The 72,089-nt window shown below is 35.5% G+C and overlaps 1 protein-coding gene across 9 annotated transcripts; it reads left to right on the top strand.

Moving 5' to 3' along the window:
- Positions 1–18,538: 18,538 nt before the first annotated feature.
- Positions 18,539–68,375, top strand: LOC121424266 (integumentary mucin C.1-like). 9 transcript variants are annotated; one of them, XM_041619886.1, is made up of 20 exons: positions 18,542–19,332; positions 24,313–24,495; positions 31,606–31,707; positions 46,600–46,674; positions 47,724–47,795; positions 48,885–48,953; positions 49,773–49,850; positions 50,893–50,964; positions 52,048–52,116; positions 52,943–53,020; positions 54,054–54,125; positions 55,208–55,276; positions 56,110–56,187; positions 57,220–57,291; positions 58,377–58,445; positions 59,272–59,349; positions 60,388–60,459; positions 61,495–61,557; positions 62,655–62,939; positions 68,135–68,375. In XM_041619886.1, the coding sequence occupies exons 2-20, from the start codon at positions 24,351–24,353 to the stop codon at positions 68,290–68,292; spliced, it is 1,776 nt and encodes a 591-aa protein (XP_041475820.1). In that variant the 5' UTR covers positions 18,542–19,332; positions 24,313–24,350; the 3' UTR covers positions 68,293–68,375. The 9 variants fall into 9 exon arrangements, with proteins under 9 accessions (XP_041475829.1, XP_041475823.1, XP_041475825.1 ...); XM_041619889.1 differs by lacking the exon at positions 57,220–57,291 and having other exon boundaries at positions 18,540–19,332; XM_041619887.1 differs by lacking the exon at positions 47,724–47,795.
- The last annotated feature ends 3,714 nt before the right edge of the window (positions 68,376–72,089 follow it).

Genomic DNA, 72,089 nt, shown 5'->3' with positions numbered 1-72,089 from the left:
TTCAAGATTGCATATGGCGGCCATCTTGGATTTGACCTAAAGATGACCTTATATTGCAAAAATGATTACAGAAATCAGTTCTACACATCTCTAAACCCCTAAAACGAGTCATTACTCATCATTTTGTGGACAGGGGTTCAAAAGTTAGGTTTTCAAGATGGCATCTGGCGGCCATTTTGGATTTATGCAAATTAGCAAAATTGCCCAAACGGCAAATTTTGGCAACCAAGCTGAATTTGTTCTAGGACCCCATATGAACACGAATCAAGAAAAAAACTTCATCGGAAAGAACATTTCTAGGTTCGGAAAATGTCAAATCGACTAAATTTAGACGGTTCATTTATGTCATATGAATAAATATGTAATAAATTTGGAAATGAATCGTTTTTATGCTATTTTCTCTTTACATGCTTTACCATTAGAATGGAAAAACGTTAATAAAAAATGTCCATGACATCAATCACGATGATCACATGGTAGACGATAGATTAGGTCATTTTATGAAAAGTAAATGGGTTACGAAATTGTGTTTTAATACTTTTTTAGAAAGGAACATGTCCATTTCGATGACGAACCAAGAAATCAAATGGCAAGATGATTTGAGTGATAATTTGTCAGACTCTCATATTTGGAACTCTCACTTCCCTCCTTTACATAAGTCATCAATTGATAATACATTTCGAAACTTCCAATTTAAATTCATTAACAGAAGAATTTCAACACAAGATTTTTTATTAAAATTGGAGTAAAAGATTCTCCTTTATGTAATTTCTGTGAAACCACGTTCAAACAATTGTTCACCTATTTCTTAGATGTGAATATGTAATTTCATTTTGGAAGGAAGTTCACGAGTGGTTGAAGGCCAAGCATATTAGAAGTACACAATTCAGTGACATTGAGATTTGTTTTGGAGTTATAACCCTCAATAATTTTCATCTAAGCAATATTATTGTGTTGTTTGCAAAACATTTCATCTATTCATGTAAATACAGAAATATCAAACCCACTCTTGCTCATTTTATGCTTGGTTTGGAAAAAAATTGAAACAACCGAGAGAATTATTCCTTTTAAACGTAATTTGATGAACGTGCATCGAAAAAATGGAATATTTTGTATACAAAATGAATCATTTATTTGAATTGTTTGAAATGTATGCCATTGTTTTTAATTATGATGTATCTGTGCATGTGATACTTATGTATGGAATGAGTTGAGAAATAAAAAATCTTGAAAAAGAAAAAAAAATGCGTCAAATATGTGTGATGCCACAAGTAAACAACTTTTCCTTTGATGGACTATAAAATACCCCAAAAATGAATCTTTTTGCCTTTGTTATGGTGATTCAAACTCTTAATCCATGATATATTCTTTAAAAATCTGTATTACATGCCCTCCTATAGAAAGAAATAAAGATTTACTGATAGATGTGATAAAAGAGACATTTTAAGTGAAATATATACGAAAGCAATTGGAAAGTTATTCACACGTGATATCACACATGTTTGTCGCATTGCCAATGGGGGATCTACATTACAATAATTAACTTCGAATGCTCATAACTTTCTTAATATTCATTCATTTTTTTCTCAAACTTTCGTTGATCTCATTCTTTGATTTTTCTGTCTTCACACAAGCTATCTTATTCCAAAGGTTTCATTTTCCTTTAACTATTTAAATACTTTTATTAAAAGTTTTTTTTTGGTAAACATAATGTTGCAATGACTTCGTAATGCGTGAGGTTTAAAAAGAATTAATTCTGAATTATGTAGGGCATGAAGGCTTCCACTCATTAGTATAATTGCTGAAAGTTGATTCCCCTCGTGTGTAGCTAGATCCATAAATAATTAGCATAAGAGACAATGGGCCGATACCCAAAGCTGCAAACCATTTTACAGGTATTAATTATTCATAAGTGCAACATCATTTATCCAGTTTAGGTGCTTGAGAAAATGGCAGTTAGCAGTGGTGTAATGGTCCAAAAGATTAGGGGCAAACACTGAACTATACGTGTGGTATAGTTCAGTGGGGGCACAGCGTGGTGTGTGTGGCAAAATTTATATATCGAAAATCCCGATCAAGAGAGCAAAGCGAGCGAGTAAAAAATGACTTTTTGCAAAATGAATAACGAATTTTGTCTTATTTTCTCACACAATACCTGAAAATAGCATCATGATTCACCGTTTCTGTTTTTGGTTTTGTTCCTTCTCTCCTTCTTTAATTGGGGAAAGCCTACAAAAAAATGACATGAGTAGAGAGATAAAATCAATCAAGCTTTGAACTAGAAAAAAAAAAATTAATGAAGTAAATTGATAGTTATCACTAATACTTTCGATTAATTTCACAAGTTACACTGGACGTAATACTAGTGAAAGAACAGATGACGTCATCAGCTCACTATTCCCAACGTGTTGGGGTGGATTTATTATTAGTTTTATCATAACACGTGAAATGTAATACTGGTAAATATTTCATATTCATTTCACCAATGATATTTTTTACAAGTTTGTTTTTACAGGCCCATTTGATTGATGTATATTCATGTAGTCATTTACGTTGTATGTACATCTATTTTGATTATGATGTGATGTTTTTGGTTTTGAATAAATAAACTTGAACTTGAACTTGAACTTGAAAAGGTAATCATTTGACCCACCGAATCTACCCAAGCTTGATTTTACTTTGCTCTTTCACGGCAAGAAATCAGGTCAGGAAATAAGACCAAAATGATAATATTAAATTACAATAGAAAGGTTTTAGATTACTTTGTCTTGTCTCAGCAATTCTTTGGAGAGTTTAATCTTTTAAGTGTACACTTTGTGTAAAATGAATTAGGTTGTTATCAAGAGTGGATCATAGAGTGAATGTGGAGTGAAAACATTAATACTTTTGACCAATGTTGGGGAAAAATTACTGTTACTTCAAAGGAGAGTAATATAATTTTCTATTGTCGTCACATCTCACCATATTTCATGCTTTACTTTTGTTTTGAATATACTAGGTTGCCTTGACTACAAACAAATGTCAGGATGAAATAAAGTTAATTTCGAATTCTGTGGCGCATGAAGGCTTATTTGCATTATCATTATTGCTGAAAATTGGTGTTGCTTCCCTCTCATAGAAAATTTATACGCATTAAAAAATTAGAAATAAGTGATTATGTGCCGATGCCACATACACTGACAATAAAACATCCTGTCCCCCCATGTCCAATTATAACTTGTATTTCGTCAAATCTAAAATTGGAAAACATAGCTCTTTAAATCCAGGCTGAGGATATTGATATTTCACTAAATAGAGTAATATTCACAGATTAAAATGCTGAAAATTAATTTCAATCAAAATATGATAATAAATAACGAAGTTATTGAATGTTAAAGATTTGAATTATTCCGGTGAAACAAAGGCATGTTTAAATGTTTCTACGCGTGGGAGCCTGCCCCACCCCCCTCAGTGTTAGGGTACACCTATGCTCATTCCCTCCCTTTGAAAGCACCCCCTATCTAATATCTGCCAAAATTTCTGAACCCCCCTTTCGTTGGCTTTTCCTACCTTGGAGACCCCCTAAATCCGGAACACTGTTCAATGAGTCAATGTACCCCCCCTATGTCGGGTAAGCTCTCATTCCAACCCCATATCAATATCTCAGGGACAGACAACACCCCCCCTTCATCTCAGGTAAGCTGTCATTACAATACAGGTTCCCTGATGTCACGTTGGAGGACAAGCTTTCAAAACTAGCAGGAATTTAAAAAAAGTGATCCCGAGATTTGATCAAGTTTTCTATGACTATTCAAGATATTCTAAATAACCCCTTTTTTAATTTCTTAAGACTCCAAAAATTAAGAGAATGAGAGAGAGGAAAAAATTAATTGTCCCGCAAAAAGTACCCCTTTACCAGACATTTGGGGAACACGCATGCGGTCCCTCCGACCCCGGAGGAGAGGGGGGGGGGGGGGGGGGGGGGGGGTCGGGCGTGCAAGCCTACAAAAAGTGTCGACAAAATTATTTTCAGACTTGACGGCGTAGTCGACGTGTTCCTTAAAGGAGGAGGTTCACCAATGGCCATGGGACAGGGGGTGCTGCGTGTGTTATTTTCCAAAGACAGCACCACTGGAACTCTGGAAAGTAAATTTAAGGAAAATTACGAAGATTTTGTCATGAAACAGTTTTTTTCGCTTGTCAAATTTGTCGAGACCAAATTACCTTCATTTTTTCATGAGCCTATTTTGCTTAGTTAGATTTACGTCAGCACCCTCTGTTAATAAATGTAGATGAAAAAAATGCTTAAAAACATGGGGAGGGGATGGGGTCAATCTAACACTTAGAATTTCATTCAAAAAATTGATGTAAAGTAGTTAATGGCATTAGAAAATTTAGTTTGGTTTCTTAAAACGGTTATTTCCATATTATACAAACAATAGAACCTACGAGTGGTGATGACGTCACCATTAGCGTACCTACGGGGGCAGGGGGGCAGACTGCCCCCCTGACGAATCACCAAACATTCAAAGGACCTATCCCCTGCCCCCCCCCCCCGACGAGTCACAACCAATTCCTGAGGAGCCAGTGGTCCCATCTTAAGTTGAATACCTTTTTTTTTTTTTTTTTTTGCTTGTCATTTTTTCTGGTGCGAAATGTCCTTTATAACCTGTTGAAGACCCCATTTTTTTCTTTTTTGCTTGTCAATTTTTTTCTGGTTCTAAATCTTGAAATTTAAATCTAGATGGACAAGAAAATGTCTTCTTGGTCTCCAGAACCACCCCCGGATCCGCGCTTCAAATTTTGTTTTATGTTTTGTAGTAAAAGTTATCACCAAGACGAGTGGATAACCTTAAACATACCTGTACATACACATAATTATCAATCTCTCTCTCTCACACACACATAAGAGGCCTACACAGGATACGGAAAACTGTCGGGCTTGAAAGAGAGAAGGGGATAAATTTGCCAATAAATTCCAGTCGGACAATATTTTGGTGTCTGATTGGCGTTTGAGATGGTCACGTGATCACCAGATTTACATGTCGGTGGGAGGTGCGCGATGGGAACTGCTCACAGCAGAGGAAGCAGAAGATAATTAGAATACATCTGTTAGGATAGAAGTCAGTTCCATCCAGACTTCAGTAAAGGTCGACAGTTGATACGCAGAATAGATGCGCGAAGGAGTGATAATTCGAAATGGTTTCATCATATCTCGTTCCACTACATGAACTACACAGAATCGTTATATAGATTAAACTAGACTCTATTAGTACTGAGTTGATCTCTACTTTATATTTTTAAATTATCGAGAAAAAACATATTTTTGAATAAAATTAAAAAAGGGGGACTATATCTCTTGGAACAGATCCTGAATCGCCTTGTAACCCGTGAGAAGACTTCCATTGTACCTACAACGAGCGACGTCGTTCAACAGCCTAGGAGAGACTTTTGTTCGATCAATTGGTCACATTTGAGCTCGAATATATATACAAACATTGCCTCCCCGGGCCGAGTGTCGATTCTTTTTCTGAAGTAAAAACAACATAACACGAACAATACTACCAATCATAGTTTGCTTATTTCGTCGAATCTTTACTGTTGATTTTTTTCCAGCACCAATGGAAATGGTGAGTCTTTATTTTCTTTTGTTTCATTTATTTCAAACGATATAACCAATAAACATTTAGTAAATTTCTTTATTAAATATATAATCAAGATTTTAATACAAGCAAGTTGGAATAGAGAATGGGTCGTAATAATTATATCCCAAGTTTCATGAACTAGATCTATAAACTTACCTAAATTTATGATGACAATTCCACAAATAACCCCAACATGGTCAAAGTTTGTTGACCCGAAGTGACCTTTGACCTTGGTCATGTGACCTGGAGCTTAGGCAGGATCTTCCATGATACACTATCACCCTTTAACCTTGGTTAAGATTTCGACATTGATTCCCCCAACATGGTCTAAGGTCATTGACCCTAAATGACTTATGACCTTGGTCATGTAACCTGAAACTTGAGGAAAATGTTTAGTGATACTTGATTACCTCTATGTTCAATGTCCATATACTTTTTAAGTTATGATGACATTTAAAAAAACTCAACCTTGGTTAAGATTTCAATATTGACGAGCGGTGAAAAGCGGTGCCAATAGCTTTGCTCTGCTATGCAGGCGGGACAAAAACAAATAAAACGTTTTTAGTTGTTTTAAAGCGTTTTCTTTTTCTCCAACGAATGACACAATCTTCCGTAAATCAATTATACTTTACAGTCTGATTTAAGCTATTGATGTCTTAAAAATATTTTGGAACAAGACTCTGGAGATGACTACAGTTTTATTTTTACTGTCTTTCTAACAGAAAATTTCTTATTTCCCCCAAAAATATTAAATCATGGAAATTGAACACTAAAGTGAGTGGACATTTTATAACTTTATTCCCTTATACATGTTTATATACATACAGTACTGGGGCATTTTCAGTCTTGTCAATCTGCACAATGGAATAAACTGACATAATCTATGAATTTTCAAACTTTAATTTGATTAATCTAGGGGCCTCGGAAGAAGGGGGGGGGGGCTTCAGCCCCCATTTTTTTTTCCAAAACCGTGTACAAGAAAGTAAAAATGACTATATTGTTAGGATTTTTGCATGGTCAGCCCCCCCCCCCACTTTGAAAACCATTCCGCCACCCCTGTAATCATTATGCTGCATTTTATTTGAATCAATTGTGCCAATTTTAGTTAAATCTATGAAGAAAAGCTTTGAACTGCCTATTAATTTTCATGGTGGAATTTTGATCAACGCACATTAGAAAAAAATAATCTGTAATGTTTTTAATGTTTTTATCTGTTTTTTTTTATTTTTTATGTACATTTTTAAAGAATTTGTTTGCGTTTTTGAATAACAAATTATTGGCAATAATTTTACAATCATTAACAGAAAGTACAAATAAAGATACAGATACGGATATTGGCGAGAATTTACGATTGGCTCTATACATGAATCACATTTTTAGCAATTCAGGGGTCTGACATGCACTTGCTGTGTAATATCATAACCGCATACATACATACATACATGCATCCCAAAATAGTTTTGAACAGCATGGCGTGGCCCTCTCACGTTTAGGGATTTATCATATAATTTTTTGAGGGGCAATTAAGGTCTCCTGTGATTGTTAGGGTTATGGTTTGCTGGCTGACTTTATTCTCTTTAAGGTGCTTTTCTTCATCTTTACGAAGTGCAAAGTTTCACCTGCTTTCGTGTATACCTCAAGAGTATCATTATGCTTGTGCAACAGTTCCATTTCATTCAACATGTTCAATTATACATTTATGTATTTGAGCTTATTTTGAATAGTATTATTTCCCTGTCCAAAACTGAGTGCAACACTCAGATATGCTTGTTAAAATGATGATATTCTTTATATGGATTGATGTGCACAACTGAACAGGGAGAAAAGGAACATGACAAAGCAATGGAGAAAGGGAGAATAAAGGGGGAAGGGGAAAAGGAGTGGTATTTATGAGAAAGAGTTTTTATTAATTAGAAAAAAAATAATACACCACTTCAGAAAAACCACAAAAAAAAACATTCATCTAAAATCACATCCATGGAAATTTACAACACGCAAGCCTATGCGGTGTTTTAAACATGTTTTTTTTTTGGAAAAAACGGGTGTTTAAAAATACTTTTTAAGACACGTTTTAAACACACCGTTTAAAATGTGCCAACCCTGAATGGAGGGCCTGCTAAAACGGAGCCTTTAGTGTGCAGCTTCCTATTACAAACCATTCTTATAACAAATTTAAACCAAGAATGAAAAAAAAATCAAACCAAAATTGCATTTGCTTGAAGCCTTGTTACATGGCATGCATGAACAAAGTAAAAACTACAAGTGAAAACCTAACATACAAATTCAAATTGGTATCAAAATTTTACAGAAGATAGAAGTTTAAAATATGTTTCATTTTGATATTGATGTGAACAGGGGTATTATGGTTGGTTGAATGAACCATTATGGTAAAATTAATATCTTGTATTATTATGACTGTCTAGAATTTCCTGGAAGGTTTCAAAACTCGGCTCTTTGTTTGCCCATTGTTCCGTTAATAAAATCTATGTTCAATCAATATACATATAGGATAAGAGATAACATCACCCACTCACTGTTTCTTTTATGAAATATGAATTTTATTTTTCTCCTCATTGTCACGTGAAAAAAGGTGTATTCCTCTCTCAACATGTGGAATTACCAATGTTTAAACAGTTTTTGGTTCAGTTAGGTTGGTCATTATTGTACGTATATAATGCAATGTTGTGTAGTTAAAACAACGAAAAGCAAAACAATTGGTGAGGGACGTCATCGTCTCTCTCATTTGCATATCACTGAGTTGGGCGCATAAATGTTTTGTGAAAAGTATCAGCGCAGTTTTAAAATGTTATTTCTTTTACATCATGTTTGTTTGGTTTTTCTCTAATGATTCATTCAACATTTTTTCTGGGGTGAACATGACCCTTCAGACTATATTCCTATTGATTTTGAGGGTTTTAAAAGTTTGCGAATATCTTAAGTTTTTCAAAATAGCAGAAAACACATCCTTTGCAAGATCGAAAGTATACTTTAGTTCTCTCATTCTATTTTTACGGATAAACATTAAGAATCAACATCGACGACAATAATATATTTTTTCACTAAATATATGACCTTGCGAACATACAAACGGGTCTAAGAGACTGTGAAATAAAAGAGATGAGAACAGAGAGAGAAACAGACAGAGAGAGAGGGGGGGAAAGGCGGGGAGGAATAGAAGCGAAAAGGAAAGAGAAAGAGGGGAGGTAAGAATAAATAAAGGATAGAGAAAGAGGGAAAAGGAAGGGAAGAAAAGAGAGATAGAAAAACAGGGGGAAGAAGAGAAGAAAATAGAGAGAAGAGGAGGAGAAGAGATAGAGGCAGGGGAAATGAGAATAACATTTCCACGTAATGTTTTTTGAGGGGTGAGGAGTGGAGAGATTTGATAACCTTACGTGTTACAAACACGGTTCATCACCATACTTCAACTATTTGATTTTAATTCTTTTCAATTTTTCTATACAGATCGAAAAGGCCAACTTTCTTCAACGAGGTTTCATCCTTGTTTTGCTGACATGTACATACATTGGTAAATTGAAATCTGATATAATACAATACAATATACCTTGATGCATGCAATATTTTCCAATCAATTTAAAAGCCGAGGTCTTCCTTTTGCATGCACTCTTGCCACCGAAAAGCAGTCTGGAGAGTTGATTCTGGTTATGTTTGTGGTTTGAATTGAATGTATTTGCGGCAATGACAACTCTCTTATCTACATCGTTTATATTCCTATATTTAGACGTTATTTGATGCTAAGCCGTGACAGTGATAAGTTTTTTAATGTTTAATTGGTTCTCATTGGTCAATGCTGTTGATGTTCAGTGATTATATCTCTTTATTGCTTATCGACTAAAGAGTACCACGCGAAAGGGCTATAAAAAGATGGACTCCCAACTTTACAAATTATGAGAAAAAGTTTAATAATTGACAGCAAAAATTTATCATTAAAAAGATAACAGCTTTTGTGTGATTCCCTACTAGTGCGGTATGGTGTGCAGTCCCGTAGGATTTTTCTTTGCCAAAATTGATTTTTTTTTGGTTGTTTTGGCTTCAATAGAGTCCCTTTAGACCAAAAATGATGGGATTCGAATTTTATCGACCCTCAACCACTGCCTGAGAAGGGGGGGGGATCACCTATATCAAGACCCCCTAAAATCAGATGTATTAGCAATTTTGCGCCTGGTTAAAAATTGAACTGTTTTATGGTCTTTTATCATCCCTAGACAGCTAGAATGTTTTTATCTGAAGACTTACAGTTAGATAACCATCCTACCAACCATATCCCCTCCCCTAGCCCCCCTGACTGGCATACAACTTTTACCATTCGGCCACTCGTTCTAGAATACAATTTACGATTAAAGGACTTCTATTCGAATTGTCAATTATATTCTTCTCGGCTAATTTCCAATTACTGATAGACAGAAAGAAACACATAAACTCTATTTTTTGGCTCCCCAACACACATGCACATTTACTATTTATTTGAATGAACAATATATCCTCAATCTTTTAGCTTACCCTTTTTGTTGTCCTTAGTGGTGCGAATGAAATATCTTCCAAATTAACTAAATAAGAGTTGTTTTATCAGTATAGTAGTATTTGCTACTTTTTATAAAACATTGCCATTTTTTCCTCACTAGAATGAAGTCATTACAAGTATATTTCATGATTTATACCTCTATCAAAATTCTTCAATATACAAGCTCTTGTTATTAACTCTAATGCTGATATTCTTCCTATGATGTTCCAGCCGTTAGATTCTTTTTTTCTGAAGTAAAGACACACACGATGGCACAAGTTTCTTGTGCCATCAGAGACTCTGTGTTTGTATCTCCTTTCTTATTCATCATCATCATCATCATCATCGTGTGTTCATTTCTCCAATCTTTTTTTATTCTGTATCGCCACTTTCTTCCTATTGCATTTGTTATCTATATACTCGTCTCCAATCTTACTTCATTTGGACGTTGTTCATTCCCCACATCCTCTACAACTTGCTGATAGAGCCATTTTATACATGATTCCTTTAAATCGCCAAGTATCTGTGATGAGAAAATACTTTTTTAATCTATGACGATGTTTGATTCGTTAATTAGACAATCATTGCCTTTCCATAGACTTGGTGATGACGATTTCTTCGAGTTACATCGACCTATTCAATCTAATGATGCCTCTCTTACCTCTACTAATTTATACGACAATCTTATCAGAGATAGCATGAACTCTTCATCTGTAAACTTAGAGTTTGATTTTGATGACCCAGCCCAACGAGGAATTACTAATTACATAACCGTCAATCAGTTTTCCAGTGTCTTGAAAGAATTTGAATCAAATACATTTTCCTTACTTCACCTAAATATCAGAATTTTGAATCGACATTTTGATGAACTTCTTTCACTTTCACTCTAATCGGCCTTACGGAAACCTGGTTAAATCACGATTTAAACCACCCATTTCATATAAAGGATTATAAATTTATTAATAAAAATAGAAAAAATAAAGTTGGTGGTGGTGTTGCTCTTTACGTTCGAAAATCAGTTAACTATACTATTTTGAATGAAATTTCGTTTTTTTTTTTTTAATCACTCTTCATTGAAATTTTTATTACTGGAAATAAGAATATTATCGCCGATGTTATTTATAGATCCCCAAGCTCTAGTACTCAAGATTTTTTACAATATTTTTCAGATTTATTAAGAGATATTAATTTTGACAATAAAGATTTTTTTTCTGATGGAAGATTTTAATATAGACTAATTGAACCATGAACTGAACAATGTTTCTCAAGAATTTCTTGAGTTGATTTTATCGGCCTCTTGTCTGCCACTCGTTTCCGAACCAACGCGCGTTTCAAATACATCTGCTACTTTAATCGATAATACATTTTCAAATGTAATTCCACATCCTGATTCTTATATAATAATTTCGGATATCAATGATCACTACCATATTGCAATGCACTCTCCACTGAAACAACCTATAATTACCAATAGTTCTTCACTATTCAGACGTAAAGTTAACGCCGAAAGTTTGGCACGTCTTGGTATTAATTTGGAAAATTATGATTGGTCGAATGTTTACATAAATGAAAACTTAAATAATTCATATGAAGCTTTTTCCTAAATATATGAAGCAATCAGCTGGACATAATATGCCAAAACAAAAAAAATAAAACAAATTATGAAAACTTCCTGGGATTTCAAAATCTATTCTACGCTCAATTAATCAAAAAATAATCTTTTTATAAATGCAAATTAAAGGGTACTGAGAAAGCAAAATTAAAGTATACGTCCTATAAAAACACATTAATCAATATCATTCGTTTAGAAAAAAGAAAATATTTTGTAAATCGTTTGGAAATGTTCAAACACGATACCCAAAACACATGGAAAATTATCAAACAGGCAATGAACTAAAGGAGTTTCTGAAATAAATAGAATCAGGAATAATAATGAAATTGTTGAAGATCCAAAATATATAGCGAATATTTTTAATAATTACTTTTCCTCAATTGGTAATTATCTGGCTAAAAATATTCTCCCTTCTGACAGGTGTTTTAGGTCCTGCTAATCCAAGTTCTATTTTCCTTTTTCCTACGAATAGACAAGAAGTCACAAACATTGTTTCCAACTTACAAGATAAAAAAAGTTCCGGCTTTGATGGAATCAGTAACGTTATTTTAAAGGCCATTATTCCTTACATTGTAGATCCATTGGTCCATATCTTTAATTTATCACTGCTGCATGATGAATTTCCTTATTCCATGAAACTTGCTAAAATCATACCATTATTCAAGAAGGGTGACACACTTGAAGTAGGTAACTATCGGCCAATCTCGTTATTGTCTTCTTTTTCCAAAATTTTAGAAAAAATAGTGTTCACTCGAATGATAACTTTCTTAAAGAAAAAAATATCTTTTCAAACTTCCAATTTGGTTTTAAGGAGAAACATTAGTACTGCTCATGCTTTAATGACTTTGGTAGAAAAGGTTGCCCATTCAACTGACTCTTCTTCTCACACAGTTGGTATATTCCTGGACTTCTCCAAGGCCTTCGATACGATAAATCATGACATTTTACTTTATAGAATCAATCATATCGGTGTCCGTGGAAAGACCTTTGAGTGGTTCAGGAGTTATTTAAATGAGCAAGAATCTGATTTTAGAAATATTACTTGTGGTGTTCCACAAGGGAGTCTTTTAGGCCCTTTGTTGTTTATTTTTTATATAAATGATTTTCATAAATCGTCCAATTTACTGTCATTCATATTATTTGCAGATGATATTAACTTGTTTTTCACACAGAGATCCTAATGTTCTTGTTGATGTCGTCAATGCAGAGTTGCGAAATGTTTTAGAATGGATAAGAACCAATAAACTGTCATTAAGTCTTTTGAAGACGAATTACATATTATTTAGTAACTCCTTCAATTCAATTCTTTAATTTCATTTACATTCAAAACATATAAACACAAAGTAATATAAAGCAATACAAATACAAGTACAATTTCATAGGGCATTCTCACTTCGTAAAACAGAAAAAACAATATAATATAGAGCATAAATGGAAATGAGGGGGATCCACTAAAAAGCAAAGCTTGTAAAGTGTGGATCCCCCTTGGAAATGAAGAAATTATAGTTGACTTATTCTTATATGCGTGCATGTATTACAAGAAAGAAAAGGAGAACAAAAGAAATCATATTGATGCAAACATAATTACTGAAATGATGCAAAGCTTTTCACACAAAGAGGTCTTCGTTATCCTTAGCTTCATTACCGACTCAAATTATGTTTGACAATACCCCCACTTAAGCAGGTTTCTCATACAAAATTTTTAGGTGTTTTGGTTGATAGCGAGCTCTCCTGGAAGTTACATATTGAAAATATTTGCAAAACAATCTCTCGAAATATCATTAACAGACTAAAATCACATCTTCCACAACGATCTTTGCTTATTCTTTATTATTCTCTTGTTTTGCCCTACTTCAATTATGGACTTTTGCTTTGGGGAAACACCCATCAAATTCCTTTAGAAAAAAATAAATTGTTACAAAAAAGTAATTCGTATAATCTGCAATGCTCCGTTTCTTGCCCACTCAGATCCACTTTTACTTGAACATAATATTCTCAAAGTAAACGATCTCTACTTCTTTCATCTTGGCGAATTTATGTATAAATTCAATTCTGGTGCCCTTTCCTTAGTTTTTCATGACATGTTTATAAAGAATCAAACTATTCATAAATATCCCACTAGACAGTCTGAGGAATTTCATTTACCTTTACTAAAAACACTTTCAGCACAAAATACATTCAATTTTGAAGGTTCTAAATTTTGGAATACTTTGCATATAGATTTGAAAAACTCCCCTTCACTCGCAGTCTTCAAAAAAAGAAAATTAAGACATTTTTATTGGCTACGTATAAAACCTAGCTCTCCCTGTTGTACTTAGTTTGCCCCTTGTTTTATTGTCATTATTACCACTATCATTATTGTGAATATCAATATCATCACCATTATTATTATCTCTATTATCAATATCATTGTTATTATTGTTGGTATCCGAAGAACTCGTCACCACTTCTCAACAAGACATACACTTTGATCCGTTTCCTTTGCCCGTGTGCTTCATACTAATATGCATGTTAAAAACATTTTCTTATTTTAGTCTACATGCAGGTATGTTCTTCTCATCGTCTCTCATTGCTATTCTTCGTGCATTACTCATTTTATGCATCATGTTATTGTCTATTTCACATTTTCCTTCCCTCTTTTGGCCACTATTATTATTTTAATTATGTAATCTAATATTAATGAATAATTTATTTTGAGGGGTCCACGATTTACAAGCACAGCTTCACAGTGGACCTCTCCATTTTCAGCCAGAAATATTCCATAATCCATATTAAGTTTCAAATGTATAATTTAGATGAATATATATATATATATATATATATAGTTACATGTTTCTTTATTACATTTCAATTGTTATAACTGTATTCATGATGGATTTTGTCTACTGTTTTGTTGGAAATGAGAAAAAAATAAAACTGAAACTGAAATATAATCAGTATTGAAATAATATGTAATGTTTCATTTATTGACCTTTAAAAGATTTATAGAACTTCCGAACTTAAAAACCTGCATTGTGCCTCAATTTCTAAGGTAGAGCCTATTATAGACTATTCAATGTACGGCCAAAAATACCCTAACCCGGAAAAATTGCAACAAATTGTTTTTCAACAGTTTTTAGTACTATTTGACCTCAGGAATGTTATACTGAAATCTACAAAAATCCGCATCAGCATGATAAGGGAAAGTGGTTATTTCCAAGATAGTATCCAAGATGGCCACCATTCACTGAAAATTAATGAATATGACTCACTCATTATCCACCCTAGAATCATAATTGGTTTCATACTCCATGGTCTAGGAGGCAAAAAAATTTGTTGACACGGGGTAGAGTGAATATAAGGACTCCAGGGTACCTGAAATTCAAAGATGGCATCAAAAAATGGCTGCCTTGTGCTAATAATCCGCAACTTGGTGGTTTCGATTCAATGATTTTAAGGGTGAAGTAGTAAATTGGAAAAGGTTACAAGGACAGTGAGTGGTCTGGTGAGTCCAAAAATAATAATAATAATACCAACATGCTTATATAGCGCATATCACTGCCAAATGCGTCCCTATGCGCTCCATTGTATATTATTACCCTAGCTTTAGCCCCGCAGCCTTTTACAGCGCGGTGGCATTTCAAGGAATAAACTCCTGCCAGACACCCACTCACCTCACCTGGGTCGAGTGCAGCACAACGTGGACGAATTTCTTGCTGAAGGAAATTACGCCATGGCTGGGATTCGAACCCACGACCCTCTGTTTCAAAGTCCGAAGACTAATCCACTGGGCCACAACGCTCCACAAAAATCCGTGATGGCTTCAAAAAAATTATTCTGAAATGGCTGCTAAAACCTAAAGAAGACATAGGCTGATTTCCTATCGACCAGGGAAATGTGATGAAATTTTCGATGTTTAACTTTAAACCACTGGTTTTAAGGGTCAAGTAATATATACGGATAAGTTACAAGGGCAGTAAGTGGTCTGGTATGTCCATAATTCCAAGATGAATTCCAAAAATTAATCTTAAAACAGCTGCTAATACTTAAAGCGGATACAATTTATTTCATATCGGAATGGGAGATGTCATTTTGGTGGCTAAACCACTGGTTTCAAGGTTCAAAATAATACATTAGGACAAGTTAATAGGGGCAGTCAGTGGTCTGATATGTCAAAAATGTGATATGGCCTCCAAAATGCAGGGTCTATATTGACTGTGGCTCTTAAAAGTAGACATAGTTCATTAGAAATTCACATTGTGGATTTGAAGTAATACATTGTGTCAAGTTTTAAGAACAGCTGGGTGTCAAATATCGATGGAAAAAATAAATCTATTCATCTGGACTTACTTGTTGAAGTAGAGGACAGTTTCACGTCCGATCCGGGACGCTTTTTCAGCTCTTCTGAACTGGCGGGAAATCGTTGCTTCCGATTGGCACCGAAGCACCGTCGATGTTATTGTCTTGGAGACGTCGAGGAATTTTTCGGATTACAGGATTGTAAATCCGAGAGAGGTTATGTCGTAATCCTCTCCTTTGTTGAGAGATGGGTTCTCTGCGTTGACGTAGACCGCCTCACGGACCCCGCTGTCAAACCACCAACGTTCCTTGTCTAGGATGAGCACGTCTTTATCTTTGAAGTTGTGTTTAGACGTAGTCAGGTGGGAGTATACGGCAGAATCGTATCCCGATGCGCCAGATCTGCGATGTTGATACAACCGCTTGGAGAGGGGTTGTTTGGTTTCACCAATATAATTAGCGCTGCAACCTTTCTCTTGGCACTGGATAGCATAGACAATTTAGTTTTTCTTGTCTTTGGGAACTTTATCCTTCGGGTGAACCAAATTCTGCCTAAGTGTGTTAGTCGGTTTGAAATACACTGGGATGCGGTAAGAAGACAGGATCCTTCGGATTTTCTCTGAAAGGCCACTGACGTAGGGGACAGAGACACCGAAGCGACGCCCCTGTTCGGTCGGTCGAGGAAGGTTGTTCTCACGTTGGCGTCGCTGGTGAAGGGCTTTCTCTATGCTCTACCCGTGGTAACCACACTTACGTAGAGCCTCTCGGAGATGTTTATGTTCCTTCTCCTTGGTTATCTCAGAAGAAGGAATGTATGAAGCTCTGTGGAACAATGTCTTCACTACTCCCAACTTGTGGATGAGCGGATGATGAGAGTCAAACAACAGGTATTGATCTGTGTGGCTGTCTTTTCTGAAGACTGACCCCGGGGGGGCCACTTCCATTCACGAGTGGATACCATGCGCGACCAAGGGGTCTCGAAAAGCACCCTAAACACGTAATTTCCATAATCTGAAAATGAACCCCTTAACAAGTATTGGCGTGTGAAACCCTACCCTTAACAAGTATTGGAAACAAAAACGACACTCCTGGCAAATTTTCCCTGAAATGGACCCCTAAACAAGTACAGGAATGTTTTATTGTTACGGTTCCTTCGGTCGTCGGCTTTACCTTATTTGGTTTAGTACGACCCCACCTTCTACACCTCGCGCAAATCGGACTCTAAACACGAAGTGTTGGGGCAAAAAGGACATCCTTTATAAAACATTTTAATTTTGTTTTATCATCCCCGCAAATTAGACCCTAAACACGTAATTTTCCTAGCGAAATAGATACCCTTTTTTCATTATTTTTGTGTTTTTGCCACCCTTATCACGTTACGTACGTAACGTGCCCTATCGTGAAAAAGACATCCTTTTTACGTGTTTTTTTTGGTCGCGCATGGTATCCACTCGTCAATGTAAGTGGCCCCTCCGGGAGACTGACGAGCTCAGCGATCCGTCTTCCTCGATGGTATAATGAGGCAATCCAAGAACGCGAGTTAGTTTGTCCTTGACTCTTTCCACTGTGAACTTAATAGACGGGTCACAATTATTGATGTGATCGAAAAAAGAATCAAGTTCCGTAGTCTTTATCTTGACCCAAGTATCGTCCACGTATCTAAACCAGTGGGCAGGTGGGATGCCGGGAAAAGAACTCAGGGCAAATTTCTCAAAGTCTTCCATGTACAAATTGGCAAGAACTGGCGAAATTGGTGATCCCATGGCACATTCATGCTTTTGTTTGTACAAATTGCCGTTATATGTGAAGTGGTGGAAAGACAGAGTTCTAAAAGTTGACAAAGTTGATCCGGGCTAAGTTTAGTTCTTGAGCTTAAATTGGGATCGTCAATAAGGCGCTTGCGAATTAATTAACTGTTTCTACTGTCTTATTCGGAGGAACGCTAGTGAAAAGTGCGGACACATCAAAGGAGGCAATGCATTCATCGTCTTCAACTTTGATGTCCCGTACCTTCTCAATGAAGTCTTTAGAATTGAGTACGTTATGCTCCGATAAACCCACCAAAGGGCTGAGAACAGATGTAAGAAACTTGGCAATGTTATACGTAATACTGTTAATGCTACTCACAATAGGTCTCAAAGGTATATCCTCCTTGTGGATCTTTGGTAGACCATAAAAGGCTGGAATGTCATTGCCAGGATACAAACTAAAGTAAGTAGATTTGTCAATAAAGCCACCTTTCTCCAACTGTTGTAGCACTTCAATGACTCTTTTCTTGAAGCTGGAAGAAGGATCTCGCTTTACATGTTCATAGGTAACACTGTTATGTAACAATAGACCAACTTTGCTATCATAATCTGTCTTATTCAAAACCACTGTGCATCTCCCCTTGTCTGCACTGAGGATTATATCCTTGTCCTTCGTCAAAGACTGAGCGGCTAGTTTCCTCTGTCGATAAATTGGGAGGTGGTTTTTTTTTCATTCGAGAGAGTGGCCGTAACTTTCCCCCCGAATTTCCGCGGCAAAATCTTGGTTGATACGATTGTTCTTGATCGCGGACTCGGTGGCTGTAATGTAGTCAACGTACGGTATACCCTCTGGGGCAACCGCGAAATTTAAACCGCGAGCTAACACAGATTTTTCGGGTTTGCTAAGCTGTTTGTCCGATAGATTTCTCACCCAAACTTCGTTCTCCTCCAACAAAATGTCACTGGACATACGATTTCTCCAGTGTTTATCCCTGTCCGCTGCTGTAGAGTGGTTTTCTCGATCAACTTACCTCGCGAACTTGTTGATTTGACGACTCTTAGAACGGCCATGATCAACTGCGCATTCTCGGTGAACTTTACCACGCGTTCATAAAAATCCTGTGGTAGGCTTTCCACCAAATGTTTCCTTAGTTTGTCAAGTTTCCCGTGTAAAATGTCGACGGTAAAATTTGTTTGCCTGATACGTTCGTTCACTAAAGATCTCTCTGCTTTATGAATGATGGTATGAGCACGAAATCCTTTGACAGTGGCTTTGATCCGTGAACTGCGTGGTATAATATCCGACTGCAAGCACCGTAGACTAAACCTCAAATTGTTGCGATATTCCGCTAATTTCCTCGACGTCTTTTCGAATTCCCGCACAGGAATTTTTCGGATTACAGGATGTAATCCGAAAAATTCCTCGACGTCTCCAAGACAATAACATCGACGGTGCTTCGGCGCCAATCGGCAACAACGATTTCCCGCCAGATCAGAAGAGCTGAAGAAGCGTCCCGGATCGGACGTGAAACTTTTCCTTTGCTTCAACAAGTAAGTCCAGATGAATAGATTTATTTTTCCATCGATATTTAACTTTCCAGGATGAATCAAAACATACATCAGTTTAGCTGGGTGTCAAGTTTGTCCAAAAATCCAAGATTGCTTAAAGGGAATGAAACCTTTGGAACAAGTAGGCTTGTGTCGAAACAGAAAATTCAAAGATAAGAATAAAGAAAGTTTGAGCAAAATCGGACAAATAATGAGATAATTATGAGCATTTGAATATTGCAATTACTAATGCTATGGAGATCCTCTCATTGGCAATGCGACAAGGATATGTGATGTCACATGTGAACAACTTTCCCTTTGATGGACTATAAAATACCCTCAAAATGTCTCTTTTTGCTTTTTCTAATGGTGATACAAACTCTTTATCCATGATGTATTACATGCCCTCCTATAGAAAGAACACATGATCTACTGATAGATGTGATAAAAGAGGCAATTTACAAAAAGCAAGTGAAATATATACTAAATCAATGGGGAGAGTTGTTCACAAGTGACATCACACATCTTTGTCGCATTGCCAATGTGAGGATCTTTCTCATTATTTGTCCGATTTTCTCAAATTTTTGTTGATCTGTTCCTTTGATTTTTCTGTTTTCACATAAGCTCTCTTGTTCCAAAGGTTTCATTCTCCTTTAAAAGAGTGCAGATCTTAAAGATAAATTCCAGTTTTGGTAACGATCTCAAAATGACTTCTTACAGAATTTAATATAATGACCACCCAAGTGTCTGTTTGCATGAATAAAAAATATGTGCCAAAGGATTCTGGAAGAAATTGTGTAATTGCTGAGAAATCAGCAAAATAAGCGCGGATTTGGTCACTTCCGTCGGGTCTTTATTCCAGCAATAATAATACACTGTCCCACGAGTGCCTATCTGTGTTGGTTATCTTCAGTGTGAACATTTTTCAGTTTAAATTTCAAGATTTCACAAAGATCAGTTTATGTAACTGTACCAGATCTAGATCCTCGATGATATGCTTACAATAAAGCCTGGTTTTACAAACTTTCTCGTGAAATCAGTGTTTACTGCAACTACTGGCATTTCTCTTTAAATGACTGTTGTTACTTAAAAGTGGATATGGAACATTAAACATATAAATGGGGATATTATTTTGGTGTTTACAATAGTATTTCAAGGGTTAAAATACTTAAGGACTGGTTACAATTATTATGCGGTTATCCATTTTGCCTTTAAATTCAAGTTGGCTTCCAAAAATGGGTTCTAAAAATTACTATTGTTACTTAAAAGGGGATACATCATTCATACAATATCCACCTGTGAGAAATATTTGGTGCCTACACTGAAATGTATGCGATATTGATTCATGAGTCTGTAACAGCACCCATTTGATGAAATTTTTAATCTACCATGGATTTTTTTGACAAAATGGAAAACTAAATATCTTGTTACTTGTCGAATGTATTACATGACCCTTTATACTACCATGTAGACACCAACACAAATGAATATTGTATAAACTCTAACCATTATTGAGTGATAGGAGTCGTTTTAGATGCCATTTTGAAAACTTTCTTGGATATTTAGGCAAAATGGACAAATGCATATCTTTTTAACCAGTCGAAAGTATCATTTTAATCATGAAATCATTGAGTGGACACCAAAATCATATGTCCTTGGTGGATTTTGAATGAACCCTATCCATTTTTAAGTAACAACAGTCACTTCAGACTCAGATTTCTTGACGCCATCTTGGATTTTTCGACATAGACCACTGACTGTCCTTGTTATAATATGATAATATTAATAATATAGGTATATTTACCTAGGAAAGCCACTTCAGTTCTGAAAACTGGTCTCCCCAGCGGTCCCTGCTATTATTATTACCCCTGCTTTAGATGGGCTGCCTCCGCGCTCAAGTATTCAAGAAATTTCTTTACCTCACATGCACAGTGTGGATAAATTTCTTGCAGAAGGAAATCGTGCCATGGCTGGGATTCGAACCCACGACCATCTGTTTCAAAGTCAGAAGACTAATCCACTAGGCCAGTTTTGAACATATAAGTATTTGTACGATGATTTAGTACAGTACACAGTAAGATATTCAAATTCTCAATACTAGCATCAAATTCTACTACATTTTATTCTAAAGTCGGGTCGCAGACCAATCGTAAGGTGTGCGGTCGTCTTTACATACTTCACCAACGACTCTCCTTGTACATGTTGTAACTTGTTCTAATGTATTATCTGACCCATTTAACCATGGCAGACACACAAAAAAGATCATATTCCCGGATATTGAAAAAATTATCGGTTTTTCAAGCAGCAACAGCAATTTCAAACTTCATTTCACCACTGACTGCCCTTGTAACTTGTCCCAATTTTGATCGTTGAAACCATGGTCTAGACACCAATTCCATCTATCTCAGGTTGATATAAAATGTGCTATGTCCATTTAAAGTATCAACAGCTATTTTATACTCCATCTTTGGAAGCCATCTTGAATTTCTGTACTCAGGAGTCCACTTCTTCACCCTTAAAAACTTTTGAATAGAAACCAAATTAAGGCCACCCCAACAAAAAGTTGATTTGAATAAAACGAGAAAAATCCAACAAGCATAACACTGGCGATTTTATCAAAATCGGATGTAAATAAGAAAATTAAGACATTTAAAGTTTTGCTTTATAAACAACTGTTTTGCTTTCACAAAACAGTTCTTTATGTACATCCAGGTCGGTATCCAAATGAGAAGACTGATGACATCATCTACTCATTATTTCTTTTGTATTTTATTACATGAAATATTATAATTTTCTCCTCATTGTCAAGTGAAACAACGATTAATTACTCCCTGACCATGTGGAATGAGCATTGTTAAATACCATTATGGTTCAGTCAAGTTGGTCCTTAGTGTCAAATCTGTAAAAAAGAGAAATATTGTATAGTTCAATTAATAAAAAAACAAAAGAATTAGTGAGTGATGGACAACTTCAACCGACTCATTTGCATGTCACTGATTTGTGCATACCACTGTTTTGTGAAAAATTAGCGAAACTTTAAAATTTCATAACTTTCTTATTTTACATCCGATTTTGATGAAATTTTCAGCGTTATGCTATGTTGATTTTTTTCTGTTTATTCTAATAAACATTTTTCTGGGGTGGACTTGAACATTAAGTAAGGAAAAAAATGAATAGTACGCCCGTAGAATCAAAACAAATTAAATGCCCATACTATGAAATGGCATTGAAAATAATTGCTATTGAAATGTGCCAGCTTTCAAATTCATTTATAAAATTACAGTGCCTAGAATTCGATATTTTTTAAGGGAAGTCCTTATCATAAGTTATGGCGCCATTTAGTTGTAGTAAGATTTTCACTGCATAAAATCTTGAAATGGGGTTGATTCTTACATCAATTGACCAACAATAATGATATAAATTACATGTGATATATTGCTCTGTTATTGGATTGAATAACAAAATATATTCATTTCATTTTGTAATCCTTTTGTCTTAATTCTAATGCGGGGGGAGGACATTTAGGGCTAATATTTACAATTTTGGGGCATTTTTCGTAAAGTCCGCCCCCATATGGTAAAAGTGAAAAAACTGAGCCATCACAAAATCATCAAATATTCATTCTTATACACCTCAGACAACTTGAAAATAAAATTGTCGAAGGAAAGTGAGATATAAGGTTGAAAACTATGGATTATCCTATTGGGCTTTGTACAGGCCAATATGGCGCCAAAAAGGATCCTGACGAAGGTCAGGAGGGGTCTGAAAATTTGAATCCCATCATTTTTGGTCTAAAGGAACTCTATTGAAGCCCAAACAACCAAGAACCAATATCGGCACAAAAGTCCTACGGGAACTGTGCCAGTGACATACCGTACCACACTATACGTACAAGGACACGTAAGCCTTATTCAAATAATAATTCCATAAACCGAAAGTTACATTAATGGTAGGACATTCGAACATGGATACCACTAGAAATACATTCAAGGATGTAAATCAAGAAAAGTTATACCATTTTAAAATTGGATGAGTAGAGGTAGATACAGTATAATTGGCAAGAGTGTTTTTGATTAATTCATAAACAATGCAATACAACAATAAAGTAAGACAATCCTAGAATCCCATAATGGACATAGCCATGATTTGCCACTTGTAAAGCACTTTCATTTTATCCTTCTCACCTCTGAAAGTTCATTTTGAGAATATTTTTTGGAAGAAAATACCCCGTTTTTTGTCTCCCGATAATAGAAGAACCATTCTTAACAAAACTAAAATTGTAGACAATATAATTGTCCAAACTGTGCTGTAAACTCAAAACCATTTATGACATGTTGTAACGTATCTAACAGTTTAAAAAATATGAAAAATAAACTTTACTTTTTGTTATTTTTTATTATTATTTTTTTATAATGATATCAGTGCCCAACGCTCTTCAATTATTATTTCTTAGTTTATACTTAATTTTATTGTTTGACACAAGTGTTGAAGGATATGATTAGCTATATTTATATGTGTATTATCTACTTTCTTTATGATTCTTATTATTGTTATATATTTTAGCATTATAAGTAAAATCATTTTAATTACTATTATTATCATTATTTATCATAAAGCCATTATTATTACTATTATTAATATCATTGCTATTATTATTACTATTATTATCATCATTATCACTTTTTTATTAGTATTATCAGCAACTTATGTGCCTTGTTAGGTGGGCGTCATTTCACTCACATTAATGCAATTTTTCCTTGGCTGATAGCGCATAAAGTGGAAATGAAAAGGTCAAAATAAAATATTGTAAAGGGTTGTCAATGCATCAATGTGTAACAACCTATGTGTTTTTTTAATAAAATCCCACATAATCAATTGCAATGTAAATAACGTATTTATGAAAAATCATTAAAAGTAAAAAAATATATGCGTACTCAATAATCAAGTTATAAATATGATGTTCATTTATTTGATTCCTTGCAGTTCTTGCGGATTATATAGATAATGACGTCTCTTGCCCTATGGCGATCTCTTGTCCTTCAATTAAAGCACCAGGTTCTGATGACGTCATCCAACTGGTGAAGAAGAAGGTACCACGTGGTCATCCTATGGCAATCCCTCAACAGATGAAAGGAATTGATCTGAATATTGTATGCTCCATACCAGGTACCACTAGCTCATGAACATATAGTTGTATATGCAATCGTATATATATTTTTAATACTGTTTTTATTCTGATTGCATGAACAATTATTTACATAACATTACAATTTAACATTTCAAATCACATATAATACTTTACATTTCATATTTTTACTTTTTTCACTAACTTAATATAATAATGAATCTTATATATCTTAAAAGAAAACAAGGAAATCAGTTATTATAAAAATGCTCCCCCCACCCCGCCCCAACACACATACAACACACCACACCACTGTCCAGAAGATCTGCTCACACTCATCATAAATAAATCATTTTTATTAACAATCCGATGAACAATTTTGAACATAACAAGCTCACGGGAAAAGCATTACATATATTGAAAGTAAGTCAAGACTTACAGACTTAACCTTGTCATAATTTCACTGTTTCCCATTTTTGCAAGTGCCGCCCTAATTTTCCCATTTTAATAGCTATTTTCTTTTCTTGATCCTTAATATATTCTAAAATAAGTTTATGTATGTCGTCAATGGTTGGTTATACCCCCTCCTTTCTAAATATAGATGATATATATTTTACCATTCCAAATTCGTCATAAGTTCATTCGGTTTGACCAAGTAATCATTCAATTCGGAATGAATATGTATGACAGATGAGATCAACATTTAAATTGTCAGACAGTAAGTTTAATTTAATTTCATAGGCATGCGATTTCTCGATTATCTCCCTTAAACATGCGAAAAAGGCGATCAAATTAAAAAAGCACGCGAAATGCTTTTAAATTTGTATCGGCACCGTCTTTACAAGTGGTAAGGAATACCAATTAATTAATATGCAAACGTTTAAGGCATCTGGGCAGTGTTTTTCATTGTTGCTTTTACATGATCCCTGTACTCTCAACCCGTTTTGAAATACTTATGCAAATTTGATTTACTTTGCATTGGATCTTTACCAAATTGAAAAATTCTCATTCCTCTGACAAACCGCTCTCGAAGCAACACCCTATTTTTGCTCCACTTCCACGATATACCTACCTACAGACGAATACAGTATGGCGGCAGCCCGAGGAGAATACATGAACATTTCAAACACCGATAGAACCAGGTTGGTCGAAGCATTCGATAATCATCAAGATTACCTAGAACTTACCAATACTCTTGGAATAAATAGATCTACGGCTAGGTCGATTTTGGCGACGTATGTTGACACGGGACGGATTCATAAGCTACCAAGGGGCGGGGCCCGAAATGTGAAACTCGACATGGATATGCGCAACCATCTAGAGAATATCATAGATGGTAACCCACTCCTAACCCTCCGTGAAATGAAGGAGAGTCTTGAGCGGAACCTCCCCAACAAACCCGTAGTCTCTACATCCACTATAGCCAGGACAATGAAAATGGCAGAGGATGTCCCAGATGCTAGGAACACCCCTTGTGTTCTTGACCAGCGTCAGGAATATGCCAGGTGGTTTCTCGAGCACGGCGTCGTAGGACATTGTGTCTTCATTGATGAAACATGATACAACCTCTGGACCAGGCGTACACGCGGGAGAGCTCCACGTGGTGTTCCGGCCTGGAGGGTGGTTGCAATTGGTTGCAGCGAGGTCGCAATTGTAACGTGACCTCCGCGGTTTCCTCCGCCATCGGCCTTGTCCACCACCACTGAATCGCATTCGGAACGGTGACCAGAGAGAGCTTTGAGGGATTCCTCGCCGAGACCGTTGCTGAATGTGACCAGATGCTCCTGGCAGTCGACCCTATCTACATAATATATGATAACGCAAGACCTCATGTCCGCGCCCAGCTACCAGATGGAGCTAACCCCGTCATCTAGACGAAGCTTCTTCCTCCCTATTCCCCTTGCCTCAACATGACGGAAATGACTCACTCGGCTTTCAAGGCCGGCGTCAAGAGGACTTTGGCATAACCAGCATGGCAGCTTCGTTTTGAAGACAGACAGGCAGCTCAGGATGCAGGGGTAAACCTCCAGCAATGGCGTGGTGACATCCTTAGAGAGGCTGCTCTGCAGAATATTGACGCCATTACACCAGCTAAGTGAACGCAATGGTGCAACCATTCCCAGACATATATGCCATATACTGTATGGCTCATCAACAGATTGAAGGATGAAGAAGCTGAAAGACTTTGATGAATTTCATGAATGATCAAAAGAAAGCATGTATGTATCAAATGTATGTATCAAATCCCTGTCCCTACCTGATATAAATAACAATATGTAAACATGAAAAAAGAAGATGAAGAACATGATACAGCCACTTTTTGAGATAATTAAACAATGGTTTATAACCAATTGAAAGTTAACCAAAATAGTTATGAAATAAAATAAATGTCATTGAAAAGAATGATTAGAAAAAAGAAATTAAAAAAGATGAAATTAAGTTTGCCAATGAGAGAATATAAAGCATGAAATAAACTAAATCTCACTGAAGAGATTAAAAAAGAAATTAAAAAAAGATGAAATTAAGTTTGAAAAATGAGAGAATATAAAGCATAAAATAAACTAAATCTCATTGAAGAGATTTAAAAAGAAAGAAAAAAAGATAAAATTAAGTTTGAAAAAAGAGAGAATATATGAAAAATAAAACACAGAAACAGGTTGTCTGAATCTGGGTGTTTACAGCGCAAATCTATATGTCTGTAAATGAAATTGAAAATGGTATTTGGTGCGAAATCGAACGCCCATTCCGTTTGTGCGAAATTAAATGACAACGTTGGGTCGTGAATGTTGTAAATGATCTAAATTGAATTTCTATCAAATTTAAAAGAATGATTTCAACAGAAATTGAATACTTCATAAATTAAAATCATTCATTAGAGGGGAGGGTTTACGGAAATCCTTCGATTTTGAATACTTATTAGTTAATTAAAATGCAACTCTGACGAAATTGGACGGGAAAACCTAAAGTATTACAACTTTTTATTCTATTTGTATTGCCTGACAAACCAACAAATATATCCAGCCAATTCAAGTCATTTATTTCATCCAATTCAAATCGCTGTATCAAAGTTTTCCATATCAGTTTAACCTTTAAGCAAGACAAAAATATATGTGAATATGTTTCCGTTTCCCGTTTACAGTACGAACAGAGATCTTCTTCAACAAATCAAAATCTAAACAAATTAATATTAGTGTAAATTGCCCCATGCAATAGCTTAAATTGAAATTCCCTCTGTCTCCCAATTAATGTCATTCTTGGTCTAAAAAACATTCACCAATTTCTTTCCCTGTATAATTATAATTATTTTGTCCGTCTCTTATCTGTAAATCATATGACTTTTGCAATTCTTTAATGAAATAATCATATATTTTTCTTGATGGTACCTCCTTAAAGCTAATTTCCCTCCCCAACAGAAGCAAGTTTATATTATAGTTAATTAAGTCTATCTCACAAAAATGTATCGAACCTAAATAATTTCTCCAATCACTTGGAATTGCATGATATATTTCACCTACCATAAACAAATGATCACTTCCCATACCAAGGTTCAAAAAGTATGCGACTGGTTTAACATGTCCCTTGTCAATGATATGTTCCACCTTAATTAGCCCTCGTTCTAATAAATCTTTATCAAATATCATCCTATTTTCTATACAAATATTCTTATTATTAAAAATGATTGGATTTTTAGAACCATTAAAATGTCTTTAATTATCGATCTCTTGCCAAGCATCTAGCATTTCCAAATAATACGTTGGAATCTTCAACTTACTTTTTATCTTTTTTTCATTTCATAATCACATAGAAAAATTAACCTTCCTCCAACTAAACTTAGGGAATGATAAAAAAAATAACTTCCACCCCAGATTTCTTTCTCCATACAAAAGTCTTTTTACCAACATTATACGCTGCGTTCTAACAAATATTTCAAAATTTATAATTTTTAACCACACCACAATTATAATTCTGATACACAATTTTTCTTTTAATAGGATCTTTCCCTCCCCATATAAAATCAAATGATATAATTTCACAATTTATATATACACACCCATGAGGGGACAACAAAGATGGATGAAACAATTTAACTTTTTCAATGCATATGTTTTCAATAAATGTAGTCTTCCCATAATAGTCAAATCTCGTTGTTTCCACCAACCTAAAAGCTTTTTTATTTTACTTAATATTCCTTTATAGTTCAGATTATCTTTTAATCTAAAATCAACTGAAAAGATAACTCATAAAATTTTAACCTCCCTAACATATTTGCCAAATACATATACAGGGTCATTTGTTTTTCCATTTTCCTTACCCATGTACATAAAGTGTGTCTTGTCCTTATTTACCTTTAAGCCACTGACTTTTTCAAATTCTTCACAAATATAATGCAACCTTTTTATTGAACTCATGTCTTTCAAAAATATTGTCATATCATTGGCATACAATACATGTCTTATTTCATGCTCCCCAAAACTTATCTCCTCAATGATTTTGTCTTTTTTTTTATTTCATGTGCCAGTAATTCTATTGCAATAAAAAACAAATAGGGCGACAAGGGGTCACATTGTCTGACCCCCCCCCCTTCTACATTAAAGTAACCGATGGAATACCCTATATTCATAACACAACTACTTATATCATTATATAGTATTTTCACCCAAGAACAGAATGACTCGCCAAAACCAAAAATGAGTGCTTTCCATAAATATTGATGAGAAACAGAGTCAAAAGCTTTTTCAAAATCTGCCGCAATAAAAAAATCCTTGTCCTTGCTCCAAGTAATATCTAGAGTACAATAATGTATCCTCTATTAGTCCAACTGCTTCCCCAGTATTTCTGTCTTTTATGTATCCCACATGATCATAATGAATTATTTTGTTTAAAACCTGTTTGATCCTTCTTGCCAAAACCTTAGATAATATTTTGTAATTTACATTTAATAACGTAATGGGTCTATAATATTTAATATATAACGCATCTTTTCCTTCCTTCTCTATCAATGTGATAGTCCCTTGTTTTTGAGAAACTGTCAATTCCCCTCTTATATATGTTTCGTTTAATACTTCTACCAACAAATCCCCCTTGTATAATTGTTCCCTTAATTAAACAGAGATTACATTTATCATCATTTTTAAAACTCCATTTAAATAAATTTGATTGGGACGGAAGTATTTTATGCAGAAGCTTAACATTAAATTCTCTAACCTTGTTATCTTTTATTTGTCTAAGTTTAGAATACAGGACTTTGCCCCAATTAATTTCTATCTGAAGTCCTAAATAATTTTGCCAAAACATAAAGAAAGATGCTTCTGTTTTGTTATGTTCTGAATGATAATAATGTCTAGCTTTCAAGATAGTTTTTTCTATGTATTCTTTTAAAAATAATTATTGTGGACCTAACCCCTTTTGCAAGTAAACTGAAATGAATCCAATCTATTTTGATTAAAAAGGTGATTTTTCCTAGCCACTTTTATTCACGTTTCCATATGAATTTCAAATTTTCTTTGTTTTCATCAGAACGACAAAAAATTTAGAAGTTTTAAGACAGAAAACAATAAAAGTTATGAACAATATAGACCTAACCCCTTCTGACAAATGAGCTTTTCAGAATAGTTTGTTTGCAAAAGGGGTTAGGTCCACTATAAGGAAATATTTTTTTATTCTCCCATATTGCAATATTCTCATGGGAAACTAATTTTTCATGATACGTTACCATGAGAACATGACATTTGGTATAAAAGAAACCTACCTGTCTTCATATTTATTTGATTATTCTTTTCCAAAAATTCTCTGTGGACCTAACCTCTTTTGCTACTAAACTGAAATGGACCTAACCCCTTTTGAAAAAAAGTGACTTTTCTTTGCCATTTTAGATCACTTTTCAATGAGAATTTCAACCTATCTTTATTATCATCTTATCGAGGTACTAAAAGTCTATACATTGAGATAAAAAAATATAATTTGATGAAAAATTGACCTAACCCCTTTTGCATGTGAGCTCTTATATGTACACACACACACACACCACACGATGTACCAGAAAATTGTTTGTACATTACAGTGCATATAACACAAAATAACAACAAAAAAGTCATTATTTGGCTATTATATAATATAATAAATAATGTCCTAACGAAATGCATGTTTTTAAATCTTTATTTTTATTGAAGCGTAACGCACGGCAGATTTAGATATGATAAGTTTTCATCTGATATCCAATTCTGAGTATTTCAATCATATTTCGCACTTCGCAAACGATTTTAGGCGAACTGATACCTGACTACTGTTGCCTTATTGTCCTTTTTGCAAAGGTCAAAATTAAATGATTTTTTTCATACTTCGTTTGTAGCTGTTAAAAAAAATGAATTACGAAGTTTGGCTTTTGTTTTGCACATAATTCCAATTCGTGATTAGTCATGCATAAATGATTATATTGTCAGACCTTGGTGTGATTATTATAGCTTAGCATGCAAGGCTTGAAATATGATCATGACCTATTTCATTTTCCCTCTACAGATGAGCTGTCATTTCATTTTCAATTTTTAGCATTTCAAAGAAGCGATAGTGTTGCCAGTCATAAAGAAGTTTCGAACATACATTTAGGTCTAATATCATTGAGTGCGTGTTTATTCAATCAACTAACTGAGCACAATAATAATAATAGTAGTAATAGTAGTAGTAGTGTAGTATAGTAGTAGTAGTAGTAGTAGTAGAAGAATATGGGCTTTCTAATGCTATGGTTATCTTGGATAAAAAAAGATGGAAGCGTCGTTGTGTAGCGGTTCTGACTCTCGCCTTGTAATCAGAGGGTCGTGTGTTCGAATCCCACCCTGGGCTATCGTCCTTTGACAAGGCGTTAATCCACATTAAGCTCTTTTATAGCGCATAACACATAGCTACGCATGTCCCTATCCACTTGGAAAGTAAGTAAATAGTGTGGGGCACTGAATTCATTACATGTTAAACATTTACTCTTTGAGGGAAGTCTTAATCTTATCTAAATCATGTATATTTCTCATATAATTAGGAAGTGCTTTCCATATTGATTTTATTGCATTCAATCGACCAGAAACGTTTGATTTTAACAGACCCTCCCATATATTGTTGGTATACATTAATAGAGCAGTAACCTTTGACTATTCCTCCCACAGCTTGCTTGTCTAACCCTTGTCTACACGGAGGTACCTGTAATGAGACCAATAATGGATATGAGTGTCACTGTCTCTTTAGCTTTACTGGCAAACGATGTCAAGGTAATAATGTCAACTCGTAGCATACAAATAATTTCATCCTATGAATAACCTCCCCCTACATTGGATTTCCCAGAAATATCAATATATAAATAAAAAATGTGATGTTGGTAGAGACTCTACATTTTTTTATATAACACAAATACACCCCACCCCACACACCATACTACTGGCGGGCTTGGGAGTGCTGTCCCTCTCCTCCAAGTTTTTCTCTTTTTTCGGTGAAAAATCTTGGTTTATTTGTCAAGTTAAAAAGTGCATGGTGAAGAATACATTGTACGTATTAAAAATCATATTGTACTTAAAAAAGAAGATTTAAAACCGAGTAGGCCTGCATTTCCGTGTGTCAGAAATAGACTCTGATAGCCTAAATACCCCCCACCCCCACACACACACATACAGTTACTATGCAGATTAAGCCAATACGGAAAGGAAGAAATGAGGCATGTGATCAAAATCTTTCACACAATCCACTGCAAGTCATGGCATGGACTTTTATGTTGACTTGTGGTTAGTACTGTTTGTATATTTCCACTACTGGAAGTTGACATGGCACACACATAGATTTCCATGATTGGATAGCATACTGCCTTATCTCATTTGTTTCATTTTTTCTTTTATTTTGTTTTTAGACGAGGATAGTCAGTCATATAATCTACCAAAAGAAATGACATGGTTTCTAAAAATCACTTGAAGTCTCTGTTATTAAAATTATGTTTACTAAAATATTTTTTGTCTCTTGAAAAGCATCATCAAAACAAATCTACCATTCGTAAGCTAGAAGGACAAAATGAAGTTCTAGAAGATGAAAATACTATTCTTAAAGAAATGAAACATTCTTATAAATCACTGTATTCGAAACAGCATGTTGAGTTGGACGATTCTAATGCCAGATCTTTTTTGTAAAATGAAATTAAATGTTTGGATGAAGAATCCCGGATAGCTATGAAGGTCTGTTAACAATTGACGAATGTCAGGCAGCAGTTAAAGCAATGCCAGTCGGAAAATCACCAGGTAATGACGGACTCATAAAATAATTTTATGTGAGATTTTGGGACATTTTGTCTGGCCCTCTGGTAGCGGCATTAAATTATTCTTTTATAAAATCCGAATTATCCTCAAGTCAAAAACAGAGTGTTGTTACGTTGATACTTAAACCAAACAAGGATAAAAGATTTGTGAAAACTATCGACCTATTTCATTGATTAATGTTGATGTCAAAATATGCTCTAAAGTTCTTTCTACATGCTTACAAAAAGTAATACATTCAATAATCAATCCAGATCAACATGCTTTTATTAAAGGAGGAAATATTGCAGAGGCAATTTGGAATGTACATGATATCTTTTACTACCTTAAAACCGAAGAAAACGATGGTTACATTGTATCGATCGACTTTAAAAAAGCATTCGATTCGATTGATCACAAATGTATTTTTAAAGCCCTTGAATCGACAGGCGTAGGTCAAATTTTTATCAAGTGGGTCAAAACACTATATTGTAACATCACGGGATGTGTACTTAATAGTTGTCATGATGAACACGATGCATATCAATTAATAAATTAATGCGAGCGCGAAGAGCTAGCTGAAAACTTTTATAATGATGGAATAAAAAATACAATTGTCAGTTGTCAAGTTAGAATATCAAATATTTTCAGCTTGTGCTTCTAGTTAGCATAAAGAAAACTGTGAGGTTGGGATGCGTATATAACTAAACAATAATGCCAGCGTAAAGCGCGAGCTCAATTATTATATATACTGACTTAAGAAGGACTCTTTTAAGGTATCATTCCTATTCTAATTACTTGTCTTTTTCTCTTCTTTTTCCTGTTTCTTATCCCCCATTTTTGCGCCACCATGGGGGGGCAAAATATTTGCCCCTTGGATCGGCCTATGTATGTTGACTTGAAAAACACTAACACTTACATGTGGGATTGACGCAGAGGATGCATACCTCACTAATCAAATATTGCGAGCGCGTACCCCGAGCTGCATTTGATAAAAACCCTTTTTTGTGACCCTAAACATGATATCAGTCTCGCTAAACAGACTTAAAACACGAAAACATTGTTTTTGTCTATTATCGTAAAAACGGGATATTTTAAGTCAGCCGCATCTATTAAAGCTTTTTGGGCATATTTCACTCTAAACCGGCAATACGAGCAATGTTGCACCCCGGTCGAAAATAAATTCGCATTAACCCCCCTAAGTTCAAGGTCAATTTTGCACCCTCGGTTGAACAAACTTTGCCCCCCCCCCTCCTCTGAAACATGTATTTTGTCGCATTATGGTCAAAATTCAAATTAGCGCTCCCCTAGTTAAAACATCAATTTGGTGCCCCGCTAGATCGAACATCAATTCGGCGCTCCCATAGTTCCAACATCAATTTGGCGCCCCCCTCCCAGTTCAAACATCAGTTCGGCTCCCCATATTTCGAACGTCGTTTTTGCGCTGCCTAGTTCGAACATCAAATCGACGTCCGGATCAACATCTCCCTCTTTCGTTTCCCATCTCCTTTTCTTTTTTTTTCTCTTATCCTCATTCCCCTTTCTTTCTCTTTCTTTGTTTATCTTTTTCTTTCCCCTCTTACTCTCCCCTTTTCGTCTTCTCTTCTTTTCCTTCCTCCTCTCTCTCTTTTTCTTCTCTTTATTCTCCCCTTCTCTTCTCTTTTTTTCTTGTCTTCCTTTCCCCCTTTGCTTTTCTCCCCATCTTTTCTTTCCCCCTTTTTTTCTCTTTTTTCCGTCATTTATTTCTCTATTTTCCTCTCTCTTTTCTCTTTTTTCTCCTCTTTTTCCCCCTCTCTCTGTTTTTTTTTCTTTCTTCCCTTCTTCCTCTCTTTTTAAATGGTATTGTCTTCCTTCCTCTTTTTTCTTCTTCATTTTCTCCATTTTCCTTTCTCCTTTCTTTTTTTTTCTTTCTTCTCCCTCTTACTCTTTTTTCTCTTCTTTTCCCATCTTCCTCTCTCTCTCTTTATTCTCTCCCTTTCCCCTCTCCCCGCTCTTTTTTTGAGCTGGGGTGTGGGGGGTGAGGCAGTTCCCCCTCGCCCCCCCCATGGATCCGCACCTGATATACCACCTGCATTTGACCTTTGGACCTCTCGATGACATTTGATATATCTGGGCCCTGTTGTACAAAGAGTAATGATTGATGCGATCAATCATAACTATGGACGGCCAGCAACTTCATCATCTATTATGCATGTTTGTTCAAAATATTTTCTAGCTGTGATGTATATAATTCATGCATTCATTGTTTAATTGAAAATTCACTGCGCTTCTCTTTGCATGAAAAGGACATTGTGCAAAGTTTTCGTAGAAAAAATTATGACACTGATGGATTTCCATAAAGTTACGATTGATCGGATCAATCGTAACTCTTTATACAACAGGGCCCTGATCATAATTTTACAAACATTGCGGACTAACGGACCCGCGGGTCTATCGGACCCGCGGACTATCGGACCCGCGGTCTATCGGACCCGCGGTATATCGAACCTGCGGTCTATCGGACCGGCGGTCTATCGGGATGTCCCCATTTATCAGGTGCAGATCCATGGGGCCGAAGGGTCTTGCCCGAAATTAAAATAATATAAGGGAAGGGGACGAAAAGGAAGGGAAAACTTGAGAGAAATGGGTAGGAGAAATAAAGGGAGGTAAAAAACAAAGATGAATTAAAATCTTTTAAAAATGAATGAAAGATGATTAAAAAGGGGGAATAGAGAGGGATGGAAATTAAAACGGGGACTGAGAATAACGTATAGTATGTATTTCAGTGTATGATGTTGCATTCACTTTTGATATGGTGAAAGCATATTTTGTGCATTTTTATACATGGTATCAAGTTATCACGAATCTTTCTTTTTTACTAAGGTAACTTTGAATATAGGACTACATATGTGACTCGGCATACCGAAATGAGAGACAAGTCGCAAATGAAAATTCCTAGAAATTCGACAAACTAATAAAAAAGTCAAAATTTTGAAGATTTTTTTTTTTTTTTCATTTTTAGATTCTTCCATGTTTCATAATTACTGTGTGAAAAAAATGAGTGAATTTGATGACGGGAAAGTGATAAAAAAAACATTTTTTCTGCGAGTGTTTTTTTTCGGTCAGTTCGAAATTTTTTGATACTTGGCACGCTCGATTTCATCGAATTTCGCTTCATACTAAGCTCCGCCCCTAGCAACGTAACGCCATTGTTGATTGGCTATTCATTTAAACTCAAGTACAGCTGGCGGCGTCCACCGACCGTCCGCTCGATCGATCGGTTCAATGAGCCTCAAAAGAAAGATCAAAAGCATCGCTTTCAATAGGTATTCTGTAATGAAAAGGGGGCTTCTGAAAGTTAACAAACGGGATTCAACTTCTAAAGGGCTATTTTTTTGTAATAATGGTAGTTGGTACTAGGCGGGGGCGTTAGCGATAGATTGATAGGCCTACCTGATTTAGAGTGTATAGCTAGCTTGTCTCGCGAAAAAGGTCATGCGTAAACGCAAAGTGTTTATATAACACGGTTTGTTGGCGAGGATTAATTTCATAAAACATAACATGGACATGTTGAAGATTCTCTTTATTATTTGCAAGTGATCGGGATGTTTCGATGAGAAAACTCTAATTTCAAAATAAAGGGTTTAAAATACATAAAAGTGTTGTATGTTCGCGAATGTGGGTTAATTGATCTGCAGTATATCATTAACAAAAGAAAAAAAGTTCATCATGAAAGCTTTGTGGGCTTTATTTCCAACTATTTTTGCCTTCAATTTTTTTTATCATGTTTGAATGAACGATAGAGAAAGAAATAAATGTCAGAACTTAGACAACTGAGGCACGGATCCAGGGATGGCACGTCCCCCCCCCCCCCCGAGAAGAAAAAAAAAACAAAATTTGTAATGTAAAAATGCCATTGAAGCCGAGATGTACCCCGGATGTACCCCTTTTTGAAATCGAAGACTTCTATTCTTTTTTTTTTTGCTTGTCAGTTTTTTGGCGGGTACGAAGTACCAAAAAAAAAATCCTTTTTTGGTAAATCCTGGATCCGCCCCTGACTTTGACAAATGAAATATGGGACCATGCAGTAGGCCTGCATTTTTAATTTTTGGATAATGGTATACGGGTCTTACGATATTGATTGAAAATTATTAGTCATTTAAAATACACCTATTGAAATTATCATTTCCTAAAAGTCATTGTCACGTTGTCCCATTCGACTTTGCCCAGATCTATTCTCTCTTTCCCTCTCTGTTATTCTCTTACCTTCTTCTTTCGTCTTTCTTGTGTTTTATTTTTTCCTTTCTACTGCTCCCCCTTTTCGTTCGCAATTTTCTTTCAGATCAGTCGGTCTCTTCTTTCTAAATCTCCCCCCCCCCCCTTATCCTTCCTCAACCCCTTTCTCTTCTTTAATCTTATTCGTTAATTCCTCTTCTGTTTTCCGTTCTTTTCCCCTTTCGATCTCTTTTTTTTCTATGTCGATTATTTTCTCCTCTTTTTTTTCTTCTCTCTGCCCTTTCTTCACCCTCCACCTTTCCCCCCTATTTTCACCTTTTCTTCTTTTTCGTTTCTATTCACATAATTCTGTTTCTCGTTCTTCTCTCTTTTTGCCGGTTTTTCTTTCTTCTTTCCTTCCGTCTTTTCTCCCTCCCTCACCCACCGCCTCATTCCTCTTCCTTTTATCTTCGTTCCTCCTTAATAATTTATATTATTTTTGTTTTCGTTCTCCCTCTCACCTGCTCATCCCCACGATCTTATTCCTCCCCCTCCATTTCTATTTTCTTCCTCTTTACATCATTTCTTCCCCCTTTCCTTCTTTCTCTTTCTTGCTCATCCGAACGTCTTATTCCTCTTCTTTTCCCCTCTTATTTTTTGTTGTTCTATATCCTTCTTCTCCCCGTTCGATCTTCTATTTTTTTTATATCACAGCCGTTCTTTATTCTTCCTTGCCACATCCATCGTCTTTTCCTCCACGCCCTTTTTCTTCTTGTTCTTATCTTTGTTTTATCCTCTTCATATTTCGGTTTATCGTTCTTTCCCAGTTTGATCTTCTCATTTGTGTGTCGGTAAGCAAGTGCCATTTTTCGTATGCCAATTTCTACCCCCAAATGCCATCACAAACGTGTTCTGTACGTGCAGCCCATTTCACACCCGAGAATGGCCCGTTTTTATTCCGTTAAAGGGACCCCTTTGCTTTCTGATATAGGTGACCTTTCTCTTATCAGTGCCCCTTTTACCCAAATAAAGTGCCCCTTACCAACACGCTGTGCCTCTTTCACCTGGGAAGGACAAGTTTTGTCACGGTGTATAACGAGTGCCCCTTTTAAACAAGAAATAAAGCAATATTCTGAGGGAAAAAATAATCATACGTGCATTAGTAACTTTCATGTGTCAGGTGAGTGGGTAGATGAGTACAGATGGGGGATTCTCCCCCCAAAAAAACAACAACAAAAATCACAAGCAAGAAAAAAGAAAGAATAAGAGAAGGAAAGAGAGATATGACATTATTCTGAATAGGCCTATGTAAAAATCTAAGACAAATTGGATTTTCGTTAGAAAAAAAGTTGGTATTTGCTCGCTCGCAGCGTCGATACTACAGCCAATTAAAAAAAAAAAAATTCGCTCACCACACTACTGTAGAAGCCTTTCTTTTTTTAAAAAAAAAAGATTTAGTGCCCTTTTAACGAGAAGGTGCCATTTTTCCTAGTGTGCCCCCCCCCCCCTCCCTTCAAATTCGCTCCAACGCCCCTGAAGTAAAGTGCTTCAAAGGGCTTGTGATTATAATTTTTAATCTACATAAAATCAAAAGCAATAGAACGGGCTGTGGTAGAGAAATAAAAACAAGGATCCCCCTTATCCTTTCATTCCCGCCCGTGCTTTAAAGAGATTTTAATGTGTGCCTTTTAATGATCTTATTTTATCCAAGAGTTCATAGGCTACGATTTCGCTACTTTGCCATTGTACTTATTCTTCTTTACTTAAGTTTATTTTTTTTAGAAGGGACTGAAAACAAGGGAGAAAGAGGGATGGAAAGGAATTAGCAAAAACAGGGGGGGGGTGGGAAGGAATAAGCGAAAAACGGGGGTGGAGAATGATGGGAAAGATTAAGCGAAAAAGGGGGTGGAGAGTAATTGGAATTAGCGAAAAGGAGCGAGGAATGGGAATGAATAAGCAAAAACAGGGCAGAAAGAGAGAGGGATGATAGGAATTAGCGAAAACGGGGGGGGGGGGGGAAGGAATAAGCAAAAACGGCAGAAAGAGAGAGGGATGATAGGAATTAGTGAAAACAGGGGAGGAAGAGAGGGATGGGAAGGAATAAGCGAAAACAAGGGGGGGGGGAAGGAATAAGCAAAAACGGCAGAAAGAGAGAGGGATGATAGGAATTAGCGAAAACAGGGGAGGAAGAGAGGGATGGGAAGGAATAAGCGAAAACAGGGGGGGGGGGGGAAGGAATAAGCAAAAACGGCAGAAAGAGAGAGGGATGATAGGAATTAGCGAAAACGGGGGAGGAAGAGAGGGATGGGAAGGAATAAGCGAAAACGGGGGGGGGGGTGGGAAGGAATAAGCAAAAACGGCAGAAAGAGAGAGGGATGATAGGAATTAGCGAAAACAGGGGAGGAAGAGAGGGATGGGAAGGAATAAGCGAAAACGGGGGGGGGGGTGGGAAGGAATAGGCAAAAACAGGGCAGAAAGAGAGAGGTATGGGAAGGAATTAGCGAAAACAGGGGGGGGGTGGGAAGGAATTAACGTAAACAAGGGAGAGAGAGGGATGGGAAGGAATTAGCGAAAACAAGGGAGAGAGGGATAGGAAGGAATTAGCGAAAACAAAGACAAGAGCAAGGGGATCGGTATTATACAGTGATAACATGAGAAAAAAATATGACACAGCTTTTACTGATTCTGTTGTCCTTTCTCTAAAATTTCAATTTTCTTCTTGTAAAATAATATCAGTGGTGTAACAGGCAGGGGGCAGGCTGCCCTTGCTGATTTCATCGCCATAATATAATTAAAAACGGTGGGGGCGGAATTAAGAAAGGGAACAAAAAGAGGAAAGGGAAAGAAAGCGAGGATAGGGGAAAGGAGAAATGGAAAAGTGAAAGTGAAAAAAAAAACAATGGAGGATCCAGGGAGGGGGGGGCCTAATATTTGAAAAAATAAAAGAACGAAAAGGCGCCGCTTAAAAAATGAAGGAAAGAAAAGAACATTTTGACAGGGTCAGACTTTACCCCTTTTTCAATTTGTACTTTTATGGCGCCGGTGAAGTACAAAAATATGTATGCCGCTCGGCATTACGCCCCCCCCCCCTTCGCCAAAAGCTGGATCCGCCTATGAAAAAGTAAGAAAAACATACAAAGCGGGAAAGGAAGGAAAGAACATGTGAGAAAGAACAAATCATTCCATTATGCTAGCGTGATTAGTCAGAAAGGGAAATAAATGACAAAGATGCACAAAATAGCAAACAATTAACGGCGGGAAATCAAGCTGAGGTAGAATGGAATGAGTCAAAAGTTCGATTGGAAAATTAACAAAACGGACAAAGAAAACAGAGAACTATAAACACAACCGGGTTTGTCTTGTTGTAATGTTTTTAATACTTGCAATTAGATTTAAAATGGCGGCTAGTTTTAAGGTTTAAAATGAGACTTGGTGATTTTATTATTTATTTTAAATCTATTTATTATTATTATTACGTTTTTCTCTCTCTCTTTTAGGGGATCTCTCTCCTCCAAAATAAATCATTCAATCTTATAAAGGCTTTTGCATGGTCTCATTCTTTATCTGTTACTGTGTTAGAATAAAATATTGGTTGTGCTTGATTTGATCCGAATCAGCATTCATGCTGGAGGTGCCATGGCCGAGCTGTGTCTGGCTATACATGGAGAGCGCGGTCAGGCGCCGATCCCCGCGGCTACGACATTTTTGCTCTTATATCCTGCATTCAGATACATGGAAATCCTTTACGCATTATTTGTAACTTGGTGTGCACTTGTTTGTTTAAAAAGTGAAAGCGTATCTTCCCTAATCCATCCTCTGTTGGAAATTATGATGGGACTTAATTACTCATGGTACCTCCTGGCTCTTTTTGTTGTAGAATTAAGACGTTTATGTCAAGGTTTTTTTTCTCTGCATCACTTTTAGAATCACTTTAACCTTTTTTCATTATACCTTTCTGTATTTTGTTCTAATTTTGAATCATTTCAATGCTGTATACCCCCCCCCCATGATGGGTACGATATTGAACCCATTTATTGAACAAATTATTCGCGTTTTTACTCACACTGTCTCAATCTAACTTAAATATTAATAAAACATGAGCACATAAGTAAAGGTGAGGTACGAATTATTTTGAAGGCCCATCTTACCATTTTACAAGGGATATTTTTTTTAGAACACGCGGTTAAAGTTCAGGTCATAATGACACGCTTGATAGACTACATGTCACGAGTCCGGGTAAGAGTAAACGCCATCGACATTCAAACAAGCCGATGGCACAATATCTCCTCCATGGTTTTAGGTCCAACTTTTTAACCCCGCCTTTTATTTAATTAATAAGGGAGATCATGGCATTCTTTTTTTCTTTCACGAAGATTATTATAAAACCCCGGTTTAACCAATGATGTGTACGTAGACGATAATTGATTGACGTGGAACGTTGTTTCGTCTTGCAGTCGCGCGTGACTAACAAGTTGACTATTGTTCTCAATGCAGCCTCCTCATTGGTTAATCGTTTCGCCTTTTTTGGCACGCGGTTACTAGGGCCTTTCGGTTAGCTCGGCGGTGGCAAAATATATTTTTTTCATGGAGCAGGGTCAAAACGGAAGTCAAACTTCGAAGGCGTTTTTCTCTTGATTTTTATTTTCAAGAGCCAAATTCTTCCTCCATTCTAAAGCTAATATCTCCACTAATATTTACTCCTAAGGGTCGAGTGATATATCAAATTAAAGGTAAAGAAACGGGGAATAATAATCACAAAAAAAGTTGGATTTGAAAAATTCCGACTTGTCTCTCATTTCGGTATGCCGAGTCACATATGTTCATATGAAAGTCGGAGCTCTATTTGTAACATCACTTTGTAATAAGTTTTCCACAAATGAATATAGACAAAAGAGGAAGAAAATCGGAAGCTAGGATGCAACATGACCTTGCATTCGACAGGCACATGCGAACTGAGGTGCGAGATGGCATTGCCTCACCCTAAAAATGCAAACAGAAGATAAATAAGTGAAGGGGGAAGTTTTTTTGGGGGGGAAGGGGAGGGAAACTTACAGAATGATATGGTGGAAAAGAAAAAAACAGAGAGGGGCAAATGCCGAGCTGATACGACCCTCCAGCCCATGCTGCAGGCTTACCCTTCCCAGTATTTAAGAGAGATAACGACCAAATAAAAGGAAGTAGGAATAAACAAAGGAGATGAAAAAAGAGGTGAAAGAGAATACAAGAAAAACAAATAGTCGTGATAATGAACAGAAAATTGGCTGAGATTATAAGTGTAAGATAAAAAAAATATTGGTTTAAACTTTTGGTCGAATTGTAAATTCAGTGTCTAATCGCCGTGGCCTCCTCTTGTACCCATTAAATAAACTAGGAAACGAATGTAAATGGACAATACAGGAGGACGATGCGATCGCAACGCCCTATCGGCTGCGCAAAAAGGGGGGGAAAGAAATAAAGGAAAGAAGAGGGGAGAAGAAGAAGAAGAGGATTGAATAAATTGGGAAGAAGGGAGAATTTTCAAATAGTAAACCTTTCAGCGTTTCAGCTAGGTCAATTTGTAAAAATAAATAGTTCATTTCGCTTTTCATACTTCTAATAGTTTATTTAGAAGGTTGTGCACCCTGATCATTTTACAAGAAATACAGGTTTTGTTCTTAGTGCTTCATGTTTAAAAGAAATAATCTCGCGCTTCGCGCTCACATTTTATGTTTATGAGAAACATGTCCTATGCAAGATTTTTTTTTTTACTAAGGTCTATTCGTTTTTGTGAAAGCTGTGGTGTAGTGTTCTGACTCTCGCCTTCTAAACAGAGGGTTGTGTGTTCGATTCCACTGCGGTCTATATAGCATCCTTTGGCAAGGCGAAATTGACACTTTGCCACTCTCCACCCAGGTGCAAAATGGGTACCCGGTAGGATGCGAATGTTAATATATGTTTGAATTTGCCAGCGCCATTTGGAGGCTGCGATGAATGCAAGAAATGTTTCCAAGGAGTGGAAATTGTGCACTTTTCATTCGGGATTGAAATGAATGACTGATGTAATAATATGGTATAAGGTGCTTTGGGTTATTCTAAGAACTGTGATATATAAAAACTAGCTATCATTACGATTTTATTATTATTTTTATTGATTACCTAATGTGCGTATCTCATTCATGATCAAATAAGTGCTTAAAATGCATTTAGAATATAAACTTTAATTTTAGTTTGAAATCTATGCCTCCATTATTTATTTTGAGATATTTGTCCTATTCGTAAAGTCAAGCGCTGCCTAAACGGTCATATTTTCAGTCGAGTACATTAAAATAATCTAGTTCATAATTAAACGTTGCTTGAAACGTCTTTTTGTTCAGTATACCTGCTCGCATCACTACCAGCTTAACAAATGCAAGAAATATTTGAAATGTCCACTTTAGAATCAGTAGAAAATGCTTGAAATATTCCTCAAAGTTTGTAACGCCCCCCTCCCTTCAAAAAAAATCAGTTCGCGCTTCGCGCTCACAGGATATGTTTAGAACACTCTTGAAATATAAATTTTAGGTTTGTTTAGTGATATACTAAGTAGGCACCTTGACCCCGTTCTTCGTTACTTTTTGTAATGTTATTTTCTTGTAACATGTCCCGTTGCCCCTCTAGTGAACTGATCACATATGTCTTTTGCTACTTGTGTACTCGTTCCATACATATGTGCATTGGATCCACACATTATTGATACGTTCTACTTGCCCTCTTATTCCCGTCCGCGCGTTCCCGAATCACTCCGCTTGCTATCTTATTCCAATCCGCACGTTCCTGAAACAGTCCGCTTGCCTTTTTATTCCAATCCGCACGTTCCTGAAACATTCTGCATGGATTCTTTTTTGCTTCCTGAAGCTGACCTGATCGAGGATGGTTTCCGGAAGATGCGGAAGGGTTAAGGAAGGGCGGGACATCATCAGGACATCGAGAGGACAAGGTCCCGAAGGTGTCAGGAATTTTATATCCGCGTCAAAATTTTAGTCGAGACCAAAGTTTGGATGCGGACAAATTTTGATTTCCCTAACACCAGGAAGGGTTTAGGACAACGTGCGGATACTCCTAGGAATGTCCGGACGCGCGTTTCCGTTTTACACCCTGGCGAAGGCATTTTCCGGAAAAGTAGCCAAAAAGCGACTAGTGAAGAGTCTACGTCTACGTTTGTTTACATTATCAGATGGGCGCGCGATCCAAAGTCCGCACCGAAGTTATCCGCAGAACATACCGTACTTTCAAATGCAGCTGAGCTTTCCAGGTTCAATACGAATGTTTGCCTTGATCATTTGCCTTGGCTTGCCGATTTGCTGATGTCTGTCTTTCTCTCTATCTGTCTATATATCTATCTCTATCTATGTAACTGCAGTATCTATCTATCTAATAATCTTCTCTGTCTCTCTCATTCTTTATCTAACATCTATCTATCTCAAATTATCTATCCATCCATCTGTCTGTCTTTCTCTATTTCTCTCTCTCTACCTACCTATGTAACTCCAGTATCTATCTGTTAATTTGTCGCTCTTCTCTCATTCTTGATCTATCTGACATCTATCTATCTCTCTATCCATCTATCTATCCATCTGTCTGTCTTTCTCTATTTCTCTCTATCTATTTATCTATTTTTGAACTTATCTATCTGTTAATTTGTTAATAATCTTGTCTCTCTCCCTCTTTATCTATCTAATATCTATCTATCTCTCATCTATCTATCTCTATCTATCCATCTGTCTGTCTTTCTCTATTTCTCTCTATCTATATTTCTATCTATGTATCTATCTATCTGTTAATTTGTCTATCTTCTCTGCCTCTCTCTCATTCTTTATCTTTCTATCTATCTAACATCTATCTATCTGTCTCTCAAATTCTCTATCTCTCTCCCTCTTTAGCATCTGTCTGTCTTTTTTCTCTCTCTCTGTCCGTCCATATTTCTATCTACATCTCTCTCCCTCTCTATCTATCCTTCTCTCTCTCTTTCTCTCTCTCCCCCTCTCCCTCTATATATCGACCTCTCTGTCTCTCCCCCTCTCTCTATTTATCTATCTATCCATCCATCTCTCCCTATCCACCTCTCTCTCTCTCTCTCTCTTTCTATCTATCTATCTATCTGTCTATCTTGTCTCTATATGGCAGTGAGTCCAAACTTCGCGCGTGTCCAAACTTCGCGGACGGTCATTATCTCAAAAACTAGCCAATATCCTTAAAATCTGACATCATCAATGTCAAAAGCGACCTACAATTACCCTTCGCTGAAAGTTTCTTTAGGATTAGTCCAGTATTCATGAAAATATAGGCAAAAGATCGGCAAATTTGTCACCGTTAGCGCCCGTTTTGAAGAAAGCAACAAGCATCACGATATCACCATTTTACAAGCAGAAATCATAAAAAATGTGAGTTAAATTTGGTACTAACCATAGCATTTTGCCATGAATTTTATATAAATATTTCACTTTTTGAGCTTGAGTTTTTGTTTAAATCTCCACAAAAGCTTTGGTGCGCGAAGTTAGGTCACACTTTTTCTGAACGGTTTTCAAGCACAGCCCGCATTCGCCGATTGGAATAGAATTTTGAGATCGCGATACTGGCGAAACCCGTGAACTTCTTTACATTTTCGTCCATGATTTTATAGTTTACTATCTTGTCGTCAATGTGGTAACTATTTCTTGAATTGGTTTTGTATAAATTATGAATAATTTGTGGACAAAATTAAGCCTGATGAATATTTTTGAAAAGTGCGCGAAGTTTGGACACCCCATCATATATTTATCAGTCTTCTATATCTATCTTTTAAGTGTATCAATCCATCAAACTTCAGTTTGTCTTTCCATTATAAGTATCTGTTTATTTTGATTTTGCCTGTCATTCTATTCATTTAGTTAATAATTTATTTTTAGAAAAAAAAACTATCATAAACAACGCGACTGCAAAAGCATGTTCGGATTTCACTCCTGACTGCCGCTCTCTCTGTACATGAAGTGCCGAGGAACTCTGTGCTCTGATCAGTAACTGTGCAAATTGCATGCGGTGGTGGACTCGCCTGTGTCGCACGCTGCATGCAACCAGCGACGTGTGTAGACTCTTCACTAGTCGCTTTTCCGGAAAATGCCTTCGCCAGGGTGTAAAACGGAAACGCGCTGTCCGGACAGGTTTCGGAAAGGTCCCGGATTACACTTATTACATTCTGCGCCTTGTCCTGACGGTGCCTTGGCCCTAGTGGAAAAGGGGTATTAAACAACCCTGCTCTTGTGTAACAGACGATTGGAAAATTTTCCAACATTTCAGACTCCGCATCTTTAATTAAACCGACACACAGGTTTACCTAATGAAAACCTTGTCTACCCCATTCCTTCTGTCTTTGATTTTGCTCCTTCCTTATGTTCCCCTCTTCCTCTTTGTCCGTTTCTTTCTCTCTTTCTTCCTTCCTTCCGACATTGCCCGACACCAAGTACTTCTACTGGTGAGATTCTTTTTGCTAACTTTGGTTTTGTAAATTTATCACAACCGTTTTTTTTTAATGTAAATATTACTTCACCTTGCCCCCCGGGATTCGACGGGGATAAGGAAGAGGGAAGGGATGCAAAGTTCATGAATTTAAATTGCTACAAATGTATTACCTTGCGTGGAAAATGTCTTGAATCGACAAACAAACATCATCATTTCATTGTTCTCATTACATTATGTCAGAATTAACATCCATCCAAGACGACACAACAACACCCGATTCTACTACTACACTCTCTCCAACTGCCGCTAACTCTGGTAAGACAGCATTCCTCTCTCATCCTCCCTCGTGTTATCACCTTCCCTTTACTAATAAAAGAACAAAAATAACATGATTTGGTATAATCATCAAATCCTTAAACACAACGGCAAGTGATAATATGATAACGATTATGTAGTTTATTTGGTAACTTTTGAGTGAAAAGTTTGCAAGAACTTTAGATCTGGAAATCAAGTAATAACTTTGCGTGGAAAATATAAAGGAAATGACCCCTGCTGGATAGAAGACACCTTCACACAGTACAATCACAGTGTGAATATTTCACATAGTGGACAATGAAATGGTCAAATTTTAAAGGTCAAGTCCACCTCGGTAAAACATTGATCTGAATCAATCATGTCAATAGTGAAAAATCAGACAAGCATATAATGCTAACATTTCATCACAATCGGATGAAAAATAAGAAAGTTGTGATACTTTAAAGTTCCGCCTTTTTTCCACAAAATAGTTATATGTACAAGTTAGTCACATGCAAATGAGAGAATCGATAATGTCCCTCACTCACTATTTCTTTTGTTTTGTATTCTTTGAATTATACAATATTTTATTTTTTTACAGATTTCACAGCAAGGTCCAACTTGAATGAACCATAGCATGGTATAGGTTAATGGTAACTTCACATGTTTAGGGTGAAATAAAACCTCGTTACTCATGACAATAAGGAGAAAATTAGAATATTTGATATAATAAAATTCAAAAGATATAGTGAGTGACGTCATCAGGTCCCTCATTTGCATACTGAAGGGAACTTGCATATAACTGTTTTGTGAAATTAAGTAAAATTTAAAAATGTCATAACTTTCTTTTTTAAAACCGATTTTGATGAAATTTTCAGTGTTATGCTTGTTGGACATTCTCTTTTTATTCAAATCAACTTTTTGTTGAAGTGGACTTCATATTACGTTCCACACTGAGAACACACCGTGGCACACACTGTGGGACATTGTGTTCTTTGCGATAAGGTCAAACTATTGCACAGTTTTGCTCTTTTCATATTATTTGATATTATATTGTCATTATTTGTCAGAATCAACTTCCACTCAGGACGACACGACAACAACAACTACCACTACACTTTCTCCAACTGCCGCTGACTCTGATAAGACAGCATTCCTCTCTCATTCTGTCTCACGTTATCCCTTCCCTTTACTAATATAAGAACAAAAATATCATGACTTGGTATAATCATCAAATCTCAACGGCAATTGATAATATAATAACGATTATGTAGTTTATTTGGTAACTTTTGCGTGAAAGTTTTGCAAGAACTTAAGACCTAGAAATCAAGTAATAACTTTACGCATAAAAAAAATAAGGAAATGACCCCTGCTGGAAAGAACACACCTTCACACAGTGCGATAAGAGTGTGAATATTTCACATAGTGGACTATCAAATGAAATGGTCAAATTCAAATGTCAAGTCCACTTCGGGAAAATTTTGATTTAAATCAATAGTGAAACATCAGACAAGCATAAAGCTAAATATTTCATCAAAATCGGATGTAAAGTCAAAAAGTTATATGATATTTTATAGTCATTTCAGAAAATGTAATTCCACATTTCACGAAATTTCATTTCACATTTCTCAAAATAGTTATATGTACAATTTAGTCAAATGACATGCAAATGAGAGAACCGATGATGTCCCTCACTCACTATTTCTTTTGTTTTGTATTGTTTGAATTATACAATATTTTATTTTTTACCATGTTTACAGATTTTACAAGGTCCAACTTGAATGAACCATAGCATGGTATAGGTTAATGGTAACTTTACATGTTTAGGGTGAAATATAACTTCGTTACGCAGGGCAATAAGGAGAAAATTAGAATTTTTAATATAATAAAATACAAAAGATATAGTGAGTGACGTCATCAGCTCCCTCATTTGCATACTAACGGGAATGTGCATATTACTGGTTTGTGAAATTAAGTAAAATTTAAAAATGTCATAACTTTCTTTTTTTAAACCGATTTTGATGAAATTTTCAGTGTTATGCTTGTTAGACTTTTCTCTTTTCCTGCAAATCAAATTTTTGTTGAAGTGGACTTCATATTACGTTCCACACTGAGAACACACCGTGGCACATACTGTGGGACATTGTGTTGTTTGCAATAAGGTCTCACTACCCTTGCACAATTATTGCTCTTTTCACATCATTTGATATTATATTGTCATTATTTGTCAGAATCAACTTTCATCCAGGACGACACGACAACAACTACTACAACACTCTCTACCACTGCCACTGACACTGGTAAGAAAGCATTCCTCTCTCATTCTCTGTCGTGTGCACTTCTCCCCCTTTCCCTAATGAAATAATACGTTGCAAAACTCAGGTGTTGATTTAACACCGGAGTTTTTGCAGTGTAAAAATAAGGCAAGTCGGTATCACTCAAGGGCAAGTAATGATAATGACTGTTTAGGTATGTTATGCTTGACGATGAAATGTAATGATTATTTTGCCCCCAATAGGTCTAGAAATCAAGTAATGGGTATAGATGCATACATGTGAAAAATAATTGAATGGCCGTTGCTGGAAAGAACACAGTTTCATTGTGATCACACACTCTAAAAAATGAAGTGCTAATTTAGCTCTTAAAGAGCGTGTATAGTGACTGCACTTCGGAGTGCTGATTTGTCTAGTTCAAATTTGAACTGGACAAATCAGCACTCCGCATCTTTAATTAAACCGACACACAGGTATACCTAATGAAAACCTTGTCTTCCCCATTCCTTCTGTCTTTGCTTTTGCTCCTTCCTTATGTCCCCCTCTTCCTCTTTGTCCATTTCTTTCTCTCTTTCTTCCTTCCTTCCGACATTGCCCGACACCAAGTACTTCTACTGGTGAGATTCTTTTTGCTAACTTTGGTTTTGTAAATTTATCACAACCGTTTTTTTTTTTGATGTAAATATTACTTCACCTTGCCCGCCGGGATTCGGCATGGATAAGGAAGAGGGAAGGGATGCAAAGTTCATGAATTTAAATTGCTCCAAATGTATTACCTTGCGTGGAAAATGTCTTGAATCGACAAACAAACATCATCATTTCATTGTTCTCATTACATTATGTCAGAATTAACATCCATCCAAGACGACACAACAACAACACCCGATTCTGCTTCTACACTCTCTCCAACTGCTGCTAACTCTGGTAAGACAGCATTCCTCTCTCATCTTCCCTCGTGTTATCTCCTTCCCTTTACTAGTAAAAGAACAAAAATAACATGATTTGGTATAATCATCAAATCCTTAAACACAACGGCAAGTGATAATATGATAACGATTATGTAGTTTATTTGGTAACTTTTGAGTGAAAAGTTTGCAAGAACTTTAGATCTGAAAATCAAGTAATAACTTTGCGTGGAAAATATAAAGGAAATTACCCCTGCTGGATAGAAGACACCTTCACACAGTTCAATCACAGTGTGAATATTTCACATAGTGGACAATGAAATGGTCAAATCTTAAAGGTCAAGTCCACCTCGGTAAAACATTGATCTGAATCAATAGTGAAAAATCAGACAAGCATATAATGCTAACATTTCATCACAATCGGATGAAAAATAAGAAAGTTGTGATACTTTAAAGTTCCGCCTTTTTTCCACAAAATAGTTATATGTACAAGTTAGTTACATGCAAATGAGAGAATCGATAATGTCCCTCACTCACTATTTCTTTTGTTTTGTATTCTTTGAATTATACAATATTTTATTTTTTTACAGATTTCACAGCAAGGTCCAACTTGAATGAACCATAGCATGGTATAGGTTAATGGTAACTTCACATGTTTAGGGTGAAATAAAACCTCGTTACTCATGGCAATAAGGAGAAAATTAGAATATTTAATATAATAAAATTCAAAAGATATAGTGAGTGACGTCATCAGGTCCCTCATTTGCATACTGAAGGGAACTTGCATATAACTGTTTTGTGAAATTAAGTAAAATTTAAAAATGTCATAACTTTCTTTTTTTTTAACCGATTTTGATGAAATTTTCAGTGTTATGCTTGTTGGACATTCTCTTTTTATTCAAATCAAATTTTTGTTGAAGTGGACTTCATATTACGTTCCACACTGAGAACACACCGTGGCACACACTGTGGGACATTGTGTTCTTTGCGATAAGGTCAAACTATTGCACAGTTATTGCTCTTTTCATATTATTTGATACTATATTGTCATTATTTGTCAGAATCAACTTCCACTCAGGACGACACGACAACAACAACTACCACTACACTTTCTCCAACTGCCGCTGACTCTGGTAAGACAGCATTCCTCTCTCATTCTGTCTCACGTTATCCCCTTCCCTTTACTAATATAAGAACAAAAATATCATGACTTGGTATAATCATCAAATCTCAACGGCAATTGATAATATAATAACGATTATGTAGTTTATTTGGTAACTTTTGCGTGAAAGTTTTGCAAGAACTTAAGACCTAGAAATCAAGTAATAACTTTACGCATAAAAAAAATAAGGGAATGACCCCTGCTGGAAAGAACACACCTTCACACAGTGCGATAAGAGTGTGAATATTTCACATAGTGGACTATCAAATGAAATGGTCAAATTCAAATGTCAAGTCCACTTCGGGAAAATTTAGATTTAAATCAATAGTGAAAAATCAGACAAGCATAAAGCTAAATATTTCATCAAAATCGGATGTAAAGTCAGAAAGTTATATGATATTTTATAGTCATTTCAGAAAATGTAATTCCACATTTCACGAAATTTCATTTCACATTTCTCAAAATAGTTATATGTACAATTTAGTCAAATGACATGCAAATGAGAGAACCGATGATGTCCCTCACTCACTATTTCTTTTGTTTTGTATTGTTTGAATTATACAATATTTTATTTTTTACAGATTTTACAAGGTCCAACTTGAATGAACCATAGCATGGTATAGGTTAATGGTAACTTCACATGTTTAGGGTGAAATAAAACTTCGTTACGCAGGGCAATAAGGAGAAAATTAGAATTTTTAATATAATAAAATACAAAAGATATAGTGAGTGACGTCATCAGCTCCCTCATTTGCATACTAACGGGAATGTGCATATTACTGGTTTGTGAAATTAAGTAAAATTTAAAAATGTCATAACTTTCTTTTTTTTTAAACCGATTTTGATGAAATTTTCAGTGTTATGCTTGTTAGACTTTTCTCTTTTCATTCAAATCAAATTTTTGTTGAAGTGGACTTCATATTACGTTCCACACTGAGAACACACCGTGGCACATACTGTGGGACATTGTGTTCTTTGCAATAAGGTCACACTACCCTTGCACAATTATTGCTCTTTTCGCATTATTTGATATTATATTGTCATTATTTGTCAGAATCAACTTTCACCCAGGACGACACGACAACAACTACTACAACACTCTCTACCACTGCCACTGACACTGGTAAGAAAGCATTCCTCTCTCATTCTCTGTCGTGTGCACTTCTCCCCTTTTCCCTAATGAAATAATACGTTGCAAAACTCTGGTGTTGATTTAACACCGGAGTTTTTGCAGTGTAAAAATAAGGCAATTCGGTATCACTCAAGGGCAAGTAATGATAATGACTGTTTAGGTATGTTATGCTTGACAATGAAATGTAATGATTATTTTGCCCCCAATAGGTCTAGAAATCAAGTAATGGGTATAGATGCATACATGTGAAAATGTGAAAAATAATTGAATGGCCGTTGCTGGAAAGAACACAGTTTCATTGTGATCACACACTCTAAAAAATGAAGTGCTAATTTAGCTCTTAAAGAGCGTGTATAGTGACTGCACTTCGGAGTGCTGATTTGTCTAGTTCAAATTTGAACTGGACAAATCAGCACTCCGCATCTTTAATTAAACCGACACACAGGTATACCTAATGAAAACCTTGTCTTCCCCATTCCTTCTGTCTTTGCTTTTGCTCCTTCCTTATGTCCCCCTCTTCCTCTTTGTCCATTTCTTTCTCTCTTTCTTCCTTCCTTCCGACATTGCCCGACACCAAGTACTTCTACTGGTGAGATTCTTTTTGCTAACTTTGGTTTTGTAAATTTATCACAACCGTTTTTTTTTTGATGTAAATATTACTTCACCTTGCCCGCCGGGATTCGGCAGGGATAAGGAAGAGGGAAGGGATGCAAAGTTCATGAATTTAAATTGCTACAAATGTATTACCTTGCGTGGAAAATGTCTTGAATCGACAAACAAACATCATCATTTCATTGTTCTCATTACATTATGTCAGAATTAACATCCATCCAAGACGACACAACAACAACACCCGATTCTGCTTCTACACTCTCTCCAACTGCTGCTAACTCTGGTAAGACAGCATTCCTCTCTCATCTTCCCTCGTGTTATCTCCTTCCCTTTACTAGTAAAAGAACAAAAATAACATGATTTGGTATAATCATCAAATCCTTAAACACAACGGCAAGTGATACGATTATGTAGTTTATTTGGTAACTTTTGAGTGAAAAGTTTGCAAGAACTTTAGATCTGAAAATCAAGTAATAACTTTGCGTGGAAAATATAAAGGAAATGACCCCTGCTGGATAGAAGACACCTTCACACAGTACAATCACAGTGTGAATATTTCACATAGTGGACAATGAAATGGTCAAATTTTAAAGGTCAAGTCCACCTCGGTAAAACATTGATCTGAATCAATAGTGAAAAATCAGACAAGCATATAATGCTAACATTTCATCACAATCGGATGAAAAATAAGAAAGTTGTGACATTTTAAAGTTCCGCCTTTTTTCCACAAAATAGTTATATGTACAAGTTAGTCACATGCAAATGAGAGAATCGATAATGTCCCTCACTCACTATTTCTTTTGTTTTGTATTCTTTGAATTATACAATATTTTATTTTTTTACAGATTTCACAGCAAGGTCCAACTTGAATGAACCATAGCATGGGATAGGTTAATGGTAACTTCACATGTTTAGGGTGAAATAAAACCTCGTTACTCATGACAATAAGGAGAAAATTAGAATATTTAATATAATAAAATTCAAAAGATATAGTGAGTGACGTCATCAGGTCCCTCATTTGCATACTGAAGGGAACTTGCATATAACTGTTTTGTGAAATTAAGTAAAATTTTAAAATGTCATAACTTTCTTTTTTTTAAACCGATTTTGATGAAATTTTCAGTGTTATGCTTGTTGGACATTCTCTTTTTATTCAAATCAACTTTTTGTTGAAGTGGACTTCATATTACGTTCCACACTGAGAACACACCGTGGCACACACTGTGGGACATTGTGTTCTTTGCGATAAGGTCAAACTATTGCACAGTTATTGCTCTTTTCATATTATTTGATACTATATTGTCATTATTTGTCAGAATCAACTTCCACTCAGGACGACACGACAACAACAACTACCACTACACTTTCTCCAACTGCCGCTGACTCTGGTAAGACAGCATTCCTCTCTCATTCTGTCTCACGTTATCCCCTTCCCTTTACTAATATAAGAACAAAAATATCATGACTTGGTATAATCATCAAATCTCAACGGCAATTGATAATATAATAACGATTATGTAGTTTATTTGGTAACTTTTGCGTGAAAGTTTTGCAAGAACTTAAGACCTAGAAATCAAGTAATAACTTTACGCATAAAAAAAATAAGGGAATGACCCCTGCTGGAAAGAACACACCTTCACACAGTGCGATAAGAGTGTGAATATTTCACATAGTGGACTATCAAATGAAATGGTCAAATTCAAATGTAAAGTCCACTTCGGGAAAATTTAGATTTAAATCAATAGTGAAAAATCAGACAAGCATAAAGCTAAATATTTCATCAAAATCGGATGTAAAGTCAGAAAGTTATATGATATTTTATAGTCATTTCAGAAAATGTAATTCCACATTTCACGAAATTTCATTTCACATTTCTCAAAATAGTTATATGTACAATTTAGTCAAATGACATGCAAATGAGAGAACCGATGATGTCCCTCACTCACTATTTCTTTTGTTTTGTATTGTTTGAATTATACAATATTTTATTTTTTACAGATTTTACAAGGTCCAACTTGAATGAACCATAGCATGGTATAGGTTAATGGTAACTTCACATGTTTAGGGTGAAATAAAACTTCGTTACGCAGGGCAATAAGGAGAAAATTAGAATTTTTAATATAATAAAATACAAAAGATATAGTGAGTGACGTCATCAGCTCCCTCATTTGCATACTGACGGGAATGTGCATATAACTGTTTTGTGAAATTAAGTAAAATTTAAAAATGTCATAACTTTCTTTTTTTTAAACCGATTTTGATGAAATTTTCAGTGTTATGCTTGTTAGACTTTTCTCTTTTCATTCAAATCAAATTTTTGTTGAAGTGGACTTCATATTACGTTCCACACTGAGAACACACCGTGGCACACACTGTGGGACATTGTGTTCTTTGCAATAAGGTCACACTACCCTTGCACAATTATTGCTCTTTTCGCATTATTTGATATTATATTGTCATTATTTGTCAGAATCAACTTTCACCCAGGACGACACGACAACAACTACTACAACACTCTCTACCACTGCCACTGACACTGGTAAGAAAGCATTCCTCTCTCATTCTCTGTCGTGTGCACTTCTCCCCTTTTCCCTAATGAAATAATACGTTGCAAAACTCTGGTGTTGATTTAACACCGGAGTTTTTGCAGTGTAAAAATAAGGCAATTCGGTATCACTCAAGGGCAAGTAATGATAATGACTGTTTAGGTATGTTATGCTTGACAATGAAATGTAATGATTATTTTGCCCCCAATAGGTCTAGAAATCAAGTAATGGGTATAGATGCATACATGTGAAAATGTGAAAAATAATTGAATGGCCGTTGCTGGAAAGAACACAGTTTCATTGTGATCACACACTCTAAAAAATGAAGTGCTAATTTAGCTCTTAAAGAGCGTGTATAGTGACTGCACTTCGGAGTGCTGATTTGTCTAGTTCAAATTTGAACTGGACAAATCAGCACTCCGCATCTTTAATTAAACCGACACACAGGTATACCTAATGAAAACCTTGTCTTCCCCATTCCTTCTGTCTTTGCTTTTGCTCCTTCCTTATGTCCCCCTCTTCCTCTTTGTCCATTTCTTTCTCTCTTTCTTCCTTCCTTCCGACATTGCCCGACACCAAGTACTTCTACTGGTGAGATTCTTTTTGCTAACTTTGGTTTTGTAAATTTATCACAACCGTTTTTTTTTTTTGGATGTAAATAAATATTACTTCACCTTGCCCGCCGGGATTCGACAGGGATAAGGAAGAGGGAAGGGATGCAAAGTTCATGAATTTAAATTGCTCCAAATGTATTACCTTGCGTGGAAAATGTCTTGAATCGACAAACAAACATCATCATTTCATTGTTCTCATTACATTATGTCAGAATTAACATCCATCCAAGACGACACAACAACAACACCCGATTCTGCTTCTACACTCTCTCCAACTGCTGCTAACTCTGGTAAGACAGCATTCCTCTCTCATCTTCCCTCGTGTTATCTCCTTCCCTTTACTAGTAAAAGAACAAAAATAACATGATTTGGTATAATCATCAAATCCTTAAACACAACGGCAAGTGATACGATTATGTAGTTTATTTGGTAACTTTTGAGTGAAAAGTTTGCAAGAACTTTAGATCTGGAAATCAAGTAATAACTTTGCGTGGAAAATATAAAGGAAATTACCCCTGCTGGATAGAAGACACCTTCACACAGTACAATCACAGTGTGAATATTTCACATAGTGGACAATGAAATGGTCAATTTTTAAAGGTCAAGTCCACCTCGGTAAAACATTGATCTGAATCAATAGTGAAAAATCAGACAAGCATATAATGCTAACATTTCATCACAATCGGATGAAAAATAAGAAAGTTGTGATACTTTAAAGTTCCGCCTTTTTTCCACAAAATAGTTATATGTACAAGTTAGTCACATGCAAATGAGAGAATCGATAATGTCCCTCACTCACTATTTCTTTTGTTTTGTATTCTTTGAATTATACAATATTTTATTTTTTACAGATTTCACAGCAAGGTCCAACTTGAATGAACCATAGCATGGTATAGGTTAATGGTAACTTCACATGTTTAGGGTGAAATAAAACCTCGTTACTCATGACAATAAGGAGAAAATTAGAATATTTAATATAATAAAATTCAAAAGATATAGTGAGTGACGTCATCAGGTCCCTCATTTGCATACTGAAGGGAACTTGCATATAACTGTTTTGTGAAATTAAGTAAAATTTAAAAATGTCATAACTTTCTTTTTTTTAAACCGATTTTGATGAAATTTTCAGTGTTATGCTTGTTGGACATTCTCTTTTTATTCAAATCAACTTTTTGTTGAAGTGGACTTCATATTACGTTCCACACTGAGAACACACCGTGGCACACACTGTGGGACATTGTGTTCTTTGCGATAAGGTCAAACTATTGCACAGTTATTGCTCTTTTCATATTATTTGATATTATATTGTCATTATTTGTCAGAATCAACTTCCACTCAGGACGACACGACAACAACAACTACCACTACACTTTCTCCAACTGCCGCTGACTCTGGTAAGACAGCATTCCTCTCTCATTCTGTCTCACGTTATCCCCTTCCCTTTACTAATATAAGAACAAAAATATCATGACTTGGTATAATCATCAAATCTCAACGGCAATTGATAATATAATAACGATTATGTAGTTTATTTGGTAACTTTTGCGTGAAAGTTTTGCAAGAACTTAAGACCTAGAAATCAAGTAATAACTTTACGCATAAAAAAAAATAAGGAAATGACCCCTGCTGGAAAGAACACACCTTCACACATTGCGATAACAGTGTGAATATTTCACATAGTGGACTATCAAATGAAATGGTCAAATTCAAATGTCAAGTCCACTTCGGGAAAATTTTGATTTAAATCAATAGTGAAAAATCAGACAAGCATAAAGCTAAATATTTCATCAAAATCGGATGTAAAGTCAGAAAGTTATATGATATTTTATAGTCATTTCAGAAAATGTAATTCCACATTTCACGAAATTTCATTTCACATTTCTCAAAATAGTTATATGTACAATTTAGTCAAATGACATGCAAATGAGAGAACCGATGATGTCCCTCACTCACTATTTCTTTTGTTTTGTATTCTTTGAATTATACAATATTTTATTTTTTACAGATTTTACAAGGTCCAACTTGAATGAACCATAGCATGGTATAGGTTAATGGTACCTTCACATGTTTAGGGTGAAATAAAACTTCGTTACGCAGGGCAATAAGGAGAAAATTAGAATTTTTAATATAATAAAATACAAAAGATATAGTGAGTGACGTCATCAGCTCCCTCATTTGCATACTAACGGGAATGTGCATATAACTGGTTTGTGAAATTAAGTAAAATTTAAAAATGTCATAACTTTCTTTTTTTTTTAAACCGATTTTGATGAAATTTTCAGTGTTATGCTTGTTAGACTTTTCTCTTTTCATTCAAATCAAATTTTTGTTGAAGTGGACTTCATATTACGTTCCACACTGAGAACACACCTTGGCACATACTGTGGGACATTGTGTTGTTTGCAATAAGGTCTCACTACCCTTGCACAATTATTGCTCTTTTCACATTATTTGATATTATATTGTCATTATTTGTCAGAATCAACTTTCATCCAGGACGACACGACAACAACTACTACAACACTCTCTACCACTGCCACTGACACTGGTAAGAAAGCATTCCTCTCTCATTCTCTGTCGTGTGCACTTCTCCCCCTTTCCCTAATGAAATAATACGTTGCAAACGCAGGTGTTGATTTAACACCGGAGTTTTTGCAGTGTAAAAATAAGGCAATTCGGTATCACTCAAGGGCAAGTAATGATAATGACTGTTTAGGTATGTTATGCTTGACAATGAAATGTAATGATTATTTTGCCCCCAATAGGTCTAGAAATCAAGTAATGGGTATAGATGCATACATGTGAAAATGTGAAAAATAATTGAATGGCCGTTGCTGGAAAGAACACAGTTTCATTGTGATCACACACTCTAAAAAATGAAGTGCTAATTTAGCTCTTAAAGAGCGTGTATAGTGACTGCACTTCGGAGTGCTGATTTGTCTAGTTCAAATTTGAACTGGACAAATCAGCACTCCGCATCTTTAATTAAACCGACACACAGGTATACCTAATGAAAACCTTGTCTTCCCCATTCCTTCTGTCTTTGCTTTTGCTCCTTCCTTATGTCCCCCTCTTCCTCTTTGTCCATTTCTTTCTCTCTTTCTTCCTTCCTTCCGACATTGCCCGACACCAAGTACTTCTACTGGTGAGATTCTTTTTGCTAACTTTGGTTTTGTAAATTTATCACAACCGTTTTTTTTTTTGATGTAAATATTACTTCACCTTGCCCGCCGGGATTCGGCAGGGATAAGGAAGAGGGAAGGGATGCAAAGTTCATGAATTTAAATTGCTCCAAATGTATTACCTTGCGTGGAAAATGTCTTGAATCGACAAACAAACATCATCATTTCATTGTTCTCATTACATTATGTCAGAATTAACATCCATCCAAGACGACACAACAACAACACCCGATTCTGCTTCTACACTCTCTCCAACTGCTGCTAACTCTGGTAAGACAGCATTCCTCTCTCATCTTCCCTCGTGTTATCTCCTTCCCTTTACTAGTAAAAGAACAAAAATAACATGATTTGGTATAATCATCAAATCCTTAAACACAACGGCAAGTGATACGATTATGTAGTTTATTTGGTAACTTTTGAGTGAAAAGTTTGCAAGAACTTTAGATCTGAAAATCAAGTAATAACTTTGCGTGGAAAATATAAAGGAAATTACCCCTGCTGGATAGAAGACACCTTCACACAGTTCAATCACAGTGTGAATATTTCACATAGTGGACAATGAAATGGTCAAATTTAAAGGTCAAGTCCACCTCGGTAAAACATTGATCTGAATCAATAGTGAAAAATCAGACAAGCATAATGCTAAAATTTCATCACAATCGGATGAAAAATAAGAAAGTTGTGACATTTTAAAGTTCCGCATATTTTTCCACAAAATAGTTATATGTACAAGTTAGTCACATGCAAATGAGAGAATCGATAATGTCCCTCACTCACTATTTCTTTTGTTTTGTATTCTTTGAATTATACAATATTTTATTTTTTACAGATTTCACAGCAAGGTCCAACTTGAATGAACCATAGCATGGTATAGGTTAATGGTAACTTCACATGTTTAGCATGTTTAGGGTGAAATAAAACCTCGTTACTCATGACAATAAGGAGAAAATTAGAATATTTAATATAATAAAATTCAAAAGATATAGTGAGTGACGTCATCAGGTCCCTCATTTGCATACTGATGGGAACTTGCATTTAACTCTTTTGTGAAATTAAGAAAAATTTAAAAATGTCATAACTTTCTTTTTTAAAACCGATTTTGATGAAATTTTCAGTGTTATGCTTGTTGGACATTCTCTTTTTATTCAAATCAACTTTTTGTTGAAGTGGACTTCATATTACGTTCCACACTGAGAACACACCGTGGCACACACTGTGGGACATTGTGTTCTTTGCGATAAGGTCAAACTATTGCACAGTTATTGCTCTTTTCATATTATTTGATATTATATTGTCATTATTTGTCAGAATCAACTTCCACTCAGGACGACACGACAACAACAACTACCACTACACTTTCTCCAACTGCCGCTGACTCTGGTAAGACAGCATTCCTCTCTCATTCTGTCTCACGTTATCCCCTTCCCTTTACTAATATAAGAACAAAAATATCATGACTTGGTATAATCATCAAATCTCAACGGCAATTGATAATATAATAACGATTATGTAGTTTATTTGGTAACTTTTGCGTGAAAGTTTTGCAAGAACTTAAGACCTAGAAATCAAGTAATAACTTTACGCATAAAAAAAATAAGGAAATGACCCTGCTGGAAAGAACACACCTTCACACAGTGCAATCACAGTGTGAATATTTCACATAGTGGACTATGAAATGAAATTGTCAAATTTAACGGTCAAGTCCACCTCAGGAAAATGTTGTTTGAATCAATAGTGAAAAATCAGACAAGCATAATGCTAAAATTTCATCACAATCGGATCAAAAGTAAGAAAGTTATGACATTTTAAAGTTCCGCTTATTTTTCCACAAAATAGTTATTTGTACAATTTAGTCATATGAAAATGAGAGAATCGATAATGTCCCTCACTCACTATTTCTTTTGTTTTGTATTGTTTGAATTACACAATATTTAATTTTTAACACATTTGACGACAAGGTCCAACTTGAATGAACCATAGCATGGTATATGTTAATAGTAATTTCACATGTTTAGGGTGAAATAAAACTTGGCTGCTCATGGCAAAAAGGAGAAAATTAGAATATTTATATAATAAAATACAAAAGATATAGTGAGTGACGTCATCAGCTCCCTCATTTGCATACTGACGGGAATGTGCATATAACTGTTTTGTGAAATTAAGTAAAATTTAAAAATGTCATAACTTTCTTTTTTTAACCGATTTTGATGAAATTTTCAGTGTTATGCTTGTTGGACTTTTCTCTTTTTATTCAAATCAACTTTTTGTTGAAGTGGACTTCATATTACGTTCCACACTGAGAACACACCGTAGCACACACTGTGGGACATTGTGTTGTTTGCGATAAGGTCACACTGCCCTTGCACAATTATTGCTCTTTTCACATTATTTGATATTATTGTCATTATTTGTCAGAATCAACCTCCACCCAGGACGACGCGACAACAACTACTACAACACTCTCTACCACTGACACTGGTAAGAAAGCATTCCTCTCTCATTCTATGTCGTGTGCACTTCTCCCCTTTTCCCTAATGAAATAATACGTTGCAAAACTCTGGTGTTGATTTAACACCGGAGTTTTTGCAGTGTAAAAATAAGGCACTTTGCTATCACTCGAGGGCAAGTAATGATAATGACTGTTTAGGTATGTTATGCTTGACAATGAAATGAAATGATTATTTTGCCCCCCCCCCCCCAAGAACTCTAGGTCTAGAAATCAAGTAATGGGTAAAGATGCATACATGTGAAAATATGAAAAATAATTGAATGGCCATTGCTGGAAAGAACACAGTTTCATTGTGATCACACACTCTAAAAAAATGAAGTGCTAATTTAGCTCTTAAAGAGCGTGTATAGTGACTGCACTTCGGAGTGTTGATTTGTCTAGTTCAAATTTGAACTGGACAAATCAGCACTCCGAAGTGCAGTCATTATACACGTTCTTTAAGAGCTAAATTAGCACTTCATTTTTTAGAGTGCACTGCAGTGTTTTCACATTTTCGTCTATTTGAAAACATACACACATTTAAAATGCTCAAATTCAACAGTGTGAAGATATTATTACATGCACTGAGGACATCTCGACAATGGGACTGTTCACAGCGTGTTCACATTGGGGACCATTAGAAAATATACACACTGTAAAATGCGCAAATTCAACAGTGTGTTCTCTTTGAAAATTAATTTATTTTAAAAAAATTCTCCAGAGCAGCCTCATAAGTTATGCAGACAAAATTTGTCAAATTACAAAATAAGTTCAATTAAAATGTTAATAAAAATCACTGGTCTTCGTCTGGGCTCTTCATTACTATCTCCTTACATAATCCTTAATCTTATCGAATTAGCTGATGTGTATTTGTATACATTGTCATTTCTCATTGTCATTTCTCTCGAATTACAGAACAAAAAAGAAAACATTTTTATTAACATAATTGTATTTGTACAGACTAAAAAAAGAAGAAACAATCGAATCAGCAAAGCTGTCTTTCGTCGATTTGGTGTTAACGAGAAAACCATTAATATGCTTATTAACTTTCATGATTGCGATTTATCTTTTCAATTGTGACATTTAGCTCCAGGATGGAAGTGTACATCTTCGAAATGTTATAGACGGTATGATGAGCTGCAACGAAACTGGGCAGATGCTAAGGCATCCTGTTCTGGATTAGACCAGGTGAACACTCCGTATGGATACAGATCGCCTTCTCTACTCTTTCTCAACACTGAAGAAGAGGCCATCTTTCTTCGGGACAATTTCGACATGAACAAGTTCGTGTGGATCAACTGCAACGACCAGGCAAAAAAGGGTGATTTCGTTTGTGATGTCGATGGTAATGGAACTTCACCAAGCTCATTTTGTAAGTACACATTATTCGACCTCTTGATAATAGAACATGTATGTTCAAAAATATGTCAAAGACAGGCTTGATATACCATTCAGTTTTACCGTCGTAGCCGTGGTTAATCCATTGTAATCATAGTCGTATAACCATGAATAAACTATGGATTTACAATGGATCGACGATCGGCCATTTGTAGATTTGAAATCACGTCGTTAAAGGACAAGTCTACCCCCAACAAAAGGTTGATTTGTATAAAAAAAGAGAAAAATCCAACTTGTATAACACTGAAAATTTCATCAAAATTGGATTTAGAATAAGAAAGTAGGGACATTTTAAAATATTGCGTAATTTAAAAAAACAAGTGTAATGCACATCCTGATCGGTATTCAAATGTGGAGACTGATGACATCATCCACTCACTATTTCTGTTGTATTTTATTCTATGAAATATGAAGTATTCTACTTTTCTTCCCATTGTCAAGTGAAACAATGATCAGTTCCTCCCTGAATATGTGGAATTAGCATTGTCTGATACTATATGGTTCAGACAAGTTGGTCCTATTGTCAAATCTGTATTAATATGGTTAGACACTTAATCACCCTCTTGGCGGTGAAAATTTTACACATTTACCCAATATTTTCTTTTACTGTTATGTAGTATGTATTTAACTTCCTTTCACATGTTTACAATTCCCAAACCCCCAATACCATTTAATTCCTAAACCTTGACCATAAACAGACCAACCCCCAGTGACGTCGGCTAACTTCAATGAAGAAGTATGACTCACACTTCCAGCCCCAGTCACTTGCACAGAGCATCACCACACCCCTTATACCAGAGAAAGTTTGATAGACAGTTACCAGTAGACCAATCAGAACAAGTTTAGATCACTCCCACCTTAAATTGTTAGGCCCACAAAACTAATGATATAAATAAGACTTCTTGATTATTAGAGAGACAGAACAGAATATAGAAGAGAATACTAGACCCACACTCATCCAGTATAGACTGACTGACTTCAAGACTTAGACGTCCATCGAATATTATTTTCAACTTCACTCCCAATCTTAAACTTATACTTCTAAATTATTTTATATTCATCGTCTCTTGTTATATCCGAATCATAGGCGGATCCTGGGTGGGGAGGGGGGGGGCGAGGGGCCCGCCCCCCCCCCCCCTATTGGCGGAGCAAAAAAAAAAAAAAAAAGGGGGAAAGAAAGCAAAAAAAGAAATGGAAGGGAAAAGAGAGGAGAAAAGAAGAAAGGCAAACATAAGAGGAGGAACATGATTGAATAAAATAACATGAGGGGAAGACTTTGAAAATATTTTTTTGAAAAATCTATTTGTTAGGATATAAAATTTTCGCTCGCGCTTCGCGCTCGCATTGTCTTTTAGGGGATTTGCATATCTTGCTAAATATGAAGCTTAAAATATCAAAATTTGAAGTCCGTATACAAAACATACATGTATTTCAGCTGGGAAAAAAATGTCTGTGTTATGGTCTGAATATAATAATTTTCTGCTTGCGCTGCGCGCTCGCAAAATTTGATTTGTAAGGTACCTATTATTTTCCTGTATTCCATAAAGTTCTCAAAATATCCCTATTCAGGTCAGATTGTCAAAACGTATCAGCTAGCGCTGCACGCTAGCATTTTGATTAGTGAGTTATGTACATCCCAATATTAATTCTAAATCAAACTACATTGATGACAGTTTATCAAAAATTTCGGCTCGCGATTTCCGCTCGCATTGATAGATATTGTCATGCATCTTATGCATAATTACAAAAGTGCTTTAAATGTCCAGTTTTCAGGCCATTATAACAGATTTCGGGCTCTCATGCTTAAGAAGAGAAATAGGAAGATGGTCATCATTTTCATATGATGACATAATGCCCTTATAGAATATGTCCCGGTCCTATGTAAAAACTCAAAGTAATAATAATAAAATACATCAGCTCTTTTTTAACTGTGATCCATCAAAATTAACAATTTCCCCACAAAGTGTTTGCAATACAGAGATTAAATTGACCCTTTGTTAGACCGGAATATCATATATATGATAAGAAAGGTACTTAGAATACCAAAATTCTAGGTGGAAATCTAAAACACACATTTATTCAGATACGCAGATTGTTCTCTATTTAAATCATTATCCAGGTTCAGATCGCAATATCAAAAAGTGTCTGCTCGCGCTTTGGTCGCATTATTAATGTATAAAAATTTATAATAACTTATCCTTTTCATTATTTACAAAATATGATTACAGTGTCCAGAATTTTTCCGCTCGCGCTTCGTGCTTGCATCAATAAAGTTTATATACATAGAGTCCTTCCAAGATTACAAAAAGTGCTTAGAATTTCCATTATTCAGGTAAAAAAGGTCAAATATTTTCAGCTTGCGCTTCGCGCTCGCAATATTTGAATGTTAAAATATGTAACGTCTTCATGGCTAAAAGCAAGCAGTCCATAACATAAGGAAGATCCCCACTTACTCATCCTTGTCATGATTTACAAAACTAATTTAAGAGTGTCTTGTTCAGTAGGTCTAAATATCGACATTTTTTGCTCACGCTTCGTGCTCGCATGTTTAATTATATACCTATTCTGTTAAGTTACAAAAAGTGCTAAGAATTTCCATTCCTTAGGTAAAAAAAGTCAAAAATTTTCAGCTCGCGCTCGCAATATTTGAATGTTAAGATATGTAACGTCTTCATGGCTAAAAGCAAGCAGTCCATAACACGTACAATTTCGAGCAGTTCAAAACGTATACAAAAATTTTCTGCTCGCGCTCTGCGCTCGCATTATTAATGTAAGGAAGATCCCACTTACTCATCCTTTTCATGATTTACAAAAATAATTTAAGAGTGTCTTGTTCAGTAGGTCTAAATATCGACATTTTTTGCTCACGCTTCGTGCTCGCATGTTTAATTATATACCTATTCTGTTAAGTTACAAAAAGTGCTAAGAATTTCCATTCCTTAGGTAAAAATGTCATAAACTTTCGGTTCGCACTTCGCGCTCGTATTATTTGATTTTTTTAAATATGTAACGTCTTCATGGCTAATTACAAGCAAGTATTTAACAGTAGGGGAAGGCGGAGTAAGTTGTGACAATTTTTGCATTTTGCATGTAAGAATTGATATGACTAGTACTATTGTAGAAATAAGTACCTTGCCTTAAAATTTTATTCTTGGGAAATGTTTTTCACCTACATATAACTTTCTACCCACACACAGAAAGTCATCGTGACCTTTGAAAAAAACGATGTCAAATGGCTCAACTTGACCCATATTTGGGGTAAGTTGTGCCACCGTGTAGGGTAAGTTGAGCCACAAAAACTATGTACAATATGTATTGGGGGAGAACCAGCATGTCAATTTCTTGTTTAAAGTCTTTTCACTTGCTAATTCTCTATAAATACTAACATCATTTAAAAGGAAAAGAACAGTCATGTAAATTTGCTGCTTTCAGCCTGCATTTCAATCGATTTTTTATGGTTTTTTAAGATACATTACCATAAGAATTACCATGGCTCAACTTGCCCCATGCTGTTTTGCTCAACTTACACCAGTCAGAACTTAGTGCGATAATTTCGTATCCACACATTTATTATGCAACCATTATATAAAAGACTATGACAAGAATGAAGATTCATACCTGGACTAACAATGTTGTTATCATGTCTTTTACTATATCTAAAGACGTGTGTATGTATAAAGCACTTATCTATTTCACACTCTTTTTTACTTTTTTGGCTGAAATTCATACTTTTCCCTCTAAAAAATTACTTTTTGTTTCAAAGTGGAAAACAATGTGGTGGGGTTAGGGGTTATGCTATGGGTCATCAATACATGACCCCACCACAATGTCTGACTCATTAATTACTGGCCTGGGGCTGGTGGCTCAACTTACCCCGCCTTCCCCTACCTTTTCCATCACTTCATTTCTGCTCACTCTTTACGTTTGTATATAAACTTGCATACACATCTTTTTTTCAGGAAAACAAACATTTCCGAGAATGTTCAAAATTTTATGAAAAAGTACGTAAGATTTCCAAAAAATTTAGCTCGCGCTTCGCGCTCGCATTACATAAATACGGGTTATGGTATTACACATTTATGTTTCATAAGAATAAAGCTAAAAAGTGACCATAAGGACTACCCCTTCAAAGAAACAAAAATTCCCGGCAAAAATCATATTCGAGCGGCCGATCGGGAAAATATGGCTGAAAAAATCCCCCCCCCATTGGCGAAGGCTGGATCCGCCCCTGCGAATCTTCATGTACTTCGAAATGCAAACTGTAACTGATGATTAAATACCCAGTGATTTGAACTTTCTCCAAAGTTTCTTCATTACGCTTCCCTTCTAAATTATTTTTACCGATCCCAACACGACATTACAGTCTAAAGCAAGTAATTCAAATGAAGTTACGGAAGAGCTTTGGATATATTTTTTGCAGTGAATGTTATACAGTTTTAAGAGTTTATAAGGATTTAATATCGACTTGGGAGAAAAAAATCTTAAACATTTTGTTTCTTTATGAGCTACAAATTAATGAGTATAACAATAAATTTCAATACAAAATAAAGCAGAAAGTGCATACAATCATGATCAATATTTTTAATATATGAAGGGAGAGAGGGGGGACGAAGCAGAAAATAAAAGCTGGTCAAAACACTGGCAATACTGCTATCTCAAAAAATATCCATAATGTTTCTCGATTGACTAAACAAATTTATTCATTTTGTTTTATTTAATTTTATTTCTACATTCACATCATTTGATTCCAAGTGGGATCAACACTTTACCAACATTGCTTTTTAGTGGACCCCCTCATTTCCATTTATGTCCAATATTATACTAGTTTTTGTTTTACGAAGTAAGAATGCTCGTCTGTAAAATTGTACTTGATTTGTATTATTTTATATTACTTTGTATTATGTTTTTAATGGAAATGGAATAAAGAATTTAATTGAATTGAAATTTTTATTATACAACATGACATACACGAACGTATTTCAAAACGGAAATATAATTGTAGTTTTATTATCAATGAAAATAAATATCAACAAGATGTATTATGCATTGAACAAAATAATGATTTAGAGGAATGCAGGAGAACATCATTGCGAGCTATTGGGCTTGATAATGATTTTAGTCCCATTCTGATCTTAAACTGAAGTTATAAATATATGTTTCTCTCACTAGGGTGGAAAGACGGAGAGCCCGACGGTAGCTCCTATGGAGAAGCGGACTGTGTAGCAGTCAAACGCGGATGGTCTGAACTTCTCAAATGGCACAACGTACCATGCTCATTGAAGAGATACACAATGTGTCAGTATATAGTCGGACAGCCAGAACAGTAAGGACAACCTTGGCCCAGACAGTACATAAAGTTTAGTAAATGATGGTGGGTCTGCTCTCTACGATTGAGTACATTGATTGTTGTGTTTTTGGTGTATGCTCAATCGTTAAAAACGAAAGCAAAAATGAAAGCGAAAGCCAGCAACATCATCAAGCTTTTGAAACTTTGTGTTATGTTGTCCAATCCAACACTCTGGACATGGTTGAAGATTTCATTATGTTGTTATGGTGTAGTTCATAGTCAATGACCCATGCTTTAATCAGCCAAGCAATTGCATAGTTTTTATTAGTATGGATTCATCAAATTTTCAAAAGTTAATTTTCATTTTGTGTGTGTGTCAATGTGTGCGCCTGTAAACATGGTAAATATGGCACCCGGTCAGAATCCTCCCTATTATGGGAAATGTATATAATGTAAAAAAGTTAACATATAAGTGATTAATGCTAATTGTGAAAACTGAAATAGTAGAAATTACACGCATGGAAGTGGTAATGTGGTTCATGCCAGAACTTTAATTTCTGTCTCATATAATCGCTAACCTCAGATTTGGCCACGAAGTCTTATGTTAAATTCAGCCGAGTTCATGAACTTTGGGTATAAACCCTATGTTTTAGAAAAGAAAATGTTAGTTTTGCATGGATTGAGGTTCAAGAGGCATACGCCATGCATAGAATAATGGGTTATATTTTACACTATAAAAGGGGGTTTGCTTAATATTGGGTTACAAGGGTATTGGTTGGATAAGATCACACGAGATGTTATGCAATTTTGTTTGAAAATTACAAATGAAACGTACATTTTGTTACCGAACAAGCATGTTTCCTTGAATATTGGGTAACATTTTACTCATTGTTTAGAGAGAAGTTAGTTTAAATGAGAAATATTTGAAATGTATTCTACTCATCGAACATGTCTAATAGGCCTACCCCCTTCATTTAGGCTAAGGGGCTTTCCTAATAATGATCGTGCGATCGTTTGCAATCATATTTTGGTCAAAATATACATGATATAATTATGTTGCACACTGCGGTCGTAAGCAGTCTAACCATAAATGTGAAAGGGGCTTTTAGCAGACTATTCACAACACCTCCAGCCGCTCCTAACATCCTGTTTATACCACCATTCCATAAATTTATGTTTCCTATCATGCTTGTGGATTGTTATGAATGGGTGGATATTTTATAAAGTGTTTGCTGAAGCAAGAGTGAAACAGTTTGTCGGATGTTAAGCCTACATGTAGTGTAATGAGCAGTGAGAGAAAACGATACAAAAAATGTCTCAGCAATTATTGTAATCTCTGTGATTTATAGTACACAAAAAATATAGAGAAATTAGCTTGTATGCAAGCCAGTGAAGCAATTAAGTGTGTTCCCCTGTGGATACATTTCCGCCAAATTATTTTTTCTTATATCTTTCTCTTTTTATTATCCAATTCAACTGACAACCTCTCGACCCTCAGTAAGGCGGGATTTTCATGACTATGAGCTAAACATTGGCTGGGGGACGTGCGGGCAGATACCCGGCCCTTCCCTTAAGACCTCGGCCGGTGATCGCGGTCTCATATATATATTTCAGTGTTTTAGAATTACCTTTTATATTATCATTATTATAATACAAAATAAAAATCAGGATGAGCGTCTTAAGGAACAATTCACCCAATTGCTTGTTGTGTTTGTGTCGAACCTAGGGCGCAGCACCATAAGAAAAATGAACTATTTTAAAGAAGCATTCGAATATATTGAGCAGCACCCGCTCTGCTTTGACAGTTCTGGGACTTGTTGCTGAAAATCTGCGTTTAATGAAACACAAATCAAAACTTGTGTTAAAAATACTAAAAAGAATTCGTGTATATACGTTAAAGTGAAAATGTGTTCTTGTGAATAGTCGACGGTGTTTGTTTGCAACTCATTGTAAAAAAAGAAAGAAAATGCTTCTAATTATTTCTATATAATACTATCTAAATGCCTTTTCATGCGTGGATTAATGTTTTTTGAGTGTGTTTCTGAATATGTAGGGCCTATTAAAAATCATAGGGGAAGTATACCTCCACGATAAGTCCGTTCAATTAAAAGCTGAAAATGGGAACAATATAGGTGAGGGATTTATGAAAATCCATTAACGAGTAAAAAAAGTAATGATTTTTTTTTGAAGTTCTTGTTTTATATGTCTGCAGTTTGTAATACATGGACCTGGGAAGCGGGGTTGCTGGGGGTGCTAGCACCCACAAATTTCTTTGGGGGTGCGGCGTGTATTATTCCCAGAGGCTATATATCCCCACGTATTCTGGAATATGTGTAAAAAACATAAAAATGTAATCAAAATGATGTTCATTTTGTGATGAAACCTTGTTTTATATATTTGCAAATTTGTCGGGACCAATTTGACCTCCATTTTGTAATGGATTTTTTTTTGCTTTAATAATTTACATCAGCACCCCCAGTAAAGAAAAATAAAACTTTCCCAGTTCCCTGCAGTAATACATTGTTAAATCCTATGAATTTCACTTTCAAATGGATTATGATGAATAAAAATGTTAACCGTACAAAAGGTAATATAAATTTGTGTGTGTGATGATATGTCCACCCTTGAAATAAAATCACTCCCAATTTTTAAAGTAAATTGAGATTTTCTTTTTATATTACACGAAGTATAGAGCAACTGCTCGTCTGTGACGTCAAAAAATAAAATGTTTGTTACGGATTTCCATCAAACCTCCACCGACACATTTCTCAAATTTTCTGGTTTCATTAGACCCAGGTTATCATCAGGGCAACTTCCCTTTTAATTTAAACCTTGCCATCGGAATACAAAATTTTAACCTACATTTAAATATTACCGTTTATTACCACATTTGGACTAAGGTTAAAGGATATCCAACCCAAACAAAAAACTTGCTTTTAGAGGAAGAAAGGAAAATCAGACAAGTTGATAGGTGAAAGTTTAAATAATATCAGACAAACAATAAGAAAGTTATGAATTTTAAAATCTATGAATATTGGTAATCACTACATCTATGGAGATTTCAAATTGGCCACAAATGTATTTTTTTCTACCATCTGTGATTGATTGTATTTAATAAATATCTAAAGTATTCTATTACTGGCGTCTTGTCATTTCGTGGTAGCACTGTGATAGATACATAAAAAAGTATTATATTGAATATATATATATATATATATATATATATATATATATATATATATATATATATATATATATATATTATATATATATATATATATATATATATATATATATATATATAATTGTGATGAGCAAGGACCTAAACATTGCGTGGGTGCTTCAGTGAGTAATGTATTGGCGAAGAAGCTCAAAAAGCATTGAAGCGGGAGACGTAGCCTGGATTTCTTCAACTTTTATTAATACAAGCTTTCGGCCATTTAGTTCGGCCTTCTTCGGCCTATATATATATATATATATATATATATATATATATATATATCTGTGGATATAAGATATCTAAGAATTCTAAAAAGTCAAGTGAACAATTTTTATTAATCTGTATAATTGAAAAATGTAATATTCTATAATATTTAGAAAGTACTAATATAAAAAAATATCCAATATTTCGCCCAGTTTGCATTACTTTAGTTTCTCATTAATTTGTTCCCTTTTCCTGTTTTTGGTCGTATAATTTTTGATGGGTACAAGCCTATTTACTGATCCATGGGGAGTCGAAAAAGGGAGAAGAAAAGAATGGGGAAGAGAGGGAGAGGGAGAAAGAGAAGGAAAGGGAAAATAGAGAAAGGGAGTGGTGGAAGAAAATGAAGGATAACA

Source organism: Lytechinus variegatus, chromosome 11, assembly GCF_018143015.1.
Source record: "Lytechinus variegatus isolate NC3 chromosome 11, Lvar_3.0, whole genome shotgun sequence".
In the NCBI taxonomy this organism is placed as follows: Eukaryota; Metazoa; Echinodermata; class Echinoidea; order Temnopleuroida; family Toxopneustidae; genus Lytechinus; species Lytechinus variegatus.
This window is presented reverse-complemented; position numbering and strand designations above follow the sequence as displayed.

Bases quoted from the DNA above. Each gene is read 5' to 3' on its own strand.
- LOC121424266 (XM_041619886.1), top strand. From the start codon at position 24,351: ATGGCGATCTCTTGTCCTTCAATTAAAGCACCAGGTTCTGATGACGTC. The intron at 55,277-56,109 runs GTAAGAAAGCAT...ACATTATGTCAG, and splicing joins TACCACTGCCACTGACACTG to AATTAACATCCATCCAAGAC. The intron at 60,460-61,494 runs GTAAGACAGCAT...ATTATTTGTCAG, and splicing joins TCCAACTGCCGCTGACTCTG to AATCAACCTCCACCCAGGAC.